General features: G+C 36.8%; 2 protein-coding genes across 2 annotated transcripts; one reads left to right on the top strand and one right to left on the bottom strand.

The window, feature by feature from the left end:
- Positions 1-10,553: 10,553 nt before the first annotated feature.
- On the bottom strand, positions 10,554-13,704 carry LOC133785503 (uncharacterized). The gene is made up of 3 exons (XM_062224730.1): positions 13,581-13,704; positions 12,399-13,069; positions 10,554-12,203 (listed from the first exon to the last, which is right to left on the bottom strand). The coding sequence occupies exons 1-3, from the start codon at positions 13,582-13,584 to the stop codon at positions 10,554-10,556; spliced, it is 2,325 nt and encodes a 774-aa protein (XP_062080714.1). The 5' UTR covers positions 13,585-13,704.
- Positions 13,705-17,284: 3,580 nt separating this feature from the next.
- On the top strand, positions 17,285-18,352 carry LOC133785504 (uncharacterized). Its single transcript, XM_062224732.1, has one exon. The coding sequence runs from the start codon at positions 17,285-17,287 to the stop codon at positions 18,350-18,352; it is 1,068 nt and encodes a 355-aa protein (XP_062080716.1).
- Positions 18,353-72,089: the final 53,737 nt, after the last annotated feature.

Genomic DNA, 72,089 nt, shown 5'->3' on the forward strand with positions numbered 1-72,089 from the left:
CCAATGAAAAAGGGCAAGAGGAAACTGCTAGTTCTAGTCAGAATAGTAGAGAACCTCGTCGTAGTGGGAGGGTTAGTAAGTAACCCACACACTATGAACACGAAGTTCAAATACTTGTGTCTGAAACAAACAAAGATGATCCATTGACATTTAAATATGCAATGAATAATTTTGACAAGGAAAAATGGGAAGAAGCCATGAACCCATTAGTTGTAAGTGGATATTCAAGAAGAAAATAGGAGCGGATGGGAAAGTAGAGACTTTCAAAAGAAGACCTGTAGCCAAAGGTTACACACACAAAGAAGGGGTTGACTATGAAGAAACCTTTTCTCCTGTAGCCATGCTAAAATCCATTCATATACTCTTGTCCATAGCTGCGTGTATGGATTATGAGATCTGGCAAATGGATGTCAAAATAGATTTTCTGAATGGCTACCTTGAGGAAACCATTTAAATGTCTCAACCAGAAGGGTTTGAATTAAAAGGTCAAGAGAAAAATGTTTGCGAGCTTCTTAGGTCCATTCATGGACTCAAACGAGCTTCTAGATTTTGGAATCTTAGATTTGATGACATAAGTAAAACATTTGGTTTTTGAACAAAATGTTGACGAACCTTGTGTCTATAAACAAATCAAAGATGGTATAGTAGTATTCCTCGTTCTTTACGTTGATGATATATTACTGATTGGAAATGACTTAACATCATTATCAAAGGTAAAGAAATGGTTAGCTGAACAATTCCAAATGTAAGATTTGGGAGAAGCCAAGTATGTTCTGGGCATTAAGATTCTTAGAGATAGACAGAACAAATACTTAGGCATTGTCTCAAGTACCTTATACTGATAAGGTGCTAGAACGCTTTAATATGCAAAACTTCAAAAAGGGTGATATGCCAACCCGTTCTGGAGTATTCCTTTCCAAGGAGAAGTGTCCCAAAACACCTCAGGAAAAGGAAGACATGAGACAGTATCCCTATGCCTCAGCAGTAGGCAATCTGATATACGCCATTTGTGTACAAGACCTGACATTTGTTATGCAGTAGGGATAGTCATCCGTTATCAATCCAATCCTGGATTGAGACATTGGATTGCAGTGAAGAATATTCTCAAGTATCTTAGAAATACTAGAGATTATATGCTTGTATATCCAGGTGGAGACCTAAACCCCACTGGTTACACTGATTCTAATTTTCAATCAGACAGAGATAGTCGAAAATCGACTTCTGGATCAGTGTTTATTCTTGGAGGAGGAGCATTAGTCTGGCTAAGTATTAAACAAGCCAGCATTGCAAACTCCACCATGGAAGTCGAGTACATAGCGGCTTGTGAAGCAGCTAAGGAGGCTCTGTGGCTCAAAAAGTTCTACTCCGATCTGAAAGTTGTTCCAGAAGTGTAGAAACCACTTGTTCTTTACTATGACAACAGTGGAACAGTGACTAATTCTAAAGAACCAAGAAGCCACAAGAGGGGAAAGCATATAGAGCGCAAATACCACTTATTCAGAGAAATCATACATAGTAGAGATGTGTCCATTCTGAAGTCATATCAGAACACAACATGTCAGACCTGTTTACGAAGACGCTTCCAGCAAAGCAATTTGAGGGTCAAGTACGTAATATGGGATTGAGAAAAATGCCCTCTTGCTTTAAGTACAAGTGGGAGATTGTTAGGAGTGTGTCCTAAAAGCATGTAAAAGACATTTGTAATTTCTGTGAATAAATAAATACAATGGTTTATTATTATTATTATATTTGGATTATTAAATTATTGTTTGAATAATTTTGTAAATATTAGAAAAATTCCATATTCATTATTGAAGATGTGATCTTGTATTAGTACGAGAGAATTAAGATCACATAAATGAATAAAAATAGTCAACAACAACAAATTAAAGTTAAGGAATTCTTTAATTGGGGTTGTAAGTATGGTTTGCTGAGTATCATGATGATACGAATAATCTAGATTCAGATTATTGATGTGTTAAGACATCTTGGTAAATGTGCTTTATATAATATAATTATATATGACATGGACCGATATGAATAAAAGTCTTTATCCAAAAACCATTTAACAATAAAGACTTGTAATTCTAATCATAACTGATGATCATTTATAGATCAACCTAAATCCTGAGTGTTCATGAACTCTTGTTCATGTTTATTAGATCTTTTGATTCATTCGTTAAGCTCTCTTCACAGAATGAGGCTAATGACTTTTGTTTTGGAGATTTAATATCATGGATGGCTGGGAACATGTATCAACAATACGAAATCTAATCTTTCATAATGAATCGTATATTAGTTCCCTTAAGGGTTAATTCTAGAACTGAATGATTTTGAGCTCAAATCTATAATTAGATTATAGATTAATTATTCACTAGTGAATTAATGGTACTTAAGGAATAAGAAGTAAATTAGAAAGGTAAAATGATAATTCTTCCATTCTAATTTATGAACTAATTAATTAGAGGATTGAACTACTGTAAGGTGGTTATATCAATGGACAGCTTAGAATAAGATTTCTCTAAAAGTATATCTATAACATAAAGAGTGCAATTTTGAATTTACAGTGGCGAAAGATCATAATTAATAAATTAACTATTATAATTAAAGAGTTGAATTATTTAGTTTCAATTTATTGGAGATTAATTTTATAGGTCCATGGTCTCCGAAATGGCTGAAACAAACACTGACAAAGGTAAATACAAATATGGGCAAAATGACTTATTTGATAAGTAAAATATTTTTCTATGCATCAAACATAATTATTGTATAATTATGTGTAATTAATTAATTATTTGATTTAACAAAAATATAATTAATATTGAATTAATTTATTTTTAGGATTTTTGGTATTTAAATAATAAGAAAAAAATTAGGAAAAATCACATGCCTTCCTTGGCATGTGGTACACGTGTAGCACAGTGCACAGTCATTGTGCTACACGCATAAGAGGCTTTTGGTAGTTTCTTGGTTCCACAATTTTAGTTATTTAAATATTAAATAAATAATGAGATATTGTAATATGATTAAAATATTATTATTTAAACATAATCTGATAACTGATTAGTTTTTTTTAAATTGTTTAAAATAACTAAATATTTTATTTTTAATATATTGGATATATTAAATATAGGATATCAGTTTTTTAGAATGATACTTTTTTCAGGGATAGAAAATATATCGTGAAATCTCTCTGAGAGAAAGAGAACAGTGATACAAGCATAGATCACTCTTCTTCACAAACTTAGGTTCAAACTTTATTAGATCTCATGTGTTGAGAACATCTGATAAATAGATTTTGCATATTATTTTGTATAGCGAGCCCACACTTGTTCTTTGTGTGCTGAGAACATTTTGGAAGATCTTGGTGTAAGATCTTAAGGATTTTTGTCATACAAAAAGATAGCTAGAAGGAAGGACCTGAGGTAATTTTCTATTCATATATTTGATTCAATATATATATGTATGTGAAGAAGTAGATATAGAAATCTTGTGGGATTAAATTAACAATTTTTGTTGTTGTTCCGCTGCATATAATCTCTTATTTGATCTATAAAAACCAACAGGCGTTGCTCGCAACAACGAAACTTTTTAATTGTCAGGAGAGCTACCCCAATGCCGGCATAGGCAAATACGACAGTTAGTCGACTGTCGTCGTTGCTCAATAGCGACAGTTAAAAGGTGTCGGGAAAGCCCATTTTTGTAGTAGTGTTTACAACCTTTGTCCAAAAGCTTATTTTCCCCTATCTCAAGCACTAAGGGATTCTCTCAATTGTGGAAATAGCTCTCTGGAATAATTAAGCATTTTGGTGTATTTCTAGCCAAGTGCTCTAGTGGATAGAAAGTAGAGTTGTCTTACAAGTGAGAATTAGACTCATATTTATAGAGTTTGAGACACCCTTTGAATTTCAAATTCCACCCACTTCCATGGCTCTTACCAATGTTTAATTGGATTTATGGAATTAAAATTTAGATTTGGGAGTTACTTGGATGTTAGAACTGTTCAAATTAGAAAAAAACTGAAAAAAAAAAAATTGGCTGTTAAGACCCCTAGCCACGGCTAGAAATATCAATTGTCGCGGCCACTGGCCTCTGTCCCCCAGGTCGCGACCAGGGATAATCAATGGCTGCGGCCACAGGCAATTTTCAGCATCCAAATTTCAGTTTTTCTAAAACGTCCCAAACCCTTTCTCACATGAATTTGTAACCACCATACACCTAATGTGAGTTAAAAACATGTCTCTAACAACCATATTTCATAATAGCTTTGTGAAATCAAAACTCAAATGTGTAACATACAATGTACACATTATTGGGTAATATTTGGGAGTTATAAATTTGTAACTGATTTTGTAACTCCAAAATATGTCACATTTGGGCACACACACGTGTCAAATTTTGTAACCCTCAATAATATGTTACAAGGTGTGATAAATCACATTTGTGTGACATCATATTTTGTCACATTATTTAATATAACATTATATTATTTAAAATAATATAACACCACATCCTTTTGTACGTGCATGCTTTACGAAGTTATATATATAGGGAAAATACTATTTTGGCCATTGTATTTTTTCCGAATACACGATTGTGAATGCCAAAAAGTGACCAGAGCCATTGTCAACACTCAAGAGAAAAATTGAGGGTTACCCTCAATTAGCCTCGGGCAAGCAAAGCAGCCCAATACCTTGCCCCACGCGAGACCCATGTCGCATAGAAGCCCTTAGCGAAAATGCCCAAAACGACCTAAGGGGCCTCGTTGTGCAAGGCTGCCCTTCCCCCGCGCATGCCTGGCAAGGCATCAAGAGTCTCACTATGCGAGGCTAACCTTCCCCCGCATGCGCCTTCCAAGGCCACAAGGGTGTCACTATGCGAGGCTACCCTTCCCCCGCATGCGCCTGCCAAGGCCACAAGGGTGTCACTATGCGAGGCTAACCTTCCCCCGCATGCGCCTTCCAAGGCCACAATGGTGTCACTATGCGAGGCTGCCCTTCCCCCGCATGCGAGGCTACCCTTCCCCCGCATGCGCCTGCCAAGGCCACAAGGGTCTCACTATGCGAGGCTACCCTTCCCCCGCATGCGCCTGGCAAGGCATCAAGGGTCTCACTATGCGAGGCTACCCTTCCCCCGCATGCGAGGCTACCCTTCCCCCGAATGCGCCTGCCAAGGCCACGAGAGTCTCACTATGCGAGGCTGCCCTTCCCCCGCATGCGCCTGCCAAGGCCACAAGGGTCTCACAATGCGAGGCTGCCCTCACCCGCGCGCCTTGCGACCCAGATGCGCGCCAATGCCTCGCACAGCAAGACACACCTCACCACGCTAGGCACCAAGGGTCTTGCCTTGTGAGACCCATCCCCATGCCTCGTGAATGCCCAAGTCATGCCTGGATACTCGCTTAGGCACCAAGGGTCTTGCCTTGTGAGACCCATCCCCAAGCCTCGTACATGCCTATTTCCAGGCCTCCTACCTGGAGGTAAGGACGGGATAAAAGAAGTATGGATCGACACTTACTAAAATATAAAGAAACCTAGAGAAGATATTTATGTAAAGGGGACCACTAGGGACGAGATAAATGTACAAGCACGGGATGTACAACCCTGAAAAAGGGCTAAGGCATGACTCTGACATCTGTGTCCTACAAGTAGTGGAGGTACGGATTTGTACAGAGAGTGGAAGCACTACATGCATACCTCAGACTATGTACCAGGCCGACACCATAACCTTCTGCTCCACCACAACCTGTGCCACTACCCTGACAATGTACCTATGCACAATCTTGTCCCCTGGGACCACAATGTATGAGGAGCCATTAGAGCTCCAGTATAAATAGATCATCACCCCTCTAGAAAAGGGGTTGGAAAAATTGATTGTATGCTAAGGCTGTTAAGTAATATACAATTTCGACTCCATTGGAGTTCTACATATTTACTCTTTCAAGTTTTCTCCATCTTCTTCTGAGATACCTTTGGCAATATAGTCTTAGTTTCCTAACCTTATATCGTTGACGAGATTTCACCGTCAACAACGATCAACCCCTATGATTTATTAAATGACAATTCAAACCCTGTGTTTTACAAAATGGATCAAAGTAGTACCATAGACCCAATTTTTGTTAAAATATATTAAATTAGGGTAACTCCACAAACTAACCTTATTCAGCCCTATATTTATAACTCTAACCCTTAGTTAAAGTTTTTGACATTTTTAACCCTTTAAGACAAAATTACCCCTTTTGTTAAACAACCCAAATAAAACTCTGGTTTCTTCCCCTTCCCCCTTCCCGTCCATTGAAAACCCTCCCTCCCAAACCCAGATTTATTCCCGTCGAAGCTGTGGTGGTACTCCGACCAGCACCCACCTCGTCCCTCCTCCCACTTGCATCATCATCTCCACAGCCACCAGCCCCTTTTACACTCTTGGTCCCGAACCCACGAGCCCATCCCCTCCGCTTGGTCTCGACGCCGAACCCACCCACATTTCAGCCATATCGTCGAGCCCACGTCGCCGGAGCCCACGTCGCCGGAGCCCACGTCGCCGGAGCCCAAGGTTTACAACACCTAAGACCCCACACTCCCCTTGCAAGCCCAATACCCTTGCCCAAGGTATTGTTGTTGGGATCCCTTGTTGTTATTATGACTCCTTTGTTTATTTTGAATTTGTACTTTGGTTAAATTTCTAACTACTTGAGGCATGTTTTAATTGGGAAATAAGGAGTGAATTTAGTGTGAATTTGGTGTGAAGTGAAGTTATTGTGAACCATATGTAATTTCAGTGTGAACAATGTGTGAAATTGGTGTGAACCATGTGTGATTGTGTTGTGAATTTAGTGTGAACCATGTGTGAAGTGAAGTTGTTGTGAACCATATGTAATTTCAGTGTGAACAATGTGTGAAATTGGTGTGAACCATGTGTGATTGTTGTGTGAACCATGTATGAAGTGAAGTTGGTGTGAACCATGTGTGATTTTAGTGTGAATAGTGTGTGAATTTGGTGTGAATAGTGTGTGAACGATGTGCGAACCATGTTCCGAAATTATGGTGAACAATGTGAGAATGATGTGTGAACCATGTGTGAATTTGGTATGAATGGTGTGTGAACCATGTTTTGAACTTATGGTGAATAATGTGTGAATTATAAAAGGAAACTACACTAACTAACCCTATTAAAAGTGATTCTTGAACCTTTTCTTGATTATAATAAGCCATTATTAGAGTTATTTCCTTGTAGTGAGGCAAGAGTATGATGAGAAACTTGTACATACTGTCAATATCAAATTGTACTGTCTTATTTTGAAGTGTTGAAATAATTTCTAAGTGATGTGTATTATGGTATGGCCTCGGCTGAAATCATGAATATATATATACATATATTTCTTTAATATATATATGAATATATGTACTAGAATGAGGAATGTGACTGTATTTTGGGAACTTTTGAGGAAATATGTGTGAACTGTGTGTGAATTATGTGAGGTTGGTGTGAATTTGGGTGAGCTATGCGTGAACCATGTGTGAACCATGTGTAAATAATGTGTGAACCGTATGTGAAGAAAGTGTGAATATATCTGAGTTATGTATTAAACGCTTATTTAATTTACCTTTTCAGATGTCACTCCTCATGCTTCCTACTGAGAGGCATTATCCAGCAAAGGCTGCGTATAGGGGAGGGAGCATTATGAGTACAATAATAGCGAAGTTCACGACATTTGACTTGTTGGAACGAGCGAAACAGTCACCATTCAAGCAATTCTTCTTAGCTCCGCCTCTACAATATTCTGGAGTTATTATTCACCAGTTACTGCTTAGGAGAGTTGTTGGTAGAGGAAAGAACGAATACTGCTTGAATTTTAATATTTGTGGTCAGAATACAAGGTTTGGAATTAGTGAATTTGGTTTGATCACTGGATTGAATTGTAGAATTTCTCCGGATCAGGCAAAGTATAAAGAAATGACCAAGAGTAAAAGACTTCTCCAGACATACTTGAACAATAAAGAATGTTTGTCTTCTGAAGAGTTGGAAGATGGATTCAAAAGGTGCGATGTGAAAGAAGACGTATGGAAATTAGGTCTATGTTTTTTGGTAGACTCTCTTTTATTACCTAGTGAACCAAAGAAGAAATGCTTTATTGATGTCCTTTCCATGGTGGAAAATGAAGATGACTTCTTCAACTATCCTTGGGGGAGATTATTGTACGAGAAGACATTATTCGGCTTGGCAAAAGATATGGAAAGGCTAAGGAATAAATACTTGAAGAATGTTGAGCAAAAGAGAAAAAGACCAGCACCTCAGTACACAATTTATGGTTATGCCATTGCTCTGCAATATTGGGCCTATGAAATTTTCACAAAGTTCTCTGCATTTGCTGATCAACAACCCCTGGCCTTTCCAAGAATGCTTAGCTGGTCAGCGCATAAAATGCTGAAAGAGAAAGATATTGAAGGTGTATTTAAGAAAAAAAGTGTAAGTCGTTAAGATTTTATTTGAGTTTGTGATTTATAAGTAATGTTTATACTTTATTAATTTATTATTTTGTTGCAGAATCTTGTGAAGGCCACGCTCAATCCAAGACCCGAAGAGAAAGAATTTCATGACTCTATTATTCAAGGACTAGATGAACTACTCATGGGACGTGTTATTAGCTTTGTAGACGATGATGTGGAATTGGAGTTTGAAAGGGAAGAACGTGAGGAATCTCCCACAAAGTCCGATGTAGCAAATGGGCATCGTCATGAGCAAGACAAGAAAGAGATACCAACTCCAATTAACACCCACCATGAAAAGTTGTTAGCTGGTATTGACACTTTGAAAAGTAACCAACAAAGAATGGAGGAGAAGTTGGATTATCTAATTGAATTAGTGCTCTCGCAACGTAAAGGTAGTGATTCTGAGGATTCATTATCAGATGAGCATCTTGCTTCACCACACCGTACATTTATTATGGAGCACATTGTTGGAGAAGATAGCCCTAGATGTAAGGTGGTATCTCCTGGAGATATGGCTGGGGTGGAATTCAAGAGAAGGAGGGTTCCAACGAAAAGAATTTTTGGTTCCGAGTTTACTGATCCAACTAAGAAGAAAAAGAAAGCAAAGACAATTGTAACTAATCCTTGTGAAATTAATCCCCTACAGCCATATGACGAAAAGCAAATGAGACGTTTTAAGAAATGGGTAATTGGTTTAAAAAAGAATGATAAGCCTATTTCTCTCTTGGCTGGTTCGTGCACTGCGAAATGGTTTATTCAGCTACTTACACCACGTACATGGCTGGACGGACTGGTAAGACTACTGAAATAATTTTTTTTTAAAAATATATATAATTTGAATGTATATTTACTTATAATATTTGGCATGCAGCACATTGATGCAGCTTTAGGGTTGATGAAAGAACGAGTGTACACTTACAAGAAGACTTACTCCGAAAGATTCACCATCGTGGATTCTATGTTCCAACAGTTCTTCGAACCACATTGGGAACAATTCAACAAGAAGAAAATCAAATCAAGCTACATTTGGCCACAAGAAGTGCTTGATTACTTGGTAGGTGATGATAACAATTTCAAAAGGAGTTGGAAAGACATTGACAAAGTGTTTACCCCAATTAATTTTTCTGGGACACATTGGGTGTTGTTAGAGATATCATTGACAAGCTGTCTTATAAAAGCTTATGATTCTGATATCACTGTGGTCTCCAACAAGGAGTTTGAGAATAAAATGAGCAGATGGGGAAAAATGCTACCATTTCTAATTCAATCCAGTGGGCTGTTAAGCCATAGGAAAGATGTCCAACTACAAGCACAGAAAGTGCGTTTTGAGTTCACAAGACTTGGCACAGAAAAAGTGCCACATACCAAAACTAGGTATAACTCTGTTAACCATATTTATATTAAAAGACTTTGGTCTTCCAATAATCAATATGGTCTTCCAATAATTAAAAAACTTTATTTCCTTTGCAGTGGCGATTGTGGGGTATATGTCATCAAACATCAGGAGTACTTGCTAGCCAAAAAACCGCTATCCGAAGTGAATGACGACAACATGGATTTCTTTAGAAAAAAGACTTGTGTAGATTTGTTTTACCATAACTTACAACCATAGTTGTCTTTTATTTAAATATATGTATCTTACTTTTGAATGTATGAAGAAACTATGTCAACTTCATCTCATTAAATGGTATTGAATGACTTCGTTTATTTCATCTTAATAGTGGAATGGATAAATCTTTGTCACTTTTATCTTATTAAGTTATGTGTGAATTGGGTGTGAATTAAGTGTGAATCAGGATTGAAATATGTGTGAACCGGGATTGAACTATGTGTGAACTAGGTGTGAACCAGGTGTGAATTATGTGTGAATTATGTGTGAACCGCGTGTGAAATATGTGTGAATAATGTGTGAACTATGTGTGAATTAGGTGTGAATTATGTGTGAATATGAATTAGGTGTGTCCGAAACAACAAACTTTAACACAAAAAGTCGTATTACTGAATCAATCTAAAAATTCAAATTCCGCAATTGAAGAGTACAAAGTAAAACAATAAAAGTACAAACTAAGAATGTCTAGACGGCGGGGGACAAACAGTGGTGCACGTCACTCGATTGTGGCCCAGGACACCACATCTACTACATCTATGTTGTTTGCTATTCTTCTCACCCTTTGATAAACGTCGTTTCTTCTTTGGACGACCAGCCTTCTGCTTCATTAAAGGAGGAGCTATCATCATACTTCCTATGTCATTTGGTATCACCCAAGATTCTTCATTACCCAGCGTATATACAGATCCACCATAGGATGACAACCACGCTTCAACTGTGTAGAATCTGGAGCATAAACTATATGGACTAATGCCACGATCTCGAGCACCAGCTAGAGTGTGTTCACAAGGAAGACCTGTCAAATCAAATCTTCTACAACTACATGTTTTCCTCCTCAGGTCGACATCTCCATCAAGATCACCATCCAATACTGTTATTTCATACTGACTAGACGGAAAAGAGAACGAGGTAGTGGACTTGTCTGCTAACTTTCGCAAATCAGCTTCCACTTCTGTGGCAAGAGGACTTGTAGTCGCTGATGTTGCAGTTCGACGCTTGAAAAACCATTTTTGTAAAGTGTGCCTCATAAATTCCATGAGACAAGTAATTGGCCACCCACGTGCCTCAGCAATGACATTGTTCCAGCTTTCGGCAATACCTGTAGTCATTAAATTATATCGATGACCAGGAAAGAAAGAACGAGCCCACTTTTCAAAACCCACTTGATTCTCTAAGTATTGAGCAATTGCAAGATCTTTGAATTTGATCTTCTCAAAATGGCGTAAAAACTCTCGCTTTCTATAAGCTTTCGCTGTAAGGAAGAATTCTTCATGGCAATGGTCAGTTTTGAACTTCGCACGGATATTCATGCTAACATGATGTATACAAGCACCGTGGTGTGCCTCAGGAAAATTTTTAGTCAAGGCACTTGCTATACTAGTATGTCTATCAGACACGAATACTAGATTCTCCACTTCACCAATCGCTTCCTTCAACCTCAGTAGAAAATACAACCATGAGTCATTATTCTCTGAATCAACTACTGAAAATGCAATTGGATATATTTGCTTGTTAGCATCTTGTCCCATGGCACATAACAAAGTACCACCACACCGAGTAGTCAAGAAGGTTCCATCTACACATATAACTGGGCGAATATATGTTTTAAACCCCATTATAGAAACACCTAAGGCCATGAAGCAATATTTGAACCTACCTTCATTGTCCATCTGCAAATGAGTAACAGTTCCAGGATTTTTTTGCTCCATCATGTATAGAAATGAGGGAAGTTTCTGAAATGATGATTCTGGTGTACCTCTTATGTAAGCCAATGCATGCTCTCGACACCTCCAAGCTTTAGCATAGCTCATATGAACTCCATATGATAAACTCATATCTTTTACAATTGACCTTGGCTTGTAATTAACATCATCACCCTCAAATTTTCTCCTTATGACATGTCCAATAAGCCATGGGGATGCCTGACGGTGATCTTTATGTCGAACATCCAATGAACATGTGTGTTCACCGAAAAATTTACGAACCTCGAACATATTGGAATTAACCAATTTTGTAGCCCTCAACCTCCATTTGCATTTATCATCAACACATACTGTACACCATATATTTTTCGCAGACTTCTTTACTTTAAACTCAAAGTTTTTCTATAATGCATAAAGATGGAGTTTCATCTTCAACTCTTGCTTGTTCTCAAATATTTGACCCTCTTTTATTTCCCACGAATTGATACTCGAAGAAGATGTCAGTAATTGAGCTGTTGAAGCTGAAGTAGAGCCTTTTTCCCCTTGATTCAACAAAAGTGGAGTACTCCATAGATTATCTTCGCCAACCTATCTTACTTTACGACCTATATTATTTGAGAAATCATGGCTCTTCAATACTTCATTGGAGGTTGACTGTTGTAAATTATGCTTCACAAGTACATCATTGCAGGTAGACCTATCAATATTTTCATTATCATCTGAGCTTAATGCATCATTATTATCATCATCACAACTGTCTTCATTGCCATCTGCATCATTATTATCACCATCACAACTGTCTTCATTGCCATCTGCATCATTATTATCATCATCACAACTGTCTTCATTGCCATCAATGCAAAAATCATCATTCACTTTGGTTTCAACTGGAGGAATAGTATACAACTCACGTGTTTTAGTAACCAAAGGATCATTACTTCTCTTCTCTATAGTAGACACACATAGGGGTGTCCGATGATTGATAGATGTTCCTATCTCATCAAGAAAAAAAGCAACATCTTCATCATTACTAATTAAAGATGGAGGGATACCTTTACTTCCAAAATGATAGATTACATTTAAGTCAAGATCAATACAAGACTTGTCAGCTCCGATTAAAGTATACAATTGATCAACAAGACTATTGTAAGTGATAGTCTTTGGCACCTTCATACCCTTGCTTTGTTTAGCACTAAATGACCAACCTTCGTTCAAAACTTGTTCCCACGATCCATTATATAACACCACAATATTTATATGTGTTTGACCTGCATAACATATGACAAAAGGTTCGAAATCTAAAGGTTATTAGGTAAAACTAGCCAAAAGAAATAAGAAATAAATGTGTGAAGCAAGCATGTGTGAACCAAGTGTGAAACGTGTGTGAACAGTGTGTGAACCCAGTGTGAATTATGTGTGAACCAAGTGTGAATCATATGTGAACCAAATGTGAATCATGTGTTAAGTACTCGTGAACCAAGTCTGAACCAAGTATGAATCATGTGTGAACAAAGTGTGAATAATGTGTGAACAAAGTGTGAACGCAGTGACCAAAATTGCGAAAATGTGAACCAAGTGTGAACAAAGTGTGAATAATGTGTGAACAAAGTGTGAACATAGTGAGAACACAGTGACTTAAATCGCGAAAATCATTCGAAAATTCGTCATCTCAACATAAAATTATCTCCTTTCACAGATTTTTTAGTGTATAGTAGTTCCAAAATTCTATTTAAACTATTACACAAGACACCCATAACCTATAAATAAAAAAATACTTACTCATTATCAAATCAAATGTTCAATCTTCTTCAAGTTTGGGAGATGATTTTTATTTAATCTTCTTCAACTTGGGTGAGAAGAAAAGAGATGTGGGAGATAACGTCACTTTCTAAATCTTGGTGCGAAAAAATGGTGATGACCCTTGAGATTTGATGATTTGAGAGAGAATATGTGTTTGCTATATTTTGTGAGAGTAGATCATTTCCATGGCTGCTAGGTACGTGCAAGACAAATAAAAGAGAGAACAACTTAATATCTATTGAAGGGTATTGATGTCTTTTTAAGTGCCTATAAGGTCATTAATGTGAGAAACATTAATGAGGGGTTATGGTTATAAATATATGGTGAAAAAGGGTTAATTCATGGAGTTACCCTTAAATTATAAGATCAAAACTTGGGTTGTTGGAGATGCGATAAGTTCACAGGAGCAGAGAATGTAGTCGAGGAGTGAAGAAGAAAATATTATATTTGAAAATATTTTGACCAAAATAGCGTCAAGGGTACTATTTTGATCCATTTTGTAAGTCAGAGGGTCCAATTTTTTTTTTTTAATAAAACACATGGGCCAATCAAATATTCAAGAAAAACTCAAGGAACAAACTGATATTTTCTCATATATATATAAGTACGAGCACTTGCATGACATGTGCTGCTATTGAATTTTCACTTATAATTTTAATTTGAGACAATATATAAAACAAAATTTGGATTGTAATTGATTTTTGATTTAATAATTCATCCTTACTCCAAATAAATAAATGAATAAATCAAACAAAAGTTTGTGAGTTATTTTTAAAATTTATCCACAGTGATAGTCTCTGATATTTTTTCTTGGCAATTCTTCTAATTTAAAAATTGTAACAACTAATTTTGTATTATTAAAAATGTAATAATTTTTTAAAATAATATATCATTGTCTAACATACAATTTGAAAGAGCACGTGGTAAATATATTTTTAAAATATGATTCCTAATTTGTAATGTAATACATATATTAGTATGCATTATAAATTGAAAGTAATAATTTTTTTTTTGAAGAGTAAACACATTTATATTAATTAGTGTAGTCTCTCATTTTTATATATTTAATGGTTAAATTTTTTTTTTATATTTATAACATCAATTAGAATTTTTTTTTTAATATTCTATTATATAAATATATAATATATATTAAGTAGTGTGAAAACCAATTAAGTGATACAAGTGTTAGCCAATATTATTTAATAAAAATAAAAAAGAAATAAACGAAAAAAAATGGAGCTGTAAAATGATTAAATGAATAAAAAAATATGAATAATTAATATGTATTATACACAGATTACTAAATTCTACATTTAACAAACAAAACAAAATCAATGCATAATAATTAACATATATGTTGCAGAGCATACTCTAAGTTGAAATTAAAAGATAGGGAAATATAAGGGAAAAAAAGGGAGATAATTGGAAATAAAGACAAATCTTAGACGAATTTCCACTTAGAGAGATATAGATTCTTATTAAATTAGTAGAATATATATGGTTTTTTTGGCAAAACTTTAAAAATCACATTTTTTTTAGCCTAAAAGTTCTTTTGAGGTTTGTTTGAATTTGCTATCCAAAATAGCCTTTTACCTTAAAAAGTTATTCCCTACCAAGCTACAAGGAATAGATTCTCCGAAAAAAAAAACTTTTGATAATTTGAAAGTTAAAAGTGGAAGCTTAGCCCACCATATACCTATATAACGCATAAGAAGATGTTACAATTGGTCCCCTTTTGACTTTTACTTCAAAATAAAAATTTATTGAAAAATAAATAAGGTGATTCTATTGTCACACACTTTTTTTTTTTCACTTCACACTATTTTTTAATTAATTAATTATTACTAACTATATCTTTATTATAAATTTATACAAATATATCTATTAGTTATTTAACAATAAAATTATATCCATCACCTACACTTTTAACACATAAACTAAATAACAAGTTTAAAATAAATATAAATATTAATATTTATTTCTTAAATATTTTAATTTTTTTAACAATTATAAAAGTCAAATATATTAAAATTAAATAATTTTTCATAAGGCAAGTTTTTTTAATTTTAATATTATTTGTGTTTATTTTGTGTTTAAGAGAATAAAAATTAAATTTTGTAATTGAATTTTCTTCTAAAATATAGAGATGTGTCAATTTTTCTTTATTATTTTAATAAATCATGTGTGTGGAATTTTTTTTTTGAAATACTTTATAAAAGGGTAATTTTATACCAAATATAAATTAGTAAAGGGGATTAAATTTCAAATTTCAAAAAGAGAGGGCGTGAGGTTTCTCTCTTATTTCTCCATGGCGAGACGCAAGAAGATTAACTAGAAGCCTGCTATTAGTACTATGGTGAATGAATCCCCTTCGGTCAAAGAAGCATGTGAGGAGACGATGACTGGTTTAGAAGAAGAACCGCTGGCTGTGGTGGAGGAGGTATTCAAGGATACCTTGGTGGATTTCCCTGAGTTCGGGGGAAATGTCCCAATGGATACAGATGAGGGAATGTCTGGGGTGAAGAAGACTAGTGTGAAATGGAGTGATCAAGTTGATAATGAGAATGATTTTCAAAGTCAGGCCAAAGATAAATGGTCTTAGTTTCGGGCATTGATACCGAATCAAGGAGGAGCTCGGCTGAAATTTGAGGAACCTTTAATTCGAGATGGTCAACGGATTGCTAAGGTTGATTTGGAGGAGATAGAATTTGAAACTTCCTTCTGGAACTCAGCAGTGGTGTGTATGGTCCTTGGAGATAATCCTCCCTTTGCTGTGTTTGAGGGTTTTATTAAGAGAATTTGGGGTAAACTAGGTATTGAACGGATTGCTCGATTGAATGTTGGTTATACTCTTATAAAATTCAGGGATGAAGCTACACGAGATTTGGTGTTGGAAGCTGGAGTTGTCCATTTCGATAGGAAACCAGTTATCTTGAGACCATGGTCTACTGATCTAGATGCTATGAGGTTAGTGAAATCTATTCCTGTTTGGGTTAGATTGCCTGGACTTGGGCTGCAATACTGGGGTACTAAGTGTTTGAGTGCCCTAGTGAGTACCATTGGTAATCCTATACTAATAGATAAAGTTACAAAAGATCGATCCATGATGCAATTTGCTAGGGTGTTAGTGGAGGTTGAAATAACAGAGGAGGTTCCTAAATCCATACAATTTTTAAATGAAAGAGGGCAGTTGATGGAACAATTGCTGTAATTTGAATGGTTACCGACTCAGTGTAAAAGGTGCAGAGTGTTTGATCATACTGAGGCTTTGTGTAATAGGAAACAGGGTGAGGTTTGGAGGAAAAAAGATAGAAATATTGAAGGGCCTAAACAAAAGTCCACTGATCGTAATTCTTTCCCTGTTACTACAGGTTCAGCTAGTGAATTAATCTCAAAAGATAACAAGAAAGCAGATGCTAAGGAGAGGTGTGAGTTCCATTCTATATTAGCTCCTACTGGTACAGCTAATGAAATAGTCTCAAAAGATTCCCAGAAAACTGATGATAAGGCGAGGTGTGATTCAAGAGAGAGGCTTAATTCAGATTGGCTCACTCCTAAACGAGTGGGGGGTGTCAAGAGTTTGGCTTCTACTTCTCAGAATAAGTTGAAGAATTCTTAGAGTGCTTTGCAAGATAGGATAATGGAGGTTACGAATTTGGGGCTATCTACAACAAATATGTTCAATGGAGAATCACAACATTCTTAGCTGGAATGTCCGGGGCATTAATAAAAGGGAGAAGCAGAGATCCCTGCGTACTTTTTGTTATTTGAACAAAATTGGTATAGGAGCTTTTTTAGAAACCAAGTTGCGTGGTAATAAAATAGAGGAGATGATGACTAGTCACTTTGTTGGCTGGAATCATTATACTGGGTCAGCTAATGAAGGAAGAATTCTTCTGGTCTGGCAGGCCAATATTGTATCTGTTGAAGTGTTACAAGATAGTGATCAGTTTATTCATGCTTATGTTAAAGAGTTGGGTTCGAGTAAAGAGTTCTGTTTGTCTTTTGTTTATGGGAGGAATACGATTGATGAGCAGTTACAGTTATGGCAAGATTTATCTAGGCTGTCTTTTCCAGTCAATCCTTGGCTTGTGGCTGGAGACTTTACTGCTGTTTTTTATTTTAATGATCGGCTTGGTGGTCGTGATGTTGCTGCTATGGAAATGGTGGATGCTCAAAGATGGAGATCTATAGGGTTGGTTGATGAACTTCGCACTTGTGGTTCCCATTACACTTGGTCAAATAAGCAAGCTGCTGAGGCTAGAATCTATTCCAAATTGGATCGTATATTTAAAAATGAAGCCTGGTTGGACTTATTTCCTCAATCTGAAGCCTATGTTAATTGGGACATGATTTATGACCATTGTTTTTGCGTCATTAAAACCATAACAACTTTGAACTTAGGCATTAAACCATTCCGTTTTTTCAATATGTGGGCTGACCATGAAGGATTCAGAGAGACTGTGTTGCAGAACTGGATTAAGCCGATAAAAGCTCATGGTTTAGAGAGAATAATGAGGCAATTGGTGAGACTCAAACATATCCTTCGCAAGTTTAACATAAGGGAAATTGGTGATGTTGTGCACAAGTATACTGTAGCCAAAGAGAACTACCAATCTGCCCAATGTCAGCTCCAAAAGGATCCTTATTCAGCTAATCTTCAAAGAGAGGAAAGGTCTGCATTTGGGACTTTCTCTAGTCAATCTAGATACTATGATAGCTACCTTAGACAAAAAAGCAAAATTAACTAGCTTCGGTTTGGTGATGATAACACGACCTATTTTCATGCGTGTTTAAAATAGAGGAGGGCTACAAATCGTATCACCTCTTTTATTAATGATGCTGGTTAGATAAATGAGAAGTTTGAGGATGTAGTGGCTCATTTTTTGAATCATTTTCGTAGTATTATGGGCAGCCATAGTACAGCTTCTGCTCCTATTCAGAGAGATTGTTTTAGTCATGGAGGCATTTTGTCTTTGGATCAGCAACTGAGGTTGATGAAACCATTTAGCAAGAAGGATGTGGAAGATGCTATGTTCAGTATTAATCCGATTAAAAGCCCGGGTCCTGATGGATATGGGTCGGGTTTTTTCAAAGTAATGTGGAAAGATTTGGGAGAAGAAATATCTGATGCCATCTTGGGATTTTTTGATCATGGATTGCTGCCAGATGAGCTTAACAGTGCAACACTCTCTCTGATTCCGAAGGTTGAAACTCCTACTATGGTTGTGGAGTATAGACCCATAACTTGTTGTAATACACTCTACAAATGTATTTCAAAAATGCTATGTGGTAGATTGACTAAGGTTCTTCCTCTTTTAATTAATCAACATCAAGGAGCATTCGTTAAGGATAGATTGTTGGCTCATAACATTCTCATCTTTCAGGATATTATAAAAGGGTACAAGAGGAAAAACATCTCCCCTAGGTGTGTGATGAAAATTGACCTTAGCAAAGCTTATGACACTATAGATTGGCAATTTTTAGAGGATATTCTTTATGCTTACTGTTTTCCCAGCCGGTTTATATTGATGGGTGATGATATGTTTGAATGGTACATCTTACTCTATTATGATGAATGGTAGGATTCAAGGGAGCTTTATTGGTAAAAAAGGTCTAAGACAAGGGGATCCCTTGCTGTTTGTTCTAGTCATGGAATACTTCACTCGACTTCTCATTCAAGCTTCTTATAGCAAGGATTTCAGATTTCATCCTAATTGTAAAAAACTGAAATTAGTTAGCCTTTGTTTTGCTGATGATTTGGTGCTTTTTTGTAAGGGAGCTTCTAATTCGGTTCAGATTATCAAAGAGTGTTTCACATAGTTTAGTTTGGCATATGGTTTAACAGCTAATTTGGCTAAATCTCAAGTATATTTTGGGGGTTTGGATGAGGAAGATTCAAAGCAGATTCTGACTAGGCTCCAATTTGTAGAAGGGTCATTTCCTCCAAAGTATCTTGGAATTCCTCTTCGGCCTACTAAATGGAAGGCTGGAGATTGTGCTATTATCATAAAAAAGATTCACCTAAAGCTTCACACTTGGTTAAGTTGTCATCTTTTGTTTGCTGGGCGTGCACAACTTATTAATTCTGTGTTATTGGGCATAAGATCGTTCTGGATGAGTATATTCCTCCTTCCCATGAGTGTCATTTATTAGATAGATCATTTATGCAGAAGGTTTCTTTGGGGGACTAATGACAGTAATAGGAACAGAAGCAAAATGCATCTCACTGCTTGGGATCAAGTCTACTTGCCTAAGAGTTTGGGTGGTATTGGGTTTAAGGAAGGGTCCAAATGGAATAAAGTATTACTAGCTAAGTTTATTTGGGCTATTTCCTCTAAACAAGACATCCTCTGGGTGAAATGGATGGATGCCATTTATCTCAAAGGGCATAATTTTTGGGAGTATAAGATCAAAACTGATGTGAGCTGGTACTGGAGAAAACTTGTCAATTTGAAATCTGTCATCACTTGTGGCAATCTGGAGGATGCAGCCAAAGCTAGCAAAATTAATCTGAGAAAGCTCTATGTTCAGATGCTAAATAAGGAGAGAGTCCATTTTGCCAATGTAGTTTGGTGCAATATGGCTGTTCCTAAGCATAGGTTTATTTTATGGCAAGCTACTCTTGGGCACTTACTCACCCGAGATAAGCTAGTTCACTGTCATTTGAGTATTGCTTCTTTACTGTGTCCGATTTGTGAGCTGCAGCAGGAAACTCATTCACATCTGTTTTTTTATTGTCATTTTTCTCAGCAAGTTAGATCAAATGTGGCTTCTTGGCTAGGAATTGATATATGGTCGGTTTAGTATGAAGATTGGTCCTCTTGGATATTTGGGAGACCTAAAGGTCTGAAGCAAAAAATAGCAGCAGCTGCATTGGCTGCTTCAGTTTATATGATATGGTGGAATCGTAACACTTGTCTATTCAGATTTTACTCTATGACAGTTGATAGTATAGATCATTTGATCAAGTTTTATTTGAAAGCTAGAATTTTTAGACTTCCTAGGAAAAAATTTGGGAAAAATGATTTAGCTTTTGTTGAGAAGTTTGACCAGTTGTAATTTTTCTAGTTGTGATGCTCAGTTAGAGTTTGAGCTGTAATTGTTTTGTTGAGTTTTAATATATTATCTTTTCATAAAAAAAATAAAAAATTAGTAAAGGGTGTGAAAAGAAATTATTAAATTTAATGAGTATGATTAGAAAGGGGTGAGGAGAGAAAAAAAGTGGGTACCAATAATAGCATCCCATATTCAATTAACTTTTTTTTCCTTCGTTTTTCTCTGTGGTCTATTATTACTATTTCCTCTTTTTTATTCTTTTTCAAAAAACCTTAGCCTTCCTTCAATATTAAAACAGTCAATTATAAGGCCATGATAAACAAAGGCGGGTCAACATGCATGTAACCAAACCTTGTCCCCTTCAAACCTTAAGGCAAATTTGCAAGTTAATAATCTACATTATTATCTTTTTTATGAACATGCCAAAGATTTACATTACGTAAGACACCTAAAAATTTCCTAATACAATCAAGATAATCACCAAGAACAAAAACACCAGTTGAACACACATACACTATACTATTTCCTAAGCATCTATCTCAATTTCATGTACTTTAAATCCCAGAGACAAACAACACCTCAGACTAATACAATTTGAGCAGTTTTTTTACGTCCCTTCAGAAGAGTCATAGAATTTGAGTACCTAAAACGTACCCATTTGCATGTCCCCCAAGAGGGACATTAAATTTATTTCATGTCCCCATATGTGGGAAGTGAATTGTGGTCCAAAAATGCACACCATTCGCGTCATAGAGGAGTGTTAATGCTTTTTTTTTTTTTTTTTTTACTTTTCTGCATTTTTCTTAATTAAATAAAACAATTTTTTTTTGTTTTTATTATAATTATTAATTATATAATAAATATTTGGTGTTATAATTGATAATTATTATTATTATTATAATTATTACTTATATAATAATTATATGGTATTATTTAAGGAAAAAAATATAAATTAATTTCATATAAAATGCAATCAACATTTTTCAATAATAAGAAAATATTCACAATATTTGTTAGACGTATAATATATTCTTAATTTGGATATATATATATATAAATTTTGAAATAAATATCTTATTTTAATTAAATAATTTATTTATTTTTGTTTAAGTTTATGTTTGTTCTACTTTTTGAATTTGGGAGTGATAACAAGAGATTATATATTATATGTTTAATGTAATATTCAATATTATACGTAGATTTTAAATTTATGTTTCTTGCTAGTTTTTTAAAAAAGAAAAGGAATTCGTTGCTATTTCACAGTAGATTATATTATATGTTTAATATGATATTATTCTAATAAGTGAATTTAAATTTAATTAAATTTTATTTACATTATAAAACGTATGATTTTATTATTTTTAAATAATTATCATTGTAAAATATCTCAAAAATATCTTATTTTAATTTTTTTTAATTATTTATTTTATTTTATTAAGTTTAAGAGTTTACAAACAACCGTTAAATATAAGAATATTCTGTTAAATATAAGAATATTCCGTTAAAGTTAACATAAAAAAAATAAAAAATTATTAAAACCAATAATTTTCGTTATCTACACACTTTTTATATAGAAGAGATATACACACTAATACTATACTAAATAAAAAAAAATCATTCTAGCATTGATGATTTTGGATTATCGACATAATATCCTGCGCCCATTCTTGTCTCTTCTCATTAAGTTCTGCTTATGTGTATGCAATTTTGGTTATCTAAAAAAATATTAATTAAATTGATTATATAATTAATATAGTTTTAACAATTATTAACTTTGAAAATAGATAAATATTATACATCCTTCAAGTAACTTGACCGGTTCAGAACTTTGAATCAAATCCTTCGTCATCCTCGTTACGTAAAATCCACATTACACATTTCTTGGTTGTTGTAGACACTAATAATTAATTACTTATATTAATAACTTGATATAATATAGCTTCCATCATCAGAGGAGAATGTACACCAAGATCAATCAAGGCCCAAGCTGCTACTACATAACCTTTGTTGTCTATAATAACTATGCCACCTCATGTTCTAGCTTTTGAGAGAGAAACAGAACCATCAATATTGAGCTCACGCCTTTCAGTAGTTTGAGAAGTCCAATAAACAGTGCTCTTATTGACAATACCGTTATCCACACGTGTCTCAGTGAAAAAGATAGCATCCAGTCTACTCCTCGAGAAAACTTTTTGCTTTGAAGACAATCTTAGAAAATATGTTAGAAAAACCTTTATAAAGCAGAGAGTTTCTATCGTTACAACCACCCGTAATAAAGAAAAAAAAAATTAAATCCAGTCTTTAGAAAAAGTATCTCTACTCATCAATAACATATGAAACTAGTGTAATCCGTACGAGAAGAAAGAAAATCCTTAAAAATATAAAATTTCCAAAACTTTCGAGAAATATTACATCGAAAAAGAGAAGAGTTGACATCTTCCCAATGACGGCCATACTTATAACAAGAAGAAGGCAAAACTCTTCAAGAGTATAAATTGCTAGCCATTGGGAGTGCATTATCGCAAACTCTTCAAATGAAATGTTTAAATTGCCAGCAGTTGGGAGCTCAACTTTTTCCTTTCCATTTACTTCAGGAATACTTGTAGGGGCTTCTCCATCTCAACCCATTTGTAGTTGAGCATGTCCTTCAAGTCTAGTGGTACTTCCTTGAACGTAGCCTCTGCTCTATGTTGTCATTCTCGACACCTTGATTGTAGTGTTGGCATTGGGACTTCGGGACGTCTGGACTAAGGGGTGTTGCTGATGGAGAGTCGAGTCTCTTAAGAAAACTTATACATGATTTTTATTTATTTTCATGTATATCCAATATTAAACAAATTAATACGAGATAGCCTAAAACATGTTTCTAAAATTGAATTCAAAGATAAACAATGAATAGAATACTTATAGTATACGCAGTAGAATTAAAGAGTCATTCCTTCAGTTTCTCTAACTCTTGAATCCTTTCTGTCGTAGAGTATTATCAAGAAACTGAATCGATCTTTTATTTTCTTCACAGTCTTCGAATGTATCCTTAGAATCACCTAGACTAGAGTGGACAATTCTCAACACATGAGATAGATACAGAGAGAAGAAGAGAAATTAATTAAGAGGCTTAGAAAATGATTTGTGTTTAGAGAGAATCTAAAACTATCAGAAAACCAGTGATTAAACTTATCAGTCGTCTGTCTTGACTTTTCTCTAAGCACTCATTTTATAGACTCAATTATGCCATTTAATTTAACTAAAACATCAATAAAATAATAGCCACTTTAAAGCCCTACGTCGAAATTATCATGGGCTTTAGGCCCGTGAAATTTCCCATTTGATTATAAGCCCATTGGACTTAAAAACAAGGCCTGTATTATTTTCTATTGATTTAATAAATTAAATAATCATTTATCAAATTAATTATTTATAATTTTAACCTTGATTTAAACTTATTTATTAATTTAGATACCAATTTATCTTAATTAATAAATCTGTCATAATTTCTCTTTTCTTCTCAAAATTACATAACTCTATGAAACTATCCGAAATTGACCTGGTCAACTTTGATAATTCTATTTGATGATTAAATCAATTAATTGAGACTATCTAGATGATTTTATCCAATGTACAATGGGAACCATGGGCCTATGAAATCAAGCTCCAATAAGTTATCATAAATCTAACAAATAAATTTACTAACTTATTAATTCCTCGTGACTCTACTATAGACTCGGAATTGCACTATTGAATTCATAGACCGCTCTATAACAAATATAGATACGCTATTATTATCCATTGTTACAACCATAATTGTCACTCAATCCTCTATAGACGGTCTACAATGAGATATGACTAAAATACCGTTTTATCCCTCATTGTATTTTATCCTTAAAACACTTAGTTCCTTGTAAATGATATTTCAGTAAGCTAATTTAATTATTGAAATTAGATCTCTATCATTTATCACCTTGAACCAAACTAAAAGGAAACTATCGTTTTACTTCTTCATCAGAAGCTATTGATGTTCATATCTATGATTAACACTCCCACTCAATTATACTACCGAGTTCCCAAGATGTAAGTATGGGCTAGTCTGTAGGGTAAGCTGGTAATGAACAAGTCAAATAACTCAAATAATACAATCAGTTAGAATACTAACCACTTAGAATTAAGATTGAATTGACCTATGGTCAACTATATGATATGACTAGAATAGATAATAACGATATGTTTACTTATCTTATCAACTGTCGATATCGGTCCAGTCCAATGTAACAAATACATCCAATCTTATCTACTTTGCTAATGTTCTGGAAAAAACATAACACTACAATGTGTAAGTAGATCATATCGTAAATTGGCAAGTCAGTGTAAATCCTGTGCACTGACTAATCTTAGGGCTAACTTATTTCTTAACATATAATCATATTTATATTCCACTGTGCTTACGTCACTATAAATAAGATTAGCTATATACTCGAGATTTAATAGAAATTTATACTAAACAAATAATCATGAAAATAAAATATGTGAGCAAAGTGATTGACCAAGTCAAAAAATGATTTCTATTCTTTTATTGATAATAAAATGAGATTACAAATAATTTGAGTTTTAATTAGGGCATAAAACCCCAATAGAGTCTTCCCCCCATAACCAGGGATTGTTGTCTCTTTTCTTTTTTGCTCCTTCCCTTTTCACATAAGAAAGGGCGCATCAGTCTTTCCTTGCAATATACAGTTCAACACTTCTTGCATATTCTCCACCGTGGCTTCTAGCCGTTTGTTTTTTAGGTGTAGCTCACATATTTCCTTTTTTAGAACCAAGTTTGGGGATTGGATCTCACTGAGTGCACCCATATAATTTTCCTTGGTTTACGAGTTGACGATCATGGTGATTGGAACGAAATGTTAGGAATTGAGCCCTTGAAAGCATATGTATTAGACAATATTTTTATGAAGTAAATAATTGAGATGATTTTTTTGCATATATTTATTGTTTATTATTATTATTCAAATAATATAATATAAATATCAGAAAATTCTCAAATTTGTTATTGTGACTACAATCTAGTATTGGTACGAGAGGATTAAGATTGTAGGGAACAAATTTAAATAGTTGACAATAAAACAAAGTTATATGGAATCTTTTGATTAAATATTGTTAGTATAGTTCACTAGTATTATGAATACATGTAATCTAGATCCAGATTACTGATGTAGTAGGACATCTTAGTGGAGGTACTTTGTAGAAAGTAGTTATACAAAACAGAACTCGATATGTTATTAATGCTCAGTTAAATACCATTTTTTATAAGTATTAAATTATTATGTCAATAAGATGATCATATACAAATTGATCTCAATCATGAAGTTACTATGAACTCTTTTTCAAGTTATTTGAATCCTTTGATTCACTCATTATGGTTTGTCAAAATGATGAGGCTGAAAACTTTTGTTTTGGGGACTCATTAATGTAAGTGGTTGGGGACATAGAATACATGTAACGTTCCAAATTGCTAATAAGGCTTAGTGCCTTGATTAGTGTCCCAGGAGAACATAATTGGATATATATATATGTGTGTGAAATTAATTGATTAAATGTGTTTAGCCAAAAAATATTTGCTTTTTGACGTGGCACGATCGGGGTGCACATCGATAGCACATGAATATTTAGTGATGACAGTCTGGATGACCAACGACTAGAATAGAAGTTGTTCGATGGATTCAAGAAAGATGCTGAATAGTTTGACCAGGTCTGATCTCAGTAAAGAAGCCAGAGTTCAAATACAGTTATAAGTAGGATATTTCTAAGATATTTGACCCTCTTTATATGTAACTATTATGATCTCTATTATGATTCAAATATGCTTGTAACAAAGTTTAAAGACGACCCATATGTACATCCTTGAGCCTATAAATAGGACTCATTGGATTCAAAAAAAGAAGAAGGCAATAATTTGTATTCAGAGAGAACTACTATTTTTTATACACGACTTTTGTATCCCCCTTTGGAGCTTGCAAAACTCAATGAACCCTAGTTGGCTGATCACAGGTTTTAGAGTTTACATCAATAAAAATACTAAGTGGATGTAGGTTATTACCAATCTCTGAGGCCGAATCACTATAAAATCCTCGTGTCATTAGTTCTTGCATTCATCTTATACATTTTATCGTTTTAGTGACTCCGTGTCATTGGCTAAATTGTCAGTCAACATTTTGGTGATTTCATTGAGAGATGAACTCAAGACATTCAGGATAAACAATGGCAGAAACCTCCAGCAAAGCGGGTCAGACAGGGCCGACATCTAGATGTATGCCAAATCAACCTCCTCCACAAGATGTAGAAGAGGATGAGCCATAGGTGGAACTGGAAGAGGAAAAGATGGATGCTGAAACCTTGCGAACAACTTTTATTGTATTGCAAGAGGAATTACGTAATGCCCCAAAATCCCTAATGTGGTTTAATGGTTGGATTAGTAGGCCAGGAGGGCCATAATTGATTTATTATACCATTAAACTGTTAGATGCATGTTTATGTGAATTATATTATAATATGATGTTAAATGCATGCATGTGGGTCCACATTTCATGACAGGGGTATTTTGGTAATTTAGCCCGTTGAAGGCATAATTGTATATTTGTATGCATTTCGGTGATATATTGTTGAGGCCACATTATAATGTGGATTTGTTCGAGAAATTCGGCATGAGACAATCTTTGAATATTAATTAGCGGTTTAGTCATAACGAGATTAAGTTCGAGGCTCAAGGTAAGTCTCGGGATATTTAAATGATTAGAACGTTGCTGGGTATAAAATGGTAATAGGATTTGAATTATTTGTATTTGAGAATATCGAGAATAGCGGGAATTGGAGAGCGTTAATTATGATTAACGAAATAGGTGGAAGATGACAATTTTACCCTTGGGGAGATTTTAGAAGCTTTTAAATAAGCTAGGGGCATTAGGGTCATTTGGCATGGATATATATGACTTTGGTAACCTATAGAAGAACAGAACAAAACAGAGCTTCACCTTCTTCCTCACGTTCATCATTTTCTCTTTTTTCTTCCTTGGAATTTTTGAAGCCAAATTGAGGGGTTAAGCTAGGAAACTAAACGTTTGAGCTTAGGAACTTGATTCATTCATTGAAAGGGATTCAAAACCAGTTTGAGGTAAGATTTTATCTATGAATTTCAAGAATTGCTCTGTTTTTCTTATAGTTTTTAGCCTATGGATTTTGATATGAATAGTTGGAATCAATGGGAGTTTTTGAGTTTGGATGCTTGGGTTTTGATGAGGGTATGATGTAGATGAAGTTTAGGGATTAAATTGGATGTTTGGGTGAAGTTTGGGAGTGGTTTGAAAGCTTGGTTTCAAGGAGAATCGCATGGAGGGAAAACACAGGGATGTTGCTGGTCTGAAGCTGGCGCCCAACACTAGACAGGGCTAAAATTGGCCTTCTCTGGTTTTTGGACAGCGCCCCAGCGCTAGGCCAACTTCAGGGGATGTCATTTTTAGGGCTCGGGGTGATTTTTAAGGCTCAGGGTTGGTTCCTTTACCCTTTTTGAGTAGATTGTGAGTCCCGAGAGTGAGGGAGTAATCCCGGGAGTGTGGTTTTAGATTGTGAACCTTTTATTAATTTACTTTATTAATGGATTATAATTGGTTATGATTAGGTAACCGCTAAGGAATCTAAAGGTTCATCGTTCTCAAGGGTCGTTCTTATATTATTTCTCGCTCGAACCCGAGGTAACAAACCTGCACCCTGTGTATATGATGTGCGTGATTGTTATTAAGGCATATTGAATGATTAATTGTGGACATGGATTGAATATTGAATGCTTAGAAAATCTTGCTTATCTGTGAATGACACTGATTATTCGGAACCGGCACTGGTCGCGTATTACTGACCTGAGAATCAGAAATGGCATAAGCGTCGTGAACGTAGAGCCGATAAAAGATTAGATCTAATCGATATCAGCATTGAATGACTCTAGGAGCATTAATGCTGGACCAAACATAAGGTCGATGAAAAATATAAGCGCATGCCTAGTCTCGGGCTAGTTACTCAGAGCCAGGGCCAAAGGCCTAGGTGACTGTTTGTCACGTGGCTAGGGAGCGGAATCCCATGGCTGTGACTCTATGGTCATGCAGTAGGTTATATTGGTGACTGGTTCATCGAGCACCTATCTTGATAAGCTAGTGAAAGGATCACTTATTTGTAAAGCCCAGGTGACCCTATCGTCACATGGCTAAAGGGAACGGAACCCACTTTAGTGACTTTTCGAATTGTCACTTCTCTATTTTGGACTGAAAGTCCTGAACGATTATTATGATCATTGTTGATATTATATTCATGCATTATTGTGTTTTCTTGCTGGGCTTTGGCTCATGGGTGCTATGTGGTGCAGGTAAAGGGAAATAAAAGCTCACCCAACCTTGAGTGGAGAGCTTAGGTGGTGTTGTGTACATATGCGGCCGCTTGACCACCACGGCCAAGGAGTTCTCAGAGGAACTAGGGGGTTTACCCTATTTTTGCCGCTTAGGTTGGCGGGTTGTAAATTTAAACAGTAATGACCATTTTGAGTTGTAAATAACTTGTAAACGTTTTTGAGGGGCCCATGAACAGTTTTATGTTTTAAATAAATTATATCATTTCCTTTTGATTGGTTTTTCTCCTTAACCTATTAATAACACCTAGAACCACGTTTTTAACCAAAGAACCCGGGTAGCGAGTTAAATTCATGGTTCATCGTTCACTGTAACTGTTCTGGGGTAAGCAGGGCGTTACAATTTAGCTGTTTTGAAAGCTGATAAAGAGAATGTGGCTGAATGGATGGTGCTGCAGCAAAGAGAGATTGACCTGCAGCGCCGAGAACTAAATGAATGGTGAGCCAACATGGATCGCCGGTAGAGAGACACCACAACAACTTTAGAAACAGATATTCAGTTGGCTAAGGGACAACCTGCACCAACCTCTCAACCAGTTCAACCACCAAGCTCTCACCCTCAACAAAATCCTTAGTCAGAGCGTCCTCAATATCATCATAATCCACCACACTTAGGGAGTCCTCAAGGACCAAAGCATCCTCCCACTGCTTAGTAGGAAAGACCAGCCTAATATCCCGACAGAAACAATGAGCAGCAACCACCCTCTCGATCTAGTCGAGATAACATTCAACAGCACAAGTAGAATAGGGCCGAGTAGCATCCCAAAACCTTTAGATGCCAAACAGGTGGGGAACAGAACGCTCCTGGCAGGGGACAACATCTCTTAGGAAGCAGAAGGCAAGTGGACTCAGGCTCTGCGGTGTGAGACCCCCCACGACATAGTAATATTAGAGGACCTAATGACCAACGCTGACCTCCCCCTGTTTATCGAGACATATCAGGAGGAAGAGAAGGGAATAGTGCATATAGTAGGTCGCACACCCATAGGTCACAATTCAGAGATGGCCATGATTATAATGAGGTAGACTCTGGTAGGAGGAACATTGGTCGGAAGCAGGAGGAGAAAGGCGGACAGTAAAATCCTCCACCAATGGAAAACTGACCAACAAGCCAAAATGTTGGGGGACAACCTAAACAGCCTAATGTCTTTGAACGACTAGGCGCAAGCGAGCAGAGACATAGGGATGAAGATCTGAGAGATGTGCTCAATAACCAAAGAGAAAGACATGACGAGTACTTCTCCCCGGCACCAGCCGCTCCAGCAATACCAGATGTTGTACAAGCTCCAATATATGCCTTGAATCAAACCATGTAACAGCTAGTTGGGAATAAAATGTGCCACATAGAGTTTTATCGAAGGAAGGGCACCCCATTTTTTAATAGAATTACTATGGCAGAAGTTTCGAGCAAATTCAAAATGCTAGTTCTACCGAAATTGACTGAAGGAGAAGATCCAATGTCTCACGTGAACAAATTTGAGATACAAATGGACATCCAAAATGTGTCAGGAATGGTATTTCAATTTCCCTCCGGCCAGTATAGTTTTCTGGGAGATGTTCGTGAAGGAGTTTTATGGGCAGTTTTATGCTGGTCGAATACATCAAACAAAAGCTAATTAGCTGGTCATCATTCGACAGAAGGAAGGAGAAATTCTCAAGGAGTATATCCAGCGGCTTATGTGAGCGAGTGCTCTTGCCAAAACTGTTGGAGATGAGGGAAAGATGATGGCACTCACGGCTGGAGTGCAATGCCATTCTCCCCTCCGGAGTAGTCTGCAGAAGAATGGAGTCAAGAGCACTCAAGAATTTCTGGATCGAACAGACAAATATATCAAACTCGTTGAGGCCATTGCCAATGAAGGAAAGTCCTCAAAGGATGACTAGGGTATGAAAGAAGACCCGTCCAATGCCACTAATTGGTCTGGTAAGCCCAACGACAATGACAACTGTAATGGTAAGAATGGGGGAAAAAGGGCGAACACCGAACAAATGACATTTGATAGAAAGCGCCCCAAACCAAATAGATATGAACCAAGGTTCACCAATTACACTGCCTTGGTCGATAGCCGAGCGAAGGTGTATCATGCCAGTCATACTACCGTTCCCTTTAGGTGACCAGCCCCAATCTTGACAGACATATCCAAAAGGGCACCACCAAGTTTTGTCATTTTCACAACGACTATGGCCAGGACACAAACGAGTATAAACAACTCAAGGATGAGATTGAGTTCCTTATTTGACAAGGACATCTGAGGAAATATGTACGAGCAGGTGGAAGTTCTCAGTAGGAGGCTTACGGAGGCAACAAGTAGGCGCCTGTACGTCAACGCTCGCCTCCTTTACAGCAAACTCTTGTCGCTGGTACATTGTTGACCATTTCCGGAGGACCACATATAGCAGAGGAAGAATAGGGGTCAATTCCCTTGACTCGTACCGATGAGAATTTGACTCTACGAGTTCAACCAATCAATACGACCGTGTAAAGTGGCTTTTGCTAAAACGCGAGCAGTAAAAAATGTTGTTTGTTAAAAAAAAACCTGTAACTTTCTCCGAGCTGGACGCACAGCATGTCCAATTTCCCCACTCAGATCCTCTGATAGTGGATGTTCAAATCGCCAATATGATGGTAAAATGAGTGTTGGTAGATACAGGAAGCTTGGTCAACATTTTGTATAAGTCTTCACTGGAAAGAATGAAATTTTCAGTGCAAGATTTAGAGTCATGCAACCAAACTATCTATGGTTTTTCTGGCGAAGGGCTAGCACCAACAGGGTCGATTAGACTCCAGGTCACAAGAAGAACTACACCTGCAAACAAGACATTACTTGCTACTTTTATAGTAGTTGATTGTCTGTCTGCATATAATGCTGTGATCGGAAGACCCATACTCGTCGATCTGTGAGCCATAACTTCAATCTGGCATCTGGCCATGAAGTTTCCATCTGGTGCAGGAGTTGTGCGCATGTTGGGAAATAAGCGAGAGGCTAGAGAATGCTATAATTCCTTGATCACAAAAGCAAGAAGAGGCAGATCGGGAAGCGGAGCTGAAAAAAGGTTGCTAGTAGTAAATGAAACGTAAGCCCAATCAGGTGAACAAGTCACCAAATAGGGTATTGCCGAAAGTGATGATAGGGACTTAGATCCTCACTTTGGGGATTTTGAAGAAAACATTGGGCCTGTGGAGGACCTTGAGGAGGTCCAACTAGAAGAGAAAGATCAGACCAAGATTGTGAAAGTAAGTAAAAACATAGAGACAACAACAAAAAACAAATTGGTGGAGTTTTTGAAGAGACACCAGGAGATCTTTGCCTGGTCGCATAACAATATGGTTGGGATAGACCTAGCAGTGATCAACCATGTCTTGAATATAGACAAATATCATGCACCTATACAACAAAAAAGAAGGCTGCTCGATAAAGATAGATCTAGAGCCCTAAAAGAAGAAATCTAGAAGCTGAAGGAAAATGGATTCATCAGGGTGTCGTTTTATCCATCTTGGGTCTCTAATCCCGTACTAGTTCCCAAGCCAAATGATAAATGGAGGACGTGTGTGGATTTCACAGACCTTAATAAAGCCTGCCCGAAGGATTGTTTCCCAATTCCATGAATCAACCAGCTGGTCGATGCCACATTAGGACATGAAGTTTTATCATTCATGGATGGTACTCTGGTTATAATCAAATTAGTATGCATCCACCTGATGAAGATTACACTAGCTTTCAAACAGATTCAGGACTTTTCTGCTACAAAGTAATGCCCTTCGGTTTGAAAAATGCTGGTGCGACTAGTCAAACATATGTTCAAAGAACTGATCAGCAATAACATGGAAGTCTACATCGACAATATGCTAGTCAAGTAGAGAAAGTCTGGTGAATAGATCAAGGACCTACATGAATGCTTCAACATCTTGAACAAATATCAGAAGAACATGAATCCTCTAAAGTGTTCGTTTGGTGTTGGATTGGAAATTTTTTTGGGATTCATAGTAAACTCACGAGGAATCAAAGCTAATCTAGAGAAAATTCAAGCACTGGTCGAGATGTAGTCACCTGCCAAAGTTAAAGATGTACAAAGCCTGACAGGAAGAATTTCTACCCTAAGTAGATTCATATCTATGTTTACACACAAGTGTGTCCCATTTTTTAATCTACTCAGAGGAAACAAAAAGTTTGAATGGACAGAGGAATGCGAACAGGCTTTTTCAGGCGCTCAAAGCCCACATGTCGCAACTGCCTATTTTGTCCAAGTCAGTCGAAGGAGAGACTTTGTATATCTACTTAGTAATAAGAGAGTATGTTGCAAGTGCTGTTTTAATCAGAGAGGAAGACGACATTCAAAAAGCAGTGTACTACGTAAGCAAAAGGCTGGTGGGAGCAGAACTACGATATCCGCCTATAAAGAAATTAGCTTATTACTTGATACTTGAGTCTAGAATACTGCGACCCTACTTTCAGGTTCATCCCATAATAGTGCTTACCTACCAGCCACTATGGCAAGTCTTACAATAACCAGAAGTCACTGGTCGACTACTAAAATGGACAGTTGAGTTGGGGCAGTTTGAAATTTCCTATGCACCACGAGCAGTTGCTAAGGGACAAGCCCTAGCGGATTTTTGTTGTAGAATTAACTAAACTCCATGCTAGCGAATCAGTAATAGAGACCGATATTCAAAATCAAACCCCTGCCTGGAAGCTGTTCGCAGACAGATACTCCAACGAGCACAACGTAGGGGCAGGGCTAATCTTAATCACACCCGAGGGACATCGGTTTCACTGTGCAATTAGATTAAACTTTATGACCTCTAACAATGAAGCCGAGTACGAGGCTCTGCTCGCAGGATTAAGACTAGCCAAGGATATGAACATAAAGTAACTAGAAATATATAGTGATTCCCAACTAGTAGTTAATCAGATTATTGGTGAATATTAGGATAGGGGTCTCAAGATGGTTTCTTATTTGAACAAGGTGAAGGATTTACTAGCACAGTTTGAGAAATATACTCTCCTGCAAGTACCTCGCGATCAGAATTCAAACGCCGATGCCTTAGCCATGTTAGCAAGTGTAAAAGATGCTGACACTTTGAGCATAGTACCGGTCGAACGATTATTGGCACCAAGCATTCAATCGGAAGAGTCCTCACTAATAATACAAGTGTCTAACACATGGATGACTCCCATCATACAATATATTGAACAAGGATTATTACTAGTAGATAGGAATAAGGCAATGACGCTTCAAAGGCAATCGACTCGGTTTATTTTGATTAATGTAGTTTTGTATAGACGAGAATACTCAATGCCTTTATTACGGTGTGTCTCTAAGGAAAAGGCTAAGGAATTGATGCAAGAAGTACATGAAGGTTTCTGTGGAGATCACGTTGGGGGGCAAAGTTTGTGAAATAAGATTCTCCGGCAATGATATTTTTGGCCTAGCATGATCGAAGACTATGGAATTCATTAAGAAGTGTGATAAGTGCCAACGATATTCCGAGATACCACGAGCAGCCCCAAATGAGCTTAAACAGATGCAAAGCCCATGGCCATTCACGGTTTGGGGAATCGACCTAATCAGATCTTTGCCTACAGGAAAAGGGAAGCTAAGCCACTCGCAACAATTATGACCAAGAAAGTGTTGGGTTTTGTCGTCAAAAACATTGTATGGCGATATGGGTTGACAAAAAAATTATTTCAGATAATGGCACACAATTTGACAGCGACCATTTCACAGATTTCTGCAAACAACATGGTATCACGAAGATTTTTTTGTCAGTTGCTCATCAACAAGCCAACAGACAAGTTGAAGCCGTTAACAAAACTCTAAAGGACACACTGAAGAAAATGCTCCAAGAAGCGAAGGGAGTGTGGCCAGAATAATTGCTAGAAGTACTCTGGTCGTATAGAACATCTCACCGAACAGCAACAGGCCATACACCATTTTCCTTGGCCTGTGGGTATGAAGCCATGTTACCCATTGAGTTAAATCCACCATCACATAGAAGGCTAGCATATGACCAGAGCACAAATAACCAGTTATTAATGGAGTCTTTAGACTTGGCCGACGAAAGGCGAGAGTAGGCTCAATTTTGAGTTGTAGCTTACCAACAAAAGGTCGCTTGATATTTTAACTCTAAAGTACACGAAAGAAAGTTTGATGTGTGAGATTTGGTACATAGAAGGGTTTTTCTTAACACTCGCGACCATGCTGCTGGAGTACTCGGACTGAATAGGGAAAGACCATATCAAATTGAAGAAATTCTTCAACTAGGCACACACAAACTTGCTCGCTTAAATGGAGATCTCCTTCTTCGCTATTGGAATGGAGAACACCTGTGCAAGTATTACCAATGAAAAATTATTTTTAAAGAGTTAGCTTGTATTAATATTACTTTTTACAAGTTTGTGAATAAGGGCTGGTCAGTTAGATGGCTGGTCGCATATAAGTGTAAGACAAATTTTTGATCATTCGTATAGACACGAATCTTGTCCATTTTTTTATGAGAAATAAAAGGAACTGTGCGCAGCGAGTTATTCTTGCCAATTATTGTATTTATTACAAGTATTTGCTCATTATGTGTGTTGTTTTGCTATATTATAATTGATTGTTTATAAGTACGCGAGCAGTAATGTTCGAACAGGTATTGGTCATGGCCAGTGACCGAGAACCTTAGACTCCTAGATCACTTGGGGGGCATATAAGATGCAAAGTGAGCAAAGCATATCAATAGACATATGCAAACACACGAGAAAAATAAGGGAAACCATACTACGACACTTAGAGTATTTTTCAAAAAAATTTGGTTAATTTTGTGCATATTTTAATAAAGTGTTATGCGAAGTTCAGTCATACGAGCAGATGTTATAATAGCAATGAGAATGTATTATAATATCACAATGAAATGCCTTTACACCTTGAGCAAATACTGCTCGGATGTAATTAAATATATTAAAAGGAAAAAAAGGTAGCCTTAGGCAGCAAATTGTCTTAACATCACGAATTGTTGTTCATGTGTTTTTTTATTACATAAATAAATTTTTTTACTGTGTAGCTGAGGGAGGGTCCTGCTGAGGCTGTTGGTCGACTAAAGGTCCGACTTCTTCTTCAGCACCATCAATGCCTGTCGCCAACGAAATTTCAGGAGAATCCGAGGTATTGTGAGCATTTCTCTCCTCTTCTAGGAGAGCAACACATTTGGCAAGTTCAGCTTGTTTTACCTGATCAGGAAGATACTTGAAGTTTTCCTCTGGATTATTCTTCCAAAACAGGTAGAAGCAGTTGAAGGTGGCTCCTTGGAACCTCTCCATGTTTTGGGAGTTTTTCTTCGCGAGCAGCTTCACTCGCTCCTCTAGACCAGTGGCCTCCTTCATGCTCACCTCCAGATCCTCTTGAGGCTTGGCTGCTTCCTTGTAGTTAGTCTCAGAAGCTTCCTTAAACTTCTCCTTGGCAGCAATAGCCTTAGCCCGATCTTATTGGCTCCTCTTTAGCTCGTCGATTAAAATGGAAACTTTGTCTTCAGTCTCCTTAAGCTTGACCTCCCATGTCTTGATCTTCTTGGCAGCCGCCTTATCCATGGCCTCCCATGCCTTGATCTCCTTGGAATGTTTTGCATCGGCCTCTTCAGCATGACGCTAGCCGTTGTTCATGGTCAAGATACCTTGTGAACAGTAGAAGAATGAAGCTTTTAGAACTAATCAAATGAAATCTTGTTCGACTAAAACACAATACAGAAGAAACTTACACTGAGGGGTTCATTGAATCCATGAGCAGGGACCTGGTTAGGTTTCAACGAAGGGAGACAGACAAAGGCCTCTTGGCTGCGACGATGCTTGGAAAATCTCTGTAGTTTGTCATTTGTTGAGCTACAAGCATTGGTCAGTAATTCTGTAGGGAAAGGTCTTCCTGTTTGGTCGGTGGAAGGATCAGTGCGAGGAGTAGGAGGAGGAGTTGTTGATTTGGAAGGAATGAGAGGTGGAGTGACCTCTGGTCGAGCCTTTTTCTTTAAAGGTTCCCCACTGCCTTCTCCAGGGTGTCTTCTGCTTGACTTCTTCTTGCTCGCTAAAGCGTAGATATCGAAGGCGTCGTCGGATGGCATGACTACAAAACAAAAATAAACGAGCAGATATGTCAAGACATAGTTCAGCACATTAAAGGAACAAACTAAAAAGAAATTCTAAGTAGTGTACCCGAACTATTATTACCATTTACTACATTATCTAAAGAGCTACTGCTACACTCACTATCCACCTCAAAGAAGTGCAGGCTAAAACTACTAGTCGTAAATTTAAAGTTGCCATCCCTATCAAATAAATGACAAGGGATGGGTAGTTTATTTAAGAGTGAGAAATCTATACCGTTCTCATTAGAAGATTAGAGTATGGGACCAGTATATTCTGGTAGTTTTTGTTTTCCTCTCCCATGTGGGGTAGGAGTATTAGCTGCTTGAGTATTTAGGGAAGATTCTCAAATGGTCACTCCCGTTGATCGATGCCTCAGGGGTTGTGACACATCTTGCTACTACTCGGGGTTATCTTGTCCTCCAGTGCTCTCTCCAGTGCCACTCCTTGCAGTGGATTCCCACACTTTCTAGTGAGGTTCTAAAAGGTTGACAAGCCTTAAATTTCTCTTCGTGACTAGCTCCTTGACATTTTTTTCTATATTCTTCATGCTGGCCAGGGTTGTGGCTCTTATCTCCCTTTCTAGAGTGGGGACTGGTCGGTGCCATACAACACAAAACAACTAACGACAAGGAAAGATGAAAAATGACTGGATAAATGTCGATCAGAGATTGAAAGTTTACCTCCTCGAGTGAAGGCCATGTTGTCGGCAACCAAGTCGGTTGTGAGGAAGTACTCTTGCAAGTATCTTCCAACATTGGACTTATTGGTAATGTAACTTAGGAATGTGCGAGCGAATTGCTAGTGGTAGAAATTGAAGAACCCTGTGTTGTTCTGATTGGGGTTGGATTTGAGATCAAACAGATAGTTGATCTCATGTGGAGTAGGCACATGCCATTTTTTGTGGTTGTATAGGATATAGAGTGCTGAATGTACTCTATATCCATTGGGTATTATTTGGAAAGGAGCGACCTCAAAATAATTGGCCACCCCTCTGAAAAAGTCATGCAAGGGCAAGATTTCCCCTGCTTCTATATGATACCTCGACCAGGCTCTGTAGGAACCTCCGAGCACATTTTCCCTCTGGTCGGGTGTAGGTTTGTACAGGGTAATCTTAGGAAGCCCATACTTGGGATATTTTTCCACCATTCTGGTCGATATGATGCTAGGAGGGGCAATGTACCAGTCTACCTCTGTTCGAGGGCCATCACAGGGACGAGCTTTGGGTTTTATATCTGGTGGTGAAAATTTTAAATGTTGGGCATCACTTGAAGGACCCACTGCATTGATTGCAGGCAGGCTTGAAGGTGAATCTGTGGTTTTCCTTTTGCTATGAGTAGTGTATTTGACACGACCCTTGTTCGATTGGTTCTCTGACGGGTTGTATGGAGGATTGGTCGTAGGGTTTGGGTGTAAAACTGAAGGCTCAAGAAAAGGAAAAAAAGGTTGTTCTTGATCCTCGAACAACAAAGCAAGAAGGTCTTCGTCTATTGGTCTCTCACCTCCCCAGGGATCATGCATGAATGTCTGAGAAGAGCAAAGGGGAAGTGAGAATCTACGACCAATAGATGGAAGAAAGAGAAAAACAAGAATAACGTTGCTCATGTATAAAATTTAAGCTTCTATACGACCAACAACATCCTAATAAAAACACAATAAACATTCGAGCAGGTAGAAAAAATAGATCAAAAAGTGAATGTGAAAAGTTTTTTTCGGAAAAACTTTCCAACTTCGAAAACATGTGGGAAAAACCTAGTTTTTCTGAAATAATCAAAATCGAATTTTCATTTCGATTTTGGACCCGAAATCGGTATACCTATACTCCACATTGCTTTTTAGGCATTTTCTAGTATTTTATACTGCCTAGAATCCCTATTCTAGCATTCTTATTCTATGTATGTTTGCCTAAACCCGGTTACCCAAAAAAAGTTTCCAAGAATAGTAGAAACCCAGTTACAAAAGCTCATGAATCAGAAACATAATACACAAAAATTTCTACAAAGATAAGAGGATTGATTCAAAAACTTACTTGGAGTACGGATTGTAGGAAAAATCATGAAAGTTTTGCTCGGAGTTGCTCGAAGATGTCTCGAATCGCACTGAAGTCTCTGGGTTTTGTTGAAGGTTTTTCTGAGTATTCTTGAAGAGAGGGAAGGTTTGGGTAAAAAAATAAAAAATGGAGAAGAGGCTTATATTTATACTATTTGGGGTAGTAATTGAAGGTAATGATGGAAATAGAGTTTCGATGTCACTGTCAAAACGATTATGTGAAACTGTAAAAAGTCATGATTACTTGCCTTTTCGAAAAAGTAAGTACTGACAAATGTGACAGGTCAGATGAATTGCTAGTCGAGTAAGTTTATTAAATGTTGATCACATTAAAATAAACTTGAGGGGAAAATGTTTAGCCAAAAAATATTTTCTTGCTGACGTGGCACGATTGGGGTGCACGTGGATATCATGTGACTATTTAGTTATGACAGTCTGGATGACCAACGACCAGAATAGAATTTGTTCGATGGATTCAAGAAAGATGCTGAATAGTACGACCAGGTCTGATCGCAGTAAAGAAGCCAGAGTTCAAATACAGTTATAAGTAGGATATTTCAATGATATTTGACCCTCTTTATATGTAACTATTATGATTTATGTTATGATTCAAATATTCTTGTAATAATGTTTAAAGACGGCCCACCGACCCATATGTACATACTTGAGCCAATAAATAGGATACATTGGATTAAAGAAAGGCAATAATTTGTATTTAGAGAGAACTAGTGTTTTTTATACACGACTTTTGTATCCCCCTTTGGAGCTTGCGAAACTCAGTCAACCCTAGTTGGCTGATCACATGTTTAAGAGTTTACATCAATAAAAATACCAAGTGGACGTGGGTTATTACCAATCTCTGGGGCTGAACCACTATAAAATCCTTGCGTCATTTAGTTCTTGCATTCAACTTATACATTTGTATCATTTTTAGTGACTCCGTGTCGTTGGCTAAATCGTCAGTCAACAATTTGGTAATACAAGTATATTTGCATGTTTAGGTGAATTAAATATGCATGCAGGCCTGTTCTTGTCAATAAAGGCATATTTGTAATTTTAACCCATTTAGGGTATAAACGTGATTATAGTTGAATTAAATGATTGAGAGGAAATTATTATGAGCATATAGTTGCGATGTTTGGCCTGAGGCGATCCTAGGTAGTGGATTAGCAGAATAGTCACAAAAGGGTTAAATACCCGGTCGGGGTGAGCCTAGGGGCACTTTGGGAAACCTAGCGTATATTTGGGATTTATTGAGTAATGAGTAATTATTTGGTGATTAATTGGGCACGTCGGGATTAATTGGGAATTTATAGGGCCACTTGAGGATTAGCGGGAAATTCGGTAAATGACGAGTTTTCCCTTAAAGGCAATAAGAGGCTAAGGATAAGTTTAGGGGCATTTTAGTCTTTTGAGTTAAGAGATATGCTTAGGAAAATTTTAGGAAGTGACGAGAAAATCACTAAGGGCTCTCTCTCTCTCTCTCTCATTTACCATCTCTATCACTCTCCTTGGGGAAAGCTTTGGTAAGCTAAAGGAAGAACACCAATTCATTGAAGTTTGGGGCTGAGAACAGAGGAATCAAGCTAAGAGAAAGATTGGAGTTATGTCATGGGTCAAAATCCTCTCTAAGGTGAGCTTTACAAACTTGATTTCTCTGTAAATTCTGTGATCAAGTAAGGTTTTTGGGGTTGTTAGCTTAAGTATGAATTTAAAGATTTGAGGTACCTTTGAGCTAGTTTATAGGTCATAAATGTTGTATATGCTCCAATAACTTTTTGGGGGTTTGATTTTGGGAAAAATGAGGGTTTTGGTAGGAAATTCTAAAGATTTTGGGATTGAAAACATTGGGAATTTCTGGGTTTTGGACTCGAGCCGCAGTTGTCTTCTTTAGGCACCGCAACCCGTGTGCAGGGAATAGCCATGATTCTCTAAAATTGCCTAAGCGTCGCGACGCTGGTTGGGGCGCATCGTGGGCGGTGTCTTCTAAGAGAGAGACCCCTTGCTCTCTAATTTGTAGCGCGGCACGGCGGCCCTTAAGGCCTGGGACACTGCTCTAATTGAGAGAAATAGACAAATTAGGTTTTTAGGCTCGAGAACTCAAACCTAAGTGCTCGAGAATGATTCTGCTACCCAGTTTGCTAGAATTTGAGGTCTCGGAGGCTAGTATGTTATTATGAAGCTTTTAATTGGTTTTGGTTTTAATGGTTATCCATTATCTCTTTATGACGAGGGTTACCGTTAAGGCTCAAGATTGAGGATTGCGCTCGGGACCGCCTTACGTCTTCAGCTCGGGACTCGAGGTAAGAAAACTGCACCCAGGTTGTGATCGGAGCTAGGACCCTTGTTAACAAAAATGATAATATGTGAGATTACAATTATATTTTTATTTGAGAATATCTGGGTAGGCATGCTTGTTATGTTGTAAGTGATTGCGTGTTCTGTAATCTATATGTTGGTGTACATATATATGATTTGAAAGTCCAACTTAAGGGAGTTGAGGCTGATGTTAAGCGTGCAGAACGTAGCTTGACCTAAGCGTGTTGGGGTCAGCTAAATAACAAGTGGGCTCGGCCTAAGGGTGCCAGGACTGAATGTCTCTGAATAAACAAAAGTGCCTTCTGCACTTAACTAACTGTATTGAATGCTGAGATTGAATTACATGTTGGATTGAACTATTTATTTGTGCCTAGCTTATTTCTTATGTTCTATTGTTATTGAATTGATCGATTTAAGTTTACTATATATATATTGTTGTTCATTTGTGGTTGTGAATTAAGTTTTCTTATTGAGCCTTGTCTCACGGGTGCTACGTGGTGCAGGTAAGGGAAATGGAAAGATGGACCAATCGTGAGTTGGAGAGCTTTAAGGGTGGTGTGTACATCAGCAGCTGCTCGAGCGCCACAGTGGAGGGATTAACATGGACTAGAGCCAAATTTTATTTTGCCACTTAGGTTGGCTTTAGTTGTAATTATTTTAGGGTTGTAATTGCCTTGTAAACACCTTTTCGGGATCCCATGTACAAACTCTTACTTTTTAATGAAAAACAACTATTCCTATGATCAAAATCATTTAAACCTAATCCATTAATTAACCTTGGTAACACATTTATGACCAAATGAATTAGTTAGAAAGTCCTTCACTATTTAAAATACATAGTGTAATGGTCTTGACTATCCAGGGCATTGCCACTTGGTATCAGAGCGATCTAGGTTTAAGGGTTCCTGAGGATTGCTTGGGCATGTACACTTGTCGCTAAAGACAAGCTTGACTCAGGGTTTGGTAATTGTGTATGTGATTATATGTTTAACAATTTAAATGAAATATAAATGCCTTATCTGCTTGGTTACTAGGAAGCCTGAGATATACTTAGGGCCTGGTCCTTGACTGCAATGTGTATATGATAAGGCATGCTTACTAGCATTGCTATTGTATGTGAATAATTACTAAAATGTCTATGTGCATTGTAATTGTATACTATTGCTAGAGTATTGGCATTGGATCGTAGGGTGATTTCAAAATACCTGTTATCATTGCCTGATCCGCCGAGTTGTTGATTGTAGATAAACTTAGAGAATTATGCCTTCAAGGCGATCAGTTCGACTAGCCGACAGTGAGATCGAGGCTAGAGATGATGACCAGGGCCAGAACCCTCCACCAATCCCTGGCAGCAGATGCTTGCTGATATGCAATCTAGACTTCAGAGTCAAGATGAAGAGTTTCGCATTTTGAGACACCAGGTTGCGCCAGAGAATGTTGCACAAGACTTGCCACCTGTTGTGGCACTAGTAGTACAGTAGTCTGAGATTGGGAGCAACTGTACGAAAGGTTTAGGAAGCAACATCCTCCATTTTTCGAGGAAGGACAAGATATAGTTAAGGTGGAACAATGGATGAGTCTCATCACCTCACACCTGGACTTCATGAGGGTGGTAGGTAATGATAGGGCGGTCTGTGCCATTTACATGTTTCAAGATGATGCCCGCATTTGGTGAGGTGGCATCCCATACTCGAGATGTTTCAACCATGAGTTGGGATGTGTTAAGAGATTTGTTCAACCAAAAATATTACAACATTGTCGTCAGGGCGGCAAAGGTGAATGAGTTCACCGGTTTGGTACACGACACCATGACAGTTATTGAGTATGCCCTAAAATTTGATAGACTAGCGAAGTTTACGCTTCATCTAGTGCCTACAGATGCAGCCAGGCAAGACAGGTTTTTTCGGAGGCTGAATGCTATCGTAGCCCGAGATGTATGGATCACATCAGTACCTGGGGAGACGATTTATGCCCAGGTGGTTGAGAAGGACCTCACAGCTGAGGAGATACAGACCAAGATAAGGAGGGAGAGCGCTGCAAGACGGGATGTTTGGAGGGAAGTGCCTCCACTCACAGGATCAGGTAGGGGCAGAGACCCCAGTGATAAGAGGAAGACCCTTCAAACCTCGACTACTGCTGGTCCTAATAGGAGAGGCCGGGGTGTCCATGGCGGCAGTGAGGCTTAGAGGAGCTACCCAGAGTGTGCAAGAAGTAGGAAGCGCCATCTGGGTGAATGTCAGGCAAAAGCCTGTTACTTGTGCGGAGTGACTGGATATCTCAAGAGAGACTGCCCAACATTGAAGAAAGAAGAACCAAGGAAGGTGAACAACTTGACTCCAGCTCGAGTGTTCGCCTTGAATCAGGTAGAAGCTGAGACTGTTGGATTATCTTATATAGGATCTTTATTTATTTTCATGTATATCTAATATTAAACATATTAATACGAGATAGCCTAAAACATGTTTCTAAAATTGAATTCAAAGAGAAACAAAGAATAGAATACTTACAGTATACGCAGCGGAATTAAAGAGTCCTTCCTTCAGTTTCTCTAACTCTTGTATCCTCTATGTCGCAGAGTATTATCAAGAAACTGAACCGATCTTCTATTTTCTTCAGAATCTTCCAATGTATCCTTAGAACCACCTAGACTAGTGTGGGAAATTCTCAACACATGAGATAGATATAGAGAGAAGAAGAGAAAATAACAAAGAGGCTTAGAAAATGACTTGTGTTTAGAGAGGATCTAAAACTATCCGAAAATCTGACTTGTGACTTATCAAACTTATGTTTTGACTTCTCTCTAAGCACACCTTTTATAGACTCAATTAGGCCATTTAATTTAATTAAAAATCAATAAAATAATAGCCATTTTGAAGCCCTAGGTTGAAATTATCATGGGCTATAGGCCCGTGAAATTTCCCATTTGATTATAAGCAAACTGGACTTAAAATCAACCCCTTTGTTATTTTCTATTGATTTAATTAATTAAATAATTATTTAAATCCTTTATCAAATTAATTATTTATAATTTGAACCTTGATTTAAACTTATTTATTAATTTAGATACCAATTTATCTTAATTAATAAATCTGCCATAATTTCTCTTTTCTTCTCAAAATTACACAACTCTGTGAAATTATCCAAAATTGACCTGGTCACCTTTGATAATTCTAATTGATGATTAAATCAATTAATTGAGACTATCTAGATGATTTAATCCAAGGTACAATGGAGACCATGGGCCTATGAAATCAAGCTCCAATAAGTTATCATAAATCTAATAAATAAATTTACTAACTTATTAATTCCTCGCGACTCCACTATAGACTCGGAATTGCACTCTTGAATTCATAGAACGCTCTATAACAAATATAGATACGCTATTAATTATCCATTGTTACATCCACAATTGTCACTCAATCCTCTATAGACGGTCTACAATGAGATAGGACTAAAATACCGTTTTACCCCTCATTGTATTTTATCCTTAAAACACTTAGTTCCTTGTAAATGATATTTCAGTAAACTAATTTAATTACTAAAATGAGATCTCTATCATTTAACACCTTGAACCAATCTAAAAGGAAACCATCATTTCACTTCTTCATCGGAACTATAGATGTTCATATCTATGATTAAAACTCCCATTCAATTATACTACCGAGTTCCCAAGATGTAAGTATGGGCTAGTCCGTAGGGTAAGCTGGTAACAAACAAGTCAAAGAACTCAAATAATACAATCAGTTAGAATACTAATCACTCATAATTGAGATTGAATTGACCTATGGTCAACTATATGATATGACTAGAATAGATAATAACGGTATGTTTACTTATCTTATCAACTGTCAATATCGGTCCTGTCTGATGTAACAAATACATCCGATCTTATCTACTTTGCTAATGTTTTGGAAAGAACATAGCACTATAATGTGTAAGTAGATCATATCGTAGATTGGCATGTCAGTGTAAATCCTGTGCATTGACTAATCTTAGGACTAACTTATTTTGAACATATAATCATATTTATATTCCACTGTGATTACGTCACGATAAATAAGATTAGCAATATGCTCGGGATTTAATAGAAGTTTATATTAAACAAGTAATCATGAAAATAAAACATGTGAGCAAAGTGATTGACCAAGTCAAAAAATGATTTATATTCTTTTATTGATAATAAAATGAGATTACAAAGAATTTGGGTTTCAATTAGGGCATAAAACCCCAACAAACTCCCACTTGCACTAATTGAAACTAATCCCTTAATTCTACTAATCCCATCTCCTTGATATGCTTATCAAATGTAGCTTCTGGTAGTGTCTATGTAAACGGATCCACAAGATTGTCTTCAGTTGCAATCTTAATAACCTTCACATCTCCCCTGGCCAAATATTCTCGAAAAATTGGATACTTCCTTTCTATATGTTTACTCCTCTTGTGATTTCGAGGTTCTTTCGAGTTGGCTATCGCTCCTGTATTATTACAAAACAACACAAGCAGTTTATCCATTTATGGAATAACACCAAGATCCGAATAGAACTTCTTTAGCCAGACTATTTCCTTAGCTGCTTCTGACGCGGCTATGTACTCAGCCTCCATGGTGGAATTTGAGATTGCAGATTGCTTTACGCTTCTCCAAATCACAGATCCACCCCCAAGAGTAAACACCATTCCATAAGTAGACTTTCTGTGATCGACATCAGTCTAAAAATCTGAATCGGTGTAGCATACAGGGTTCAGAACACCACCCTTGTAGACTAACATATAGTCCCTAGTCCGTCTCAAATACTTCAGGATATGCTCAACTGCTATCCAATGTTCCGGTCCTGGGTTTGACTGATACCTGCTCACTACTCCCACTGCGTAGTAGATATCTGGTCTAGTACACAACATGGCATACATCAGACTTCCAACTGCAGATGCGTAAGGAACTTTGCTCATTGCATCTTCCTCTTCAGGAGTCTGGGGAGACTACTTCTTTGGAAGATGATTTCCATGGTGGGACGGTAGACGCCCTTTCTTGGAATTTGTCATTGAGAAACGTTCAAGCACTTTATCAATGTAAGCTGCTTGAAATAGAGCTAAAAGTTTATTCTTTCTATCCATGATGATCTGGATACCTAGAACATAACTTGATTCACCCAAATCCTTCATTTTGAATTGAGTGCTCAACCAATTCTTCACATCTGATAATTTCTTAACATTGTTTCCAATGAGTAAGACATCATCTACATAAAGAACCAGGAATACCACTATTTGATTTGCCTTCAGTTGGTAAACACAGGGCTCATCAATATTTTGTTCAAAGCCATAGGTGATGATTATTTCATCAAACCTAAGATTCCAGGAACGAGAAGCTTGCTTAAGTCCATAGATGGACCTATTCAACTTGCAAACTTTTCCTTCTTGTCCAGATACTTTAAATCCTTTTGGCTGATCCATTTAAATGACTTCGTCAAGCTTTCCATTAAGAAAAATTGTCTTGACGTCCATTTGCCAGATTTCATAGTCGAGAGTGGCTGCTATGGATAGGAGGATGCGAATTAATTTGAGCATGGCTACCGGACTAAAAGTTTCCTCATAGTCCATGCCTTTACTTTGGGTATAACCTTTTCCCACTAATCGAGCTTTATAAGTCTTGATATTTCCATCAACACCTCATTTCTTCTTGTAGATCCACTTGCACCCAATGGCCCTAAAGTCACTAGGTGCTTCCACAATATCCCAGACAGAATTTGAGTACATGGACTCCATTTCTTGTTTCATGGCTTCGAGCCATAGTTCTTTTTCAGGGCTAGCCATTGCCTGTTTGAAAGATAGTGGATCATCATCACTAGTGTCACCAACAACCATATTGGTTTCACCATCCAAATCATAGCGAACTGGGTTCCTAGAAACCCTCCTACTACGACGAGGTTCCATGTCTGTTTGCTCAGGAACAGTGGTACTTTCTTCATTTAAACTGACTTGCGTCAGTTGGCCATGAAGAGTGGGAATTTCATCATCAACTCACATTGATGACGATGGAACATTGGTTGGAGTCAATTCTTTAACCATCTCCTCTAAAACTACTTTGCTGCGAGGTTTAAAGTTTTGGACATAGTCATTTTCTAGAAAAGTAGCATTTGTAGAAGTAAACACTTTCTTTTCTGAATGACTATAGAAAATTCCACCCCGAGTACCTTTAGGATAGCAGACAAACATGCAAACTTCAGTTTGCGGTTCTAGCTTTCCCTCCTTTTTCCTCAGGACGTGAGCGGGACACCCCTAGATTCTATAATGGCGTAAACTAGGTTCACGACCATTCCAGCATTCTAAAGGTGTTTTGGGGGTTGATTTTGATGGCACGACATTGAGAATGTCATTTGCGGTTTCAATTGCATGTCCCCAGAACAAAGTTGGTAGAGTTGAGTAACTAAGCATGCATGTAACCATTTCCAATAAAGTTCTGTTCTGGCGTTCCGCTACACCATTTTGTTGCGGAGTACCTGGGGTAGTAAGTTGTGATAAAACCCCAAGTTCAGTTAAATGATCTTGGAACTGCATATCCAAATATTCTCCACCCCTATTAGATCACAAGATCTTTAACGTTTTACCTAATTGGTTCTGAGCCATTGCTAGGAATTCCTGAAACTTTGAAAATGTTTTTGATTTCCTATGCATTAGGTAAAGACATGAGTATCTAGAGTAATCGTCAATGAAAGTGACGAAATACTCAAAACCACCCCTGGCTTGTACATTCAAAGGTCCACAAACATCTGAATGCACAAGACCAAGTGGTTCTTTGGCCTTATCACCCTGTGCAGAGAATGGACGCTTAGTCAGTTTGCCTTCTAGACAAGATTCACAGACAGGTAATTCACCTAAGGTGAGTTCCCTCAAAGGTCCGTCCATTGTAAGTCTTTGAATCCTATCATAGCCAATGTGACCTAGTCTCAAATGGCATAAATACATCATATTATCGTTATCGATCTTTTGACGTTTATTGGTCCTAGGTTTAGCTACTTTGAATAAATCATTATTAAGAGCGAGGGGTTCGTTAGGTTGCAGAATATAAAGCCTGTTTTTCAAACATGCAATACACAATTGTGATCCATTGAAAGAAATAGATATATTAAAACTTGTGAAGGCATAACAAATCGTTCTAATTGCAACATGGAAACTGAAATTAAATTTCTACTAAAATCTGGAATAAAAAATACATCTTTTAAAATTAAGTATTTATTTCCGAACTTCAGACGAGCTCTTCCTCTAGCTTGGACCGCAACGAACGCTCTGTTTCCAACTCTAAGCATTAAGCCACCTTCGTTCACTTACTCCCCCGATTCAAGAAGCTGTAAAGAGTTACAAACATGGTTAGTAGATCCATAATCAATAATCCTAACGGATTTATCATTCTCTAAAACACATGTTTCCAAGATAAATGAACTATAATCATTACCTTTGTTTTTCGCTGCTAGAAACTTAGGGCAATCTCGTTTCCAATGCCCCTTCTCTTTGCAGCGAAAGCACTTATATTTACCTTTCTTGTTCTTCCCCTTAGGCGTCTGTGCACTTGGTTGTGCACTCATCTTTGCAGCCTTTGCAGGCTTGGGGTTGTAGTTTTGTCCACCTTTCCTCTTGTTTCCAGCTTTTGAAGACGAAGCTTGGTTAGCTTCAGCCTTAGCTGGATCAGCAGCAGCAGTAGTAGTTGTCTTCTTTTCTCCTCCCTTACTAGGTCCGCCCATGACAGACTCAAAAGTCTGAAGCTCATTCATGAGCTGCGTCAGACCATAGTTGAGTTTATTCAACACATAGTAGGTGGTGAATGGAAGGAAAGCTGGAGAAAGACTGTTGAGGATTAAGCCAACTTGAGTTTCCTCATCTATTATGGCTACATACAGTTCATCTTCCTGAAAGTAGTTTGTCATCTTGATCAAGTGATCAAGAACATGTTGAGAAGGTGCCATTCGAGCATTGGCATATTTCTTGGTGGCCTCAAAACGAGTCTGCGCTGACTTGGCTCCAAACATGTCTTGGAGTTGATTTAAGATTTCGTAGGTTGTCTCGAAATTCTCCATTTTTGTCTTGAGAGTGTAGACCATACTAGTCAACATGTAGTATCGCGCCTTGTTGTTAGCCGCTTGCCAACGCTCATACTTGTCCCTCACAGACTTGGTAGCTCCTTCAGCTGGAACTTCCGGGGATTCCTCAGTCATGATGAACTTGGATGTAATGACCCACTAATCTAAACTATTTGGACCATTAACGAATCTATACATAAAACTTACATTTTTGTGGAAATACCATAATCTATTATAAACTTGTAGAAACAAAGGTTACTTTCATAAAAATAAGTAGGATATGGGTACCCATTGTCTTTAAAACAAAAATAACTTAAAGTAAAAAGAGTTACATAGAAAATGCGGAAAATACATCTAAAACCATAAAAAACATAAACAAGACTACATCCTCGAATCGAATAACGCCCGACCCCTTGACTCCATTCACCATCGATACACATCCTCTAAGCATCACGAATCTTTCCGCCTCTAAAGCTTATTTTCCTGCACATAAACAGAAAGGAATGAGCCTAATGCCCAGCAAGGAAAAATCTAACACATAGTCATTAACATAATTTCATAAGAAACATAAAGACATATCATAACACATAATACACTTATTATAATGGCCATTATTACTTGGGGTCCCATAGACTAAACAAGCATATGCCCATGGGATTAGTGGGGTCCTACTAGCTAAGTAGGTCATATGCCCATAACCCATTTGGGGTCTTGTTAGTCATATGGGTCATATGCCCAAGCCTACAAACATACATGCATACATATTCATAACATATTCATAACATATCATAACATAACACATAAGATAACGTAAACATAAACATATAGATTCTAGCCTATTTTCCTTATCAAAGTTACCGCGATATAATGGACTGAGTTGGGACTTTTGGAACACTCCTAAAACCATAATGAACATGAGTGAGTTGAAAGAAGGAAAGAGATGAAAAGGAAATGGGAAGACTAAACCATTTGAGAAACATGCTTACCACAACTTATGTGCTTAAGAACTTGGATTCCCTAACCAAAATAAAGATTAAGGTTAGAGATTGAGTAGAAGACTATGAGGAAGAAAATAACATAATACAGAAAGGAACTAGAGTTTTGGTTACCTCAAAGACTTGAAAGACCAATCTACACCTCAACCGAAATACTATAGAACCTCACTTCCCAAAGTGTTTGATAAGCTTATGATGTTTAAGCTTATGATTTCCCAAACCCAGGTGTTTAACTCTCACACTCTCCTAGCACTTGCAGCTTCTGAACTTAGAGTAAAAGGTGAATAATGGCTAGGTACTAGGTCCTATTTATAGAGTTTTGGAATGAAAGTATCTTGATTTTAGTTGAATAAAAATAATGGCATTTTAAGTGAAAATCATTTGAATAATCGTTCAGCAGAGGCTGAAGACTCGTTCAAAAGATGCTGGACTTATGGAGGAGTTTGAATGGCTGAAAGGAAAAGAATTCAAAAACAATTGAACATATGCTGAAGGAGGCGATATATCGCCCCCTGTAGGCGATATATCGCCTGGGCCAGTTTGCCCGAGGCGACCGTGCATCGTCTCGTGTTTTCCGTATCTACGTGCTGCGATATATCGCCCCCTATAGCGGCGATATATCGGCATACGCTGAATAATTAAACACAATATTACACATTTTTAGCTAAGTTTGAATGGGGTAAACAGCCTTGACTAAGCCCTCAACGTATTCAAAGCTGCTGACTGACCTTAGGGGATTCAAACTTTACTCCTTATTAAATTAAATCCTCAAAAATACTTAATCCTTAATCACCATTCATAACATGTGCTTAAAATCTTATTGGTTGATGTCTAAACCTTATAATATAATAAATATAATCCTTAATATCAGTCGCATTAATCAAACCTTAGGTTAAACTTAATATTCTTAAACTATAGGTTAAACTTAGAAAATCTATAAGTACTACTATGAGTTTCCAAATAATTCCCGGTCTGAACCAAAAATCCATAGTAACAAAGATAACACAAAACATACTATAATACTACTATCTATCTTAGCTAAGTAAAGTTCTTGGACTCTACAATTCTCCCCTACTAAAAAGAATTTCGTCCTCGAAATTTACTTATCACATACTTCGGATACCAGCCTTGCATGTCCTCCTCTAACTCCCACGTTGCCTCGCGTTCAGAACTATTGCTCCATAGGACTTTGACTATAGGAAAGCTCTTGGACCGTAACTGCTTCATCCCTCTATCTAGGATGCTAACCGGTCGTTCCTCATAACTTAAGTCTTTCTGGAGCGCTATCGTATCGTTCTTGAGGACGTGAGATGGGTCTGACACATATTTGCGTAGCATCGAGATGTGGAAGACGTTGTGACTATCGGCTATTGCTGGCGGTAGGGCTAGTCTATACGCAATTGTTCCCACTTTGTCAAATATCTAAAAGGACCTATGAATCGGGGACTAAGCTTGCCTTTCTTCCCAAACCGCTTGAAACCTTTCATAGGAGATATCTTGATCTCCAACTTAGAATTCCACATCGCGTCGCTTGGTATCCTCCTATCTTTTCTGACGGCTTTGAGCAGCCAGCATTCGCTGTCTAATAAGCGTTACTGCTTCTTGAGCTTGTCTAACAGCTTCGGGCCTTAGAAGCTGCCTTTCTTATACCTCGTCCTAGTGCAACGGTGATCGGTACCTTCGTTCATATAGCAACTCATAAGGTGCCATTCCGATCATCGACTGGTAGCTGTTGTTGTACGAGAACTCGATCAGTGGTAGGTACTTGTTCCATGATCCTCCGAAATCAAGTATACACACGCGTAGCATATCTTCTAAGATCTGAATCGTACGCTCAGACTGCCCATCTGTCTGAGGATGGAAAGCTGTACTAAGGCTTAACTTAGTACCCATAGCTTGCTGTAAGCTTCTCCAAAATCTTGACCTAAATACTGATCCTCTATCTGACACTAATGTCTTGGGGATTCCATGCAATCGTACAATCTCTTGGATGTAGATGTCTGCATATTGGTCTGCCGTGCATGAAGTTCTAACAGGCAGAAAATGAGCCGGCTTGGTTAGTCTATCTATTACTATCCAAGCGGAATCATGCTGCTTGTTCGTCTTTGGTAGCCCCGTCACAAAATCCATGGTTATATCATCCTACTTCCATTCTGGTATGCTAAGAGGTTGCAATAAACCTACAGGCCGTTGATGCTCCGCTTTCACTTGTTGGCATACCAGACACTTAAATACATACTCTGCTATCTCCTTCTTCATCCCTAGCCACCAATAGACTGCCTTGAATGAGTCATCTTGGTAGACCCTGGATGAACTGAGTACGGGGCATTGTGTGCTTCTTCTAGGATTGTCTTCTTAATACTTTGATCGTCTGGCACGCATACCCGATCCTTATATCTCCATAAACCTTGACTGGATATTGAGAAGTTTGTAGTCTTGCCTTCTCTGACTGCATCCATGTGTGCTGTTAGTGTGTCGTCATGTCCTTGACCAATTTGTATATCCTCTAACAAATTTGATTGGATAGACAGGTTAGCCAGCTTGTCTACAATCACTTCTATTTTGGCACTGATAAGCTCCTGCTGTAGCGGCTTTTCTATTCCGGATAAGACTGCTAAGTTCCCATAGCTTTTCCTACTAAGCGCATCGGCAACTATGTTCGCCTTCCCTGGGTGGTATAGGATTTCACAGTCGTAATCCTTGACTAATTCTATCCACCTGCGCTGCCTCATGTTGAGCTCCTTCTGCGTAAAGAAGTATTTTAAACTCTTGTGGTCCGTATAAATCTAGCACCGTTCTCCATAAAGATAATGGCGCCAGATTTTCAATGTAACGAGCACCGCTGCCAACTCCATATCGTGAGTTGGATAGCGTTGTTCATACTCCTTCAACTGACGTGAGGCGTCGGCTATCACCTTGTTGTTTTTACATCAACACGCATCCCAATCCTAGCTTTGATGCATCGCAGTAGACAACGAACTTATCGTTGGGTGTTGGGACACTAAGTACTGGTGTTGAGCAAAGCTTATCTTTAAGCAACTGGAAGCTTTCCTCACACTTATCGTTCCAGTTAAACTTTTGTTGCTTCCGGGTCAGGTTGGTGTGTGGAGTGGCTATCTTAGAAAAAGCCCTCTACAACTTTCTATAATACCCTGCTAGCCCTAAGAAGCTTCTTACTTCTGACGCGTTCTTTGGTCTAGGCCAATCCTTCACGGCCTCTACTTTTGATGGATCTACTGCAGCTCCATCTTTCGATATGATGTGCCCGAGGAACGCCACTTGCGAAAGCCAAAATTCGCATTTCTTGAACTTGGCGTAGAGTTGATGCTCCGTCAATCGCGTCAAAATCATCCTCAATCGTTCCTCGTGTTCTACTTCATCCTTGGAGTATACTAAGATATTGTCGATGAATACAACGACGAATTTATCTAAGTAATCCTTGAAGACCCTATTCATTAAGTCCATAAACGCGGCTGGTGCGTTAGTAAGACCAAAAGACATAACCAAGAACTCGTAGTGTCCATAACGAGTCCTAAAGGCTGTCTTAGGAATATCTTCTCCCTTTACCTTGAGATGATGATACCCGGACCGTAAATCGATCTTAGAGAATACAGTCGCGCCTCGGAGTTGATCAAACAAATCATCAATCCGAGGTAGCGGGTTTTTGTTCTTAATTGTTACTTTATTCAGCTCACGGTAGTGTATGCACATACGCATACTTCCGTCCTTCTTCTTCACGAATAGTACCGGAGCTCCCCATGGTGAATGGCTTGGCCTAATGAAACCCAAGTCTAGGAGTTCTTGTAGCTGCGTCTTTAACTCCTTGAGTTCCGTAGGTGCCATTCGGTATGGTGCCTTAGAGATAGGCTCGGTGCCTGGTACTAATTCTATCATGAAGTCTATCTCTCGAGTTGGCGGCAATCCTGGCTAGTCATCGGGAAATACCTCTGGAAATTCTTTGTATAACTCGAACATCTCCATCCTTAAGTGGCGTCTCCCTTTCCACGTTCGTGATGCTGGCTAAGAACGCATGGCATCATTTCTCCATCATTCTCTGAGCTTTGAGAGATGACACTAACGGGGTGCGCAATCCTGAAGCTTGTCCCATGAAGCATCGTCTCTGGCCGTCAGGAGTCTCGAACATCACCTTCTTGCGTTTGCAGTCGATCGTTGCGCCATGCCGTGCTAGCCGATCCATGCCTAGTATTATGTCGAAGTCCTTGATCACTAGCTCTATCAGGTCTCCTTCTAGTTCTATGTCCTCAACCTTGATCGGTACTCCTCGTACTATTCGTGATGATAGAACTACTTTGCCCGAAGGCAACTCGGTTACAAACCTAGTTCTAAATCTTTCACTAGGTTTGTCTAGTTTTTCTATCATTCCTAACGAGATATACGAGTATACTGTTACCAATCAAGCGATACTAGAACATATACTATCGAGGATATGATCTGACCTGTAAATGCTTGTTACTAGCATGGATTCCTCCTTGGGTCAAGACAAAGACTTTTGTCTGGAATAATCGTTTAATCCCTCTTCTCCTTGCTATCATTCATCTGAATCCTTTCTACTTCGATTTCCGTCTCAAGAACGTTGGCATATGTAGTGTTTCCCGGGTTCTCTAACTTAACCCTAATTCCATCTTTGGTCTAAGTCCTCTGACGAACTTGGTGAACCTTGTAAAGTCGGTTAGGACCAACTCTGGTGCAAACTTGACTAATCTGTTGAACTGACGAGCATATTCTTCTATCATTAGCGATGAATGCCGAGGTGTAATACTTCTTGTGGAACAGCTCCTTAAATCTTGTCCATATCATGGTGGTGACATCGTTAGTCTGGTGAACTAAGTCCCACCATATTTTGGCATCCTTCTTGAGTAATGACGAGACACAGGATATGTGATCTGCATTACTGAGATTCATGTGTGTAAGAATTGGCTTCACATTCCTTAGCCACTCTTCTGCCTCAAAGGGGTCTATAGTCCCTTCGAAGTTTGGAGCATGCTGCTTGTGGAACCTCTCATACATTGACTCCATATTTGGTACTGGATGTGGCGCGTAGTTCGTCACTGGCCATCCCCCATATGGACCAACTTGTTGGGGGCTAGGGCCAGTTGTTGTAGCTGCGGCTGCAGTTGCGGCAGAGACTGAGGCTGAGTCTGCGCCTGTTGACGTTGTTGCTGCAAGAGTTCCTCGACTTGTTGTCGCCGTCTAGCGATTTCCGTGATGTTGTCAACTGACGGTGTCGGCGCGTTGCGGCTAGTAGTAGCACGTACTCCTCTTCTGCGAACTGGAGGGCATCATTGGTCGTTGGAACAACGTTGGAGGCGTTTCCGTTGGTGCGTGCAGATCTTCGGAGTGACATCTTCACCAAAAGTTCTAACAGTCGAGAACTTGTTAGAACTTACCCTAATAGGCTCTAAGGCAAAAACTTATTCTAAAACAAACATATCTCGGACCTATTTATTATGACTTCTTATGAAAAAATTATATAGGTCTTTATTTATTATTAGAGTGGGTTTCTATACTTAGAAAAACCAGTCATCTTTATTTTCTAAGTGTGTTTCTAATCATCCTATATGACTTAATTCTCAGGCTCGAAACTTATCTTTGTTCCAAAGTTAACCATATTGAGGGAGGACTGGGATCAGTAAAATCGTTCCCACTACTAAGGCCCCCTAACTCTCAATAAGGAAACTTGGTTCATTGATTTGTATCCACCCTCACTGAACTTAGTCATTATTCACTTTATTTATTACTTATTATGATTACGAAAATAAAATCAAACTCATACATGATGATAACATGAAATTAATTTGGAAAAATAATTTTCACTTATTACAATCATAAAATAAAGAAATAAACAAAACAAACAATGAAAAACTAGCTATTCTAAAAATCAGGATCTTCTACATCCGATCCTTCATCTAGCATATCATCATCTATCTCCTTATAATCATCGTTGTCTTGAGCCTCAAAATTTCCTCGGGGAAGATTCAAGAAGATCCTATGTTGTTGCTCATTAGTGAATTGAAACTCTAAATCATAGGTGAACTTAAGTATGAGAGAATAATATCTTAGGGCTGCTTGTAAGTCATCATCATTATTTATATTCTCCCATATTTCTTCTAAAGTTAAAATTGCTGAAGGAAAATCTTTTTAAAGCCTAATTACTAGGACATATTGTTCTGCAGCTCTCATCATGATTTGCTTAGACTCTTGAAGGTGACCTATCTCTTTGTGGAACAAGATCAATCTTCGAGTGATCTTTTCTAGTGCTCCTACGGTGTTCCTTGGCTCCCTTATTCTTTTTAAAGCCTTAATGGCTCGGATATCCTCATTGCTTAAAGCTCCGTTCATTCTTAACTGAAAACATAAACACTAAAGTGTTAGCTATACACATAAGTAACATAACTAGTAACTTAAACACTTACTTGGCGGTACGATTCGGAGCTTTGAGCGTGTGTATCGAGGAGAACTTCATGCAAAAGAACCGTTGCTCTGATACCAACTGTAATGACCCACTAATCTAGACTATTTGGACCATTAACGAATCTATACATAAAACTTACATTTTTGCGGAAATACCATAATTTATTATAAACTTGTAGAAACAAAGGTTACCTTCATAAAAATAAGTAGGATATGGGTACCCATTGTCTTTAAAACAAAAATAACTTAAAGTAAAAAGAGTTACATAGAAAATGCGGAAAATACATCTAAAACCATAAAAAACATAAACAAGACTACATCCTCGAATCAAATAACGCTCGGCCCCTTGACTCCATTCACCATCGATACACATCCTCTAAGCATCACGAATCTTTCCGCCTCTAAAGCTTATTTTCCTGCACATAAACAGAAAGGAATGAGCCTAATGCCTAGCAAGGAAAAATCTAACACATAGTCATTAACATAATTTCATAAGAAACATAAAGACATATCATAACACATAATACACTTATTATAATGGCCATTATTACTTGGGGTCCCATAGACTAAACAAGCATATGCCCATGGGATTAGTGGGGTCCTACTAGCTAAGTAGGTCATATGCCCATATCCCATTTGGGGTCTTGTTAGTCATATGGGTCATATGCCCAAGCCTACAAACATACATGCATACATATTCATAACATATCATAACATAACACATAAGATAACGTAAACATAAACATATAGATTCTAGCCTATTTTCCTTACCAAAGTTACCGGGATATAATGGACTGAGTTGGGACTTTTGGAACACTCCTAAAACCATAATGAACATGAGTGAGTTGAAAGAAGGAAAGAGATGAAAAGGAAATGGGAAGACTAAACCATTTGAGAAACATGCTTACCACAACTTATGTGCTTAAGAACTTGGATTCCCTAACCAAAATAAAGATTAAGGTTAGAGATTGAGTAGAAGACTATGAGGAAGAAAATAACATAATACAGAAAGGAACTAGAGTTTTGGTTACCTCAAAGACTTGAAAGACCAATCTACACCTCAACCGAAATACTATAGAACCTCACTTCCCAAAGTGTTTGATAAGCTTATGATGTTTAAGCTTATGATTTCCCAAACCCAGGTGTTTAACTCTCACACTCTCCTAGCACTTGCAGCTTCTGAACTTAGAGTAAAAGGTGAATAATGGCTAGGTACTAGGTCCTATTTATAGAGTTTTGGAATGAAAGTATCTTGATTTTACTTGAATAAAAATAATGGCTTTTTAAGTGAAAATCATTTGAATAATCGTTCAGCAGAGGCTGAAGACACGTTCAAAAGATGCTGGACTTATGGAGGAGTTTGAATGGCTGAAAGGAAAAGAATTCAAAAAAAATTGAACATATGCTGAAGGAGGCGATATATCGCCCCCTGTAGGCGATATATCGCCTGGGCCAGTATGCCCGAGGCGACCGTGCATCGTCTCGTGTTTTCCGTATCTACGTGCTGCGATATATCGCCCCCTATAGCTGCGATATATCGGCATACGCTGAATAATTAAACACGAAATTACACATTTTTAGCTAAGTTTGAATGGGGTAAATAGCCTTGACTAAGCCCTCAACGTATTCAAAGCTGCTGACTGACCTTAGGGGATTCAAACTTTATTCCTTATTAAATTAAATCCTCAAAAATACTTAATCCTTAATCACCATTCATAACATGTGCTTAAAATCTTATTGGTTGATGTCTAAACCTTATAATATAATAAATATAATCCTTAATATCAGTCACACTAATCAAACCTTAGGTTAAACTTAATATTCTTAAACTATAGGTTAAACTTAGAAAATCTATAAGTACTACTATGAGTGTCCAAATAATTCCCGGTCTGAACCAAAAATCCATAGTAACAAAGATAACACAAAACATACTATAATACTACTATCTATCTTAGCTAAGTAAAGTTCTTGGACTCTACATTGGAGTTGTCACCTATCAACACAATGTTGATGTTTACTTCCATTTAAGGAAGTTTTCTCCAGTGAGTTTCTCCATCAAAAGTTGAGAAAGGATGGGAGTAGACACAGACATTACTTAACTTAAAACTACAAATTACCAATAAAATAGAAATCAATCACATTTGCTCAATAAAACTTCTATTCACACAAATTTCAAGAAATAGCACAACATATACCAAAAATATGTAAGATATGAGAAAAAAATACCAAAAACAATCATATCTCTATTTCTTTAGGTTTTTAACTAATCTATGATATCCTTGTCCCGGTTGGCGAGAGTAAAAAAATACCACTAGTTAAATAGAGTTTTAAACTCATTTAATAATGGACACCACTATTCGATAAAAATAAGAAAACAAAATCTCTTATTTTTTGAGCTAGACCCACGGTTTCAATAATCATAGATTTAGTCCTAGTAGTCACCGTAGGGGTGAGTCTAGTAGAATTTGACCTATAATTATCTATCTCTTGAAATCTAACCTTGTCAAAATAACTAATGAACACCTTCCGTAGGGGGACGATTCAAAGCGCCTCAAGGCCCCATTAAGCTATTGACTATGTTAAACCAACGGTGGAGATCGAATAAAATTCTTAAAAAAAAAGCTCATTATAAAATTAAAAATAGTATTTTTATTATTTATTTTTAGAAAATTAATGACTACGGTTTTCCAAAGAAAATTTAAAAGATGAAAATTTTTAAAACCAAAGTCCTATAATTTCTTATTAATTCTAAAGCGTCACATTGAAACAAAATCAATTAATTTAGAATTAATTTGTTGCTAATCAATATTTAGGTTTAACTAATATAATGAACCTTTACAATTAAGTCCAACTCAGGTAAATGGGCCTTAACAATTGGGCTTGTATGGAGGAGGGCTGGGTCCAGTATGTCGTTCCCACTACAAAGACCCCCTATCTTCCATACAAAGTACAAAAGACAGGAATTTAAACCTTCGTTTTATTAATTGTTATTAATTGATTAGGCCCACTATAGTCATGCAAAGCAAATGGGCCTTCACAAATGGAATCACCCACAAGAGAGGAATTTAAACTTTACATTTTCTAATGGGCCCAAATAAAACCTATCGTTTTATGAATATTTTATTTGGCAAAATACCATATATCTAACAAACATATGGGCCACTATATGCATCTAAGCCCAATTGCAAAAATACCACATATAGTGCAAACAGACATGTTATAATTGGATGGGTCTAATCATGTTACTATATTAGCCATTCTACAAAATTATGCAAAAATACCACATTTTATTTCATTTGCAAAAATACCACAATTAATTATCTAGAATTTATAAAAAAAAATTCAAATTAATTAAATTTTTACAAAATAAAATAAGTCAATTTAAATGAAATTTATCAACAATTAACAATAGTTAATTTAAGTTTCATTTATCAACAATCAACTTGGTTTTAGGTTAATTTGATAAAAAAAAATATTAATTTAATTTAAATAGGATTTATCAACAATTAACCAAAGTTAATTTAAATCTGTTGACTGTATTTTTAGCCAACGACGTGAGAACGTAAAAAACGATAAACCTTCAAGAGAATTTAAACGACATAGACAGTTTAATCAAGAAAAGTAAATAACACACAAGATTTTTATAGTGGTTCAGCCCCGATCAGTCGGTAATAGCCTAATCCACTTAGAGATTTTATTCTTTTATCTACATTCAAGATCAGATGAACCTTAGTCAACTGAGTTTCTTCAGTGTAAATTTTCAGGAATACAAAAAGGGTTCTCTCTCAAGGAAAATACACTTTCTCTCTCTAGAAACTCAGACCAAATTTCCAAATGCTAAAAGTCCTTTTCTGATCCCATCAACCCTCTATATATAGGCTTGGGATCCTAAACTGATATCCCCCTAGGATCGGGATATTTTATTACTCATAATATTTTTAAATTACACAAAATATTCAAAATACAACAGATTCCTCAATTCGAGTTAGGAATGAAAGATTCCCGCGATGCCCAGACCGATTCTTGCTGAAGTCGTTTCTGGGAATTTGACGTAGTCTGGTCCATTTGTTTGAGGAATATCTTCTTCTGGTCGAACACATACATGCTGGACACACACAAGTGCTGGTCGGACATATGCATGCTGGACACATGCATATGGACCATACTCTTTGGACTGCTCCTCGGACTAAGGTCCGACCAGTCACTTTTTGGCCTCACCTCTGACCACAACCTTGGGGTCTCCTCGGACCAAGGTCCGAGCACACCTCTAGTCTTTCCTCGGACCAAGGTTCGAACACCTCTCTTGGCTCTCCTCGGACTAAGGTCCGAGCCACACTTCATGGGGCTTCTCCTCGGACCATGGTCCGAGCCACCCTCCTTGGCTCTCCTCGGATCAAGGTCCGAGGACATGCATGGGGCTTCTCCTCGGACATGGTTCGATTGGACCTCTTGGAGTGCCTTCCTCGGACCAAGGTCCGAGCACATCACTTGTGCCCCTCCTCGGATCAAGGTCCGACCGGAACTATTGTGGCCTCTCCTAGGACTAGGGTCCGAACCCATCTCTTAGGGCATTCCTCGAACTAGGGTCCGACCGGACCTCTTGGAATGCTATCCTTGGACCAAGGTCCGACCGGGCACACCTCAGCCCAAGTATTCTCCTCGGGTGCACTTGGCTTGGTTATGACATATCTAAGCAGTCCAAACTCTTCACTGATGTACTGGGCTACTGCTAAGCCAGATCACCCAACTATTCCATGCCACTTGTCAATTCTATTGCCACATCATCATTTCCAATTTTTGGGGATAACAAAATCCCATTTATTAAAAAAAATATTTTGTTAATTGGCTGAAAAAATTAATATTTTTCAAAATTTAACCAATTTTAAATTTTAAAATCAATATCTAAACTATTTTCCAAAAATATCTTGTGTTGTTACAACTATTATCTAATATTTTAACCATTTAAAAATAATAAAATAAAAATAGTTATAACAACCCTAAAATATCTCAAATAGTTAAGCAAATTCAAATATCCAAAAAAATATCTAACTAACAATGTTCAAATTTCAAATAATTTAAATATTAAAAAAAACTATAGAATAAAAAGATATTTATATTTTCAAATAAAGATTTAATAAAAATATAAAGAATTTAAATGAAAGTATCTTAAATATATGATATCATAATTCTAATATTTTAATATATTAAAAGTTTTTAAATTAAGTTGTTAGTCTATTTTTAAATTTGAATTTGAATTTTGTATAAAATATCTAATTATTTAAATCTCAACAAACAAAAATATCTTATTTTTTTAAAAAAATTAAATGATAAAACAAAAAAGATATTTTTGGTTTTGATTATAAATAATTTATTTTTACAAATTTTAATTTTCTTAAAAAAAAAAAAAAAAACTCAATGAACAGTACCGTCCGTACGGTAACTGTTCACTGCTGGCTGCTGGTGTGTGTGGGCGCGCGGGCGTGCGCACGAGTGCACGCGCATGGGCAACTAGGCCAAATTTTTTCCAAAATTTTTTTTGAGCAATTTTTCAAACCAAAACCATTTTCTAATTAATTTTAACATGTTTTACACAAAAATAAAGCATATATAAAAATTAATAGCATAGAAAACACAACAAAATAACCTAAAAATTGCTAAAATTCACATAAAATCAATATGTTCATAAAAACATGAAAACCATCAAATTTTTCAAACATATCAAATAATCCAATTTTAAACATGTTCATGCATGAAAATAAAGATTACCAAAAACTCTGAGGCCAGTTGTTGGATTATCTTATACAGGATCTTTATTTATTTTCATGTATATCTAATATTAAACAAATTAATACGAGATAGCCTAAAACATGTTTCTAAAATTGAATTCAAAGAGAAACAAAGAATAGAATACTTACAGTATACGCAGCGGAATTAAAGAATCCTTCCTTCAGTTTCTCTAACTCTTGTATCCTCTATGTTGCAGAGTATTATCAAGAAACTGAACCGATCTTCTATTTTCTTCAGAATCTTCCAATGTATCCTTAGAACCACCTAGACTAGTGTGGGAAATTCTCAACACATGAGATAGATATAGAGAGAAGAAGAGAAAATAACAAAGAGGCTTAGAAAATGACTTGTGTTTAGAGAGGATCTAAAACTATCAGAAAATCTGACTTGTGACTTATCAAACTTATGTTTTGACTTCTCTCTAAGCACTCCTTTTATAGACTCAATTAGCCCATTTAATTTAATTATAAAATCAATAAAATAATAGCCATTTTGAAGCCCTAGGTCGAAATTATCATGGGCTATAGGCCCGTGAAATTTCCCATTTGATTATAAGCCAATAGGACTTAAAATCAAGGCCTGTGTTATTTTCTATAGATTTAATAAATTAAATAATTATTTAAATCCTTTCTCAAATTAATTATTTTTAATTTGAACCTTGATTTAAACTTATTTATTAATTTAGATACCAATTTATCTTAATTAATAAATCTGCCATAATTTCTCTTTTTTTCTCAAAATTACACAACTCTGTGAAATTATCCAAAATTGACCTGGTCAACTTTGATAATTCTAATTGATGATTAAATCAATTAATTGAACTATCTAGATGATTTAATCCAAGGTAAAATGGAGACCATGGGCCTATGAAATCAAGCTCCAATAAGTTATCATAAATCTAATAAATAAATTTACTAACTTTTTAATTCCTCGCGACTCCACTATAGACTCGGAATTGCACTCTTGAATTCATAGAACGCTCTATAACAAATATAGATACGCTATTAATTATCCATTGTTACAACCAAAATTTTCACTCAATCCTCTATAGACGGTCTACAATGAGATAGGATTAAAATACCGTTTTGCCCCTCATTGTATTTTATCCTTAAAACACTTAGTTCCTTGTAAATGATATTTCAGTAAACTAATTTAATTACTAAAATGAGATCTCTATCATTTAACACCTTGAACCAAACTAAATGGAAACCATCGTTTCACTTCTTCATCGGAAGCTATAGATGTTCATATCTATGATTTACACTCCTATTCAATTATACTACCGAGTTCCCAAGATGTAAGTATGGGCTAGTCCGTAGGGTAAGCTGGTAACGAACAAGTCAAATAACTCAAATAATATAATCAGTTAGAATACTGACCACTTAGAATTGAGATTGAATTGACCTATGGTCAACTATATGATATGACTAGAATAGATAATAACAGTATGTTTACTTATCTTATCAACTGTCAATATCGGTCCGATGTAACAAATATATCCGATCTTATCTACTTTGCTAATGTTTTGGAAAGAACATAGCACTATAATGTGTAAGTAGATCATATCGTAGATTGGCAAGTTAGTGTAAATCCTGTGCACTGACTAATCTTAGGACTAACTTATTTTGAACATATAATCATATTTATATTCCACTGTGATTATGTCACCGGGATTTAATAGAAGTTTACATTAAACAAATAATCATGAAAATAAAACATGTGAGCAAAGTGATTGACCAAGTCTAAAATTTATTTCTATTCTTTTATTGATAATAAAATGAGATTACAAAGAATTTGGGTTTCAATTAGGGCATAAAACCCCTAGAGAGGCTAGTCCTTCGGTGGTGACAAGTCAACTTTCTAGCGCTAGAGCTTCATATACTATATTAATTGACTCTGGTTCTACACATTCAGTTGTTTCTAGCAAGGCGATTGATAGATTGTGTAGGCCTTATGAGTATTTTACTGCGAGGCTTGGGACTATACTGCCTACAGGGGAACTAGTAGTTTCTTGGAGATGGGTTAGCTCACTACAAGAAAAAGACTCTACAGCGGCGACATCTATTGTGATGATTCCAAAGTTATCGCTGTATGCAGTCAAATCCACGGAAAATTATGTTTTCTTAATTTATTAAAAAAATAAGCTACAATGACACGTCGTCGCTGTAGGGTCGTCAACAACACAGGACCAGGTCCTCCAAATTCTTAATACCCTACAATGATGTACCAAGAATTTGGAGAGAACAGGAGGCGAGAAATGACTCTACGACAAAGACATGTCATCGCTGTAGGGTCTTCGTCGACAAAAAAGAGGGAAATTTGTTTGTCTATAGCGACGACGTGTTATCGCTATAGGATTGGGAAGGAACTCAACCATCTAGAGTTGGTTGCCTATTTTCACCTCCTATAGCAACAACATGTCGTCGTTATAGAGTCCAGTTTAATCCACTGGTCAATTATTTTGTACTTTATCGCGACCACATGTCGTCCCAATAGGGCCCAAAAAAACGTGGAATAGTGAACCGCCAAAAAATTTAAGTCAAATTTCACTACTTATAGTGACGACGTGTCATCGCTGTAGGGTAGACGCGTAACACGCGAGAGGATTCATGTACTTTTCACTAGCCGTCGTCGCAGTAGGGTCTCACCTTTTGAGTAAAACGATGCGTTTTATATCAGCGACGACATCCTTATACTCTATAGCGAGAACGTGCCATCACTATAGAGTCCGTCGATATAACTCCCCAACCCAAGCCTTCTTCTTAATTTTCTGTAAAAGATTTTTGCAACAACCAGCGACCCATTGATGAAAAATCGTCCCCCATCGTCGATCTAAAGTGTTTTAGGCCGATTTGTTGCCAATTTCTTCCTTGTTTTGGTAATCTAATCCTATTTTCTTTGTATTTAATGGTTTAAAATGTATTTTTTTTTTGTCAGTATATGTGTGTATTTTGTGTTTGGTAGAAATGAGTTTTTGAAATTTTGTGGGGTTTTTTTTTTTATAGATTACTTGTGCCTAGCCCGAGCCTTAGGATTGGATTATTTGCATTTGATAATGCTCTACCCTGACTTTTGGCTATTGTTTTTAATTTTTTTTATTATTGATTAAGTCTTAAATTAAGTTTTCAATTGTGTAATAGATTATTTTATATTGTGTTGAATTTTGTTTTTTAGGTTAGATTTATATATTTGTTAACTTAATTATTTTTGTATTTTTTAGGGATAGATTGAAAAAATATTTATTAATTTGATTTAATTAAATAATATGTTATAAAAAATGCATATTATAGTTTTAGATATTAGATGATATAATTTTTTTATTAATATATTTATTTTTCATGTGTATATGAATGTATATGTATATAAATATGAATACGTATTTACATGTATATAAATGTGAATATGTTTATATGATTTAATGTGGATATGGATATTAGAATTCAATAAAAAATTGTTTATTAGGCTAGATAAATCTAATTAAATGTTTATAATATGATTTATGTTATTGATATGAGATTTAAATCTTTATATTGAATTATATGTATGTTGGACTGGTTTTGTACATTTTATGCATATTTTAATTTTTGGGATAGGTTAGATTATAGTCATTATGCTGCCAAAATTTTTGTAGATTTTAACATAATTAATAATTTTTTTATAAAGTAATAAAAAGTAGAATAAAAATTTATAATAAAGTAATTAATATAGTCAACTTTACTCTTGAAATTTTATTAAAATAAAAAGTAGAAAATAAATTAATAAGTTGATAATTATTAAATAAATTAAAAGAATAATCTTTAATGGAAAATTAATAAGATTATAATTAAACATTTGTTTATTTAATGAATTTGATAATATATATTTATAAAATTTAATAATTTATTCACAAGATTCAATAAGATTTCACAATTTACTTAAAAAAATTAGTGTTTTGGTGATTAAAAAATTATTAGCAAATAAGTGTAGTTCTTTATGATTATCACATTGTGATAATTTATTTTCCACTTGAATCAGTTATGACGATTGACAAGAGTTGGATAACTAATAGACGATGTAACTCTGATGAGTTTTGGAATGGTCTTCAAGCATTTATACGAATGGCCAAAAATCATGTGAATGCTTCAGGAGAAGTCAGATGCCCATGTATTCAGTGTGTCAATATGTTGAATAAGAAACTGGATATGGTGGAGGATAAAATACAAAGATATGGGTTTCTTCAGCGATACGTGAAGTGGACCAACCACAGTGAAGTTGATATGCCTCCAATAGTGGGCGATGAGGCTCGAGTGACTGATGAGATGATTAATATAATCAATGATGTTATTGGTGAACAAGACACTAACAAAGAAGGTGTAAATGAAGAAATTTCAGATGGTGGTGGTAATAGTGCGGAGAATCAATTTGATTACCTGTTTCAAGTGGTCGAAGCTGAGATATACCCTGGTTGTACTTGGTTGTCTTCCTTGAACTTCTTGGTGAAGATGATGCACATGAAGGTTATGAATAAATGGAAAAAAAGTTCCTCTCATAAACTTTTGAAGTTTATGAAATTTGTATTCTCGAGGGAGAATAAGATTCCGACTTCATTCTATGAGTCTAAGAAAAAAATGGGGAAGTTAGGGTTAGGTTATCAATCAATTCATGCTTGCAAGTACGACTGTTGTTTGTTCTGGAAGGAGAATTCTCAAAAACAGAGTTTTCTTGTATGTGGTGAGAGCCGATTGGTTCACAAAGACACAAAGGGGAAAAAAGCCGCCCACAAAGTGTTGCGATACTTCCCTTTGACTCCTAGGTTGAATCGTCTTTATGGTTCAAGGCATACAACAAATGATATGACCTGGCATAGTACGGGACGGTCGAAAGAAGATGGTGTGATGCACCATCTTGTTGATGGGCGTGCTTGGAAATAATTTGATTCCAGATATCCTCATTTTTCAAAAGAACCCAGAAACATTTCATTGGGTTTGTCTACTGATGGTTTTAATCCATTTGGTAACATGAGTCTATCTTACAGCATGTGGCCGGTAATATTCTGCACATACAATATGCCTCCTTGGTTGTGCATGAAAGAGTCATGATCTTATTGATTCCTTGTCTGAAATCACCTAGGAAGAACATGGATGTCTTTTTGAGGCTTGCCGTAGACCAATTGAAGGAGTTGCGGGATGAAGGAGTCCAAACCAGAGACGCTGCAATTAACAGTGTATTCAGAATGCGTGCAAGACTATTATGGACTATCAATGATTTTCTATCTTGTAGTAGTTTGTCTGGTTAGAGTGGCCAAGAATATATGATATGTCTTTCATGCAGCGAAGACACTCCTTCATGTCAGGTAATTGGGAAGATGACTTATGTTGGTCATAGAAGATTCTTATCTTGTATGCACAAGTGGAAGAAGAGTCACTTGTATGATGGGAATTATGAAAAAGGATGTCCTCTAAGAAAATTTAGTAGTCAAGACATACTCGAACAATTAGCGCATGTTCCAGACCGTTTGCCAGGTAAAAATGTCAATTTTGGAGGTGTGAAAAGATAGTGAGATCCAAAAGAGCTTAATTGGAGTAAAAAGAGTATTTTCTTTCAACTTTATTACTGGTCCGAACTTGAATTGAAGCACAATTTAGATGTAATGCATATAGAGAAAAATGTTTGCAACAGTTTACTGGATACTTTTCTTATGAATGAAAAATCTAAAGACACCATCAACGCACGAGTAGACTTGAAGAATTGGGGTATCTGGGAAGAGTTACACCTCAAGAAAGATGGTACGAAGTTGATCAAACCACATCCTATGTACACCTTCACACCGAGTGATAGACAGATTTTTTCTCATTTCGTAAAAGGAGTTAGACTTCCTGATGGCGTCGGTTCAAATTTCTCTAAGAAAGTAACTGACGATGAAGGCAACATTTTTAGGTTGACATCCCATGATTGTCACATTCTTATGAAACGTATGTTGCTGGTAGGAGTTCGAGGGTACTTAGATAAGTCTATTTCGAAGACAATCATTAAGCTTTGCAATTTCTGTAAGCAAATTTGTGCTCATACATTGGTTGTTAAGGGCATGGAGAATGTAGAAGATCAAGTGATATAAATTTTGTGCAAGTTTGAGTTAATTTTTCCTTCAGCCTTTTTTGACATAATGATTCATTTAATTCTTCATTTACCACAAGAAGCAACCTTCAGAGGACCAGTTTACATGAGGTGGATGTATACGTTTGAGCGATATATGAAGAAGTTGAAAAATTATGTCAGGAATAAGGCGCGCCATAAAGGTTCTATAGTGGAGGGTTATGTTGCCGATGAAGCTTTGAATTTTTGTTCGCAATATCTTCAGGGAGTACAGACTAAATTTAATCGTCCAGAAAGGAATGCGGATATTGTTATTCCTAAAAGACAATTGTCAGTTTTTGAATCACGATGTCGTCCAAGTAGCAAAAAGAAAATCATATCCCTTGATTATCTTCATCGAAAAGAAGTGGAGTGTTTGTACTAAAAAATTGCCCTGAAATCCAACCATATATGGAGTAAGTAGCTCAACACATATATGAATTCATTAAATTTAATTCATAACAAACTGTTATCTTACCTTAATCCTTGTGCTATACAATGAATGCCTTCGAGAAAATTCAAACATAAATCTTCAAAAAGATTTCCCTAGCAGGTTAAAATTGAAGGTAAATTATCGAAACTGTAGAATTCTTATGAAATTCGTATCGATTAATACTCATCTCATTGTGTTTTTGTTTGGGGTCATACTCTATAGATGGGTCGTTTGCGAAAAGTACAGTCAACTCAGTGTACTGATGAATTATTTGCGTTAGCAAACGGGTCCAATCAGAATGCATACTCCTACACTGCTTGCATTGTTAATAGTGTGAAGTTTATGGTACATAGTCATGACAAAAGACGTACCACTCAAAATATTTGAGTTTCAGTGCCAGGAACAAATGGTTTCACTTTCTATGGCCAACTTGAGGAGATTATAGGGTTATTCTATTCCCAAGGTAATTCGGTAGTATTGTTTCGATGGAAATGGTTCAACACCGATACAAGCAAGGGTCGAAATGTGACTGAGAATAACATAACTAGTATCATGATTAATTCCTAATGGTACATGAACGAGCAGTTTATTCTCGCCACTAAAGCAAAACAAGTTTTCCACTTGGAAGATCCTTCTAGAAACAAAAATTGGAAGGTAGTAGAAGAAGTCAATCATCAAAAGTTTTGGGATCATCCAAGTATCGATGATGATAACGAGGTTGATGTCGTGCATGATAGCACTTCATCAAATTTTGTACTCACTGTGGAATTAGGAGAGTTGGAGATTATGCATTTGGATCGACCTGGTCACACTAGCATAATTGAGGAAACGTCTCGATCTGTTTCGGATGTGGATGATGATTTCATCAATGACGATGATGATGATGAAATTAGTGAAGATGATTTAGAGAGTACAGATGATGATGTAGGAATTGACATTGATGAGGAATAATATGTTCTTATGCATATTCATATTTGTATGTTTAATGTGTATGTTTTAATTTCAAGACATTTCAATCAATATATGACTTTTCTCAACAATGATTGTTTTTCAATAGTTTCAAATGCATTACCGAAATTATTTAAGTTATGTAATTAACCTCAAACTATAACTGATTTTAAGTTAATAATTAGTTAAACTACAAAGATATGTCTGCTACTGTTGCTCGTTCTCATGGTGATGATGGAGCGGGTGATCCTCCTCCAGATCCCAAGCGAGTTCCTACTTCCTGCGAGATAGGATTGATGCAAAAGCTTGAGGTAAATTTATCAACTTATTCACATGTAATGTTTTTTTTTATAATTTTCAAAAATCTAACCATTTTTTTAAGGAATTTTTCATTCTTCCCCAAGCTCTTCCTGAGTGGCGATTGATAGAGACTGGGATTGAGTGAGAGTTTCAGGATCGCTACAAGGATAGAAAAGGTTGCAGGAAAAGACACTTCGATGAAAATGGAGGGTATGATGATATCGAGACAACCAGAAAGAATCCATCGGAGGACATGGAAAACGAGAGTTGGCAGAAGTTGGTTGACTTTTTCAACACTCCATAATTCATGGCATGCTTAAAGGAAAATGCTGTCAACAAAGCAAAACAGAAGTATCCAAGTCTCCATGGATCAACTTCTTATGCTTCTACTTGATTTAAGAAGGTAAATAAAAATATATAGATAATTTGAAAATTTTTAAGTTATCTTAATAATAATTTCAATATATAACTGAGATTTTGTTAAATTTTATTTTCTAAAGATGAAGCTTTAGACTAAGGAATTGCCCAGCATTATCGATACGTTCCGTGACATGCACAATCATCCGACACGTGGATGGGTGAACACAAATGATAAGGATGCACATGTAAGTAACTTTCTATGTTTTGTATATATGTATATTATTCAATTATATTATGTATTGATTGCCTTATTTCTAAACTGCATTATACCTTGCAGCTAGAAGTCCAGACACAATCCCAATCCTAATTCCAATCTATATCTAAATCTGAATCTTCAGCAGGAAGTGCCACTGTCAATGAGACACAAGTCGTCGCAAAGGTACTTGGTCAACGTCGTGGCCACAACGGAGGTATTGGATGCAAGATGAAGGGCCCTAGTACCTTTTCCTCAAGCGCCACCGAATCCTCTTCACAATCAGAGGCATCACCATTTCCGTCAACCACAGTCGGCCCTCCAATGGTACCACCTGAGGCATTCCAGTCCATGATTCAACACTTCAGTCAAGCGTTTATGACCCAGAACAATAACTTCCAGCAAATGCAACAATTTTTTCAAGCAACAAATCTGAACATCCAAGCTCCACAATTTCAGCATGTCAACTAGGACATGAATATGATACAGCCCATAATGGCAAACTTTCAACCATAGCAACCACAACCACCACAGCCACCATAACAACAACCACCACATCCACCACCACAACCACCACAACAACCCGACGATAATGACTTTAGAATTGATTTTGATGACATTTAGTTTTATCATATTATTATTTTGATCTTATTAATATTTTGTGTTGTTTTTTTATTTTGGAGACAATACTACTTATGTTTTGTTTTTTACATTTTGGAGACCATGGATATTGCTAAATTGGTTTTATTATTTAATTAATACATGAAAATCTAAGATTTTTGTGACACTATGCGAACACATGTCATCGTTGTAGGTATATAAACC

This window comes from Humulus lupulus, chromosome 6 (assembly GCF_963169125.1).
Source record: "Humulus lupulus chromosome 6, drHumLupu1.1, whole genome shotgun sequence".
Classification (NCBI taxonomy): Eukaryota; Viridiplantae; Streptophyta; class Magnoliopsida; order Rosales; family Cannabaceae; genus Humulus; species Humulus lupulus.

Excerpts from the sequence above, each read along its gene's own strand:
- LOC133785503 (XM_062224730.1), bottom strand. Across the intron at positions 12,204-12,398 it reads CAAATAATATAGGTCGTAAA|AAAAACTTTGAGTTTAAAGT; the intron begins GTAAGATAGGTT and ends TATGCATTATAG.
- LOC133785504 (XM_062224732.1), top strand. The coding sequence starts at position 17,285 with ATGGAGAATCACAACATTCTTAGCTGGAATGTCCGGGGCATTAATAAA.